Below are 72,089 nucleotides of genomic sequence, written 5' to 3'. Positions count from 1 at the left end.
TGTTTGAACTGTTTAGAAGAAGATGGAGCAATGGATAGTCATAAAATGATAAAAATAAAGTAAGAAATAAAAGAACCATTACTATGAAAAAAATCAGAAGAAGCTCAGAAAATATGCTGAGAACAAACATGATACTTAAAGGTTAAGTTTGACTCATGAGGATAATTTAAAAATTATTAGACTAATAAACAAGGAAAAAACACTCTGAAAAAAAGTGACTATATCACATTGTGCTTGTTGCTTTCTTCTTTTGAATTTGAAGTAGGGGGAGTGGATGTCATGCACCCGAAATTTAGCAAGGTATTTAGCAAATACTTATGAACAAATGGAGAATCATGACCCAAATCCTAATATAATTGTGTAAGTCAGTTTTTACTAAACCAGTGCCTAAATATTCCATTTAAAATAGAAAACCTATACATTGTCACTTTGGCCTTATCATTTCAATATTCCTCCAAAGTGTTGGATGACTATATAAAATATATAATTATTAAAATTACGATGTCTCAAAGATTAAAGCATCACAAATATAGAATGAGCGCAAGTGTGAAACCAAAAGAAATTTCTTGTTTTAGTCATTTTAGGTGAAAGAAGTATGTGTAACATTTAAATTGATTGATTTATGAGTCATCAGACATTTCATGGATTTTGGAACTACATCATTACAAGAGTACATCTAAAAACATGTTAGTGATTGCCTTCACTCTACCAGAATATGCCATTTTTATACTTCATTACTGAATAGATGGTCTTAATGTTTCCCTCAGCTTGACTAAGCATTAAAGAGGTTTCTCCTAATTATGGGTTCATTATCTCTCTTGGAGCATTTCCTTCAGAAAACTTGAGATTCTAATTTTTTCTCTGCTCCTTTGAAAGGCAAATCTTCTGATAGCCTCCTGCCAGTTTTACAATCCCTGAATACTTTTTTCAAGGATCTGGAAAATATATTTTTGAAATGTAATTATGTAACCATCCAATAAGATAGTGCCCTTATTTCCCAGACCCTGTAGGGTCAGATAATACCAATTGGATAAATACCAATTAACAAACCCAAATGGCCTACCAACATTGGTCCTGCCCAATAGCTTCCAGTGTTTCCACACTATTTCACCCCAGCACTTAGCAAACTTTATGTCTTTAAGTTTGTGTTTAAGCAGAGTTGAGTTCAATCTTCTTTACTATTGCAATTGTCTTGATAGTCTACCACGACTATCTACCTTAACCAGCGCAATTTTCAACAACATTTCTAAAAACTACACATCAACGATGTAGACAAACTTTCACATATTCAGACAAGGGACAAAAATGTAATGGAAAACTGAAACTGAAGGACTAGTGGAAGTAATAAGCGTTTGGCCCTGTCTTTGCCAACCTTTTAGTTTTAGCCTAGCTTAAGGTATTTCAATTTTGTCAGGTCATTGCTCACCTGTTTCTAAACAACTTTTCCCCTCCAGGTGCTAAGATCTGATTTAGAATTCTATCTTAAACTACTATCGGGACCTATCTAGACGTATCCTGAATGATCATTGGGAAATAATGTGTTCCTATGTGTTTGTAAACTTCTTTCCTAATCCATTAATTTCTTTTTTAAATGAGGCATTTTTCTTGATTTTTTGTTTTGTGTATCACTTAGAATTGGTATCTAGCCTTCACACTTTATCTGTTACCTACCAGCCTCCTATCATAGAAAAAATAAATATATTCCCTTAGACCTTCTGCCCCTTTGGGGTACTAAAATATATTAATATGAAATGACCAAAATGCTATAAACACACCTCATACTATTACCTGAGACTGTGTCTACTTTTGTATATCACTCTTCAGATTAGATTTTGTCCCAGAGATTGGTAGCTTTGCTACCTGTTCATCAAAACAAAATTCACTTTTTGTTTGTGCAGGGCTACATATTCAATCTCCACTGCAATTTGATGTGTTCTTGTGACTAGCTCCTATCAACGGAATATGTCCCACCTCTAAGACACCAGTCTTAAGCTGTGAGAGATACTTACATATTAGAAGTTTACAGGTGTGGGGGAGGCAGATAAATTTTCTTTTCGTTCATATGTCATTGAACCATGAATGATGACATCTTAATGCAAAACAAACAAACAAACAAACAAAAAAACTTGGAATCTGAACTGAATTCAGTAAATAGAGAGGAGTTGGGATGTCTCCCTTGACAAGGATATGTCTTGTATATTCTAGATGAAGGTAGCAAATAGATAATTAGTGAATAGCAAGTCATCTTCTAGCATCCTTTGCAGTTAGATGTAGCCATGCAATTTACTTGTACCACTTTTTTTATTTTTGGTTTAGATATTAGACATCCCTCAAAAGCTAATGTGTGAGACAATGCAAGAAAGTTTAGAGGTGAAATGATTGAGTTATAAGAGTTTTAACCTAATGAATGCAGTAACCCAATGTTAGGGATTAACTGGGTGGTAATTGTAAGCAAAAAGGGTGTGACTGGAGGAGGTCTGTCACTGGAGCATTCCTTTGGGAATATATTTTGTGCTTGGTGAGTGGAATCTCTCTGTGCTTTCTGATTGTCATGTGCTGAGTTTCTTTCCTCCACCCCGCCCTTCTGCCATGATGTTCTACCTCACCTTAGGCCCAAAGCAATGAAGTAAAACCATCTATGGACTAAGACCTCTGAAACTATCAACCCAAATAAATGTTTTCTTCTCTACCTCATTCTCATCAGGTCTTTGAGTTAACAGCAGCAAAAATGCTGACTAAAACACCAATTGAAAATATATTAAAGTCATATAAAGGTCAAGCTTCTAAGGAACTAAAGTTTGCTTTTGGTGCTATCTTACCATTTTTGTGGGTTAGCCAGAGAATACAAGACAAAATTGGAAGCCCTTATTGAAGATCACTGAGTCTCCTTCAGTCTGGATGCTTGAAAGAGTGTGTGAAGAAGAGATGACTCACCAATCTGTCTATCTTTCCAGATTTATTATGAAGTGAATTCCTAATGTGTCTAAACCATAATGTGGTTTGGAGATTCCTCCTGCAGTTAGTGTTAATGCAGTGGTGATCAACTAGGGCCAGTTTTGTCCCCTGGGGATATTTTATAACATATGGAGATATTATTGGTTGTCAGGAGGAGCTTAAGGCTACTGATATCTGGCTAGTAGAAGTCAAGGAAATGAAATATCCAACCATGTGCTGCGAACTCCTCCACCTCCACCACTAATAATGATTTATCTCATAAAAGATGTCAATAAAATTTAGGTCTTCCCTAACTGAACATTATTAATCCACAGACTGATGCTGTTTTGAATGTGCTATCTCCATTTGGAGAAACTTATCAACTCCATTTCCAAAAAAATGCTTTACTGTGGATATATATGTATTTCTGAACTTCATCCAAACGGTGGCATAACAATAATGTTTAAATGCCCACAAATCTGATATTAACCAAATCTGTATCACACAAATGACATTTTCAAAAGGCAAGCAAATATACTAGAGCAATGGAGAAGACTCATTGTACTTAGAATAACGTTAAAAACTAATATTTTATTGTCCTTATTTAAATTCCTGAAGGATATAATCTAATCCAACAGATTAAATATAACCTGTCTTTATAATGTGAATATGAAAGAATTCCTTTGAAAACCAACAGTACATTTTAAGGTAGAATGTGACAGGGATTATCAATGCAACAATATAAAGATAGGAAAAAACTGAAGAGAGAAAGAGTGAGATTGATAGATCTGAGTTTGGCACAATGACTAAAAATGAAAAAAAATAGCTTAAAATATGGGAAAAATATGTTCATGCCAGGAATAACAAGAATTAGGAACTTTTAGTTTCCATTCGATTCAGATTTATGGAAGTGGTGACAATTATTGAGCACCAACAGATACTCAATTTCATTGGAATCTTTGACCCCAGAACAAATGATGTACCTAGATTTACTAGAGGTAATTTCGGCATAGTGGGAAAGTTAGGGCCATCTCTCCTATTACAATGTGATGGCATTGAGGTCACCATCAGAACTTGAGCAATACCTAGTCTGAACAGAGACTACATTGGACACCTATAGTTTATTCTGGGTCCTTCAAAGGTGGAGGAAGAAAAGTACATGTCTTTTATTTTTACTTTTTTGTTGTTTTGACTGTTTTGAAGCTGGAATGGGTTCTTCACAAAGAGAATGATGTAGAAAAATGATCATCCATCTTAAACTTATTTCCATTATGTGTGAGGTTATTTTAAAAATAGATGTTCTACATTCATTACAAATAGTAATACAAAGTTTCCTCCAAAGGGGAGGGCAATATTTCAGGAAAATTTGGTAAGTTGTAAAAATTAAATTATGATGATTTTTTTATTATTTAATTATGTTCAAGTCACTAAAACATTAAAACTTTCAAACTACTATTTTTTTTTTAAATTTCTACACCTCACGATGGGGCTTTTGTCATTTCTTCTGAACTCAGGTAAATATACATCCTTATTAATTTAATTGTTCATCCTTGCTTTTACTGTTTTAAAACTATACTGACTTTAAGCCACTGGCTATAAACATCAATTATTTTACTTAATTCATTTAAATGCACTGAAATAATTAACATACTTTCATGGGGCAATCATAAGTGTCAATCCAAGTACTAGACAGGCAGTTACAGAAAGTGATAAGTACATGTTGTGAGTGACATTAAGTCTAAAATTTCAGGGAAAATGTTGGCAAATCATTTTGATGCTTTGCCAGATAGCACCAAAAACAAATACTTTTCAACACTTGGGTATTATGAAAATCAACTAGCTAAATAACTTCCACAATTATCTAGTATTGAATGGGATATTTGACATCTTTTGATGGCATGCCAGTAAAATGATAGGTATCACTTCTAGGCCAAGGCATAGGGGTGTTGTTACCGCTGTTGACCGGTGACGAGTTCTTGCTCCCCGATGTTGAAGAATAACACCAAAGAAGCACGCCGAGGCAAGGTCAGAGTAGAAATTAGAAATTTATTAAAGGACAGAAGAAAAGACTTCTCCCGGAGGAAGAAGGGGACCCAGAAGGTGGAATCCGTGGAAGTGCAGTTGTCTCCCCTTTTTATAGTTCTTTCAGTGATGGAATGTAGGTTGGAAGGCCTGAGGGGTGGACACAGGTGGGCCAAAGAAGTGGTCTGAGCAGGAAGGACTTCATTATCACTTCTTGGTGATGGGCTATCTCCAAATCTGCTGGGGGCTATTCATTAATACTTCTTCCAGGTGGACTTTGGCCTAGGGCCTCTTTGGGACTTCATTAACATTCCATGAGTTGTCCTGTTTTCCCTGAGTCATTCCCAGCATGGCCTCCACTTTAGATTTCACTCGGTATTAGACCCGATTTACCTAACTACACTGACTACCTGACTTTAAATCTGGCTTCATTCCCCCCTCTAATTTGGGGAGCTCCTTACTGCTGTAAGGAAAGGGGGCGAAGATCTTTCTGGCTTCTTCAGGCTGACAAAAGGGGCGATGTTGGGGCAAGCAGTTTGGAGTCCCCTTTTAAAAATCGGGTCTATCGAGTGGTCCATGATAGGCTGGAGGGCCATGTGAGTACTGGAACCATATTGATGCGGCAATAAATGCCATAGCACAGGAATATGCCAATGAGTATGATGGCAAAGACAAATACTAACAATATTTACCACCAGGAAGTACCAAGAACCAGAAGCTAAGATATTGATTCCATGACAAAGTTGCTGAGGACATGGCTTCTATCTGAGCATGTAAATCTTTAAGGATACTTGTCACATTACCAGAAATGTCAGGAATGTAAACACAACATTTAAATTTTAGGGTTACAGATGTCCTTTTCCTTAAGGTACAGTTTAATAATTTAATGTCATCTGATCCTGAAAAATCCTTTTATTAGTATGACCTGTGTCTAATAGAGGAATCTTACTCTGTTACTTAGGGCTGGATAACCATACTAGCAAACATTAAGCCTACCTGTGTAGGTTAGGAATATCTGTGGGCCTGAAACTAAAACTACTCTAACAGTCCCTTTGACAGTTATCAGGCATTTCTACCTAAGAATCTCTTTTGTAGCCTCCAGTCTACTTATTCTTGGAAGTTACATTTAACTATTATTATCATTTAAAATGTCCAGGAATAGCTGTGTTTTGGCTCTTTAACTGTCTTTGCTAAGTGTTTAAGATGAAGTAAGTCAAACTGACTTTGTTTCCATCTATTGTTAATAGTCAGCTGAGTCTCTCCTGGGAGTCCTCGGGAACTTCACAGCAGCTTCTCAGTTCTGCTAGTGCCATTTGCGCTGGGATGGGTCCAGGCCTTGCTTGACCACGTGGCTTCCCTCGGAAGCATCAGGGATGTCTCCCCTCTTTGATGACCCTCCTCTTTACAGCAAATGCACTGATTGGCTTTCTGTCCTCCACTGGTCTCATTAATCTCCCTGATCGGGAGGTTATGTGGCCTAGAGTTGCAGAGCTCTTTGGAGAAGTACCCTATCCCTGATTCAGACTGACTCAGAGGGCAAGAGCCAAATATTGGTTTTCTTGGCCCTTTAATTTAACTTTAATTTTAAAACTTAATCTTAAACATCTAGCAAATAAACTTCAACAGCCTTATACTAAGTACTGGGCTTTAGTACCTATCTCTCTATCCTGTAGGTGATAACTCCTTATCTTAAGTTAACCCAGGTTGTGAGTTCTTAAAGCAGTACCTCTTTAAAACATTAACAGGCAATCCTTAGACCATCTAAAAGCAAATTACAAAACAAAACTAACTAGGATAAAAACATATTTAGTTTATGTAATAGCTACCTTGAATTTTGGCAAAGTTATACATTATAATCCCCTGTTTGATGTCCTGGCAATCGTGACAAAAACCAACTTTTGGACACAACCTTAAATGCACTGAAATCTAGTCTACTTCTTTCATAGTCACTTTCACATGAAATGGGACATAGAGCATTATCTCAAGTAAGGCAGGGCTCATCATAAGTCTTAAATGCTATAGCTCTGAAGCTGATCTTTGCTTTTTGGACATCATTTTACAAAGCCTACATAAATTGTTGTGAACTTGAGCAAACACAACATAATATCACATCTAAAACAAGAATTAAAGAAAGGCTGAAAGCTTTTAACCCTTTGTAGAAAAGTAGCAAAGTACTTTTGTGTTTTGCAATAAAACTTTTACATAGATTAGGCTCTCACTAACTTAAAAATACATTTAAATTGTATCTCAGTGTAAAAAGTAACATGGAACTTTACATAACTTATTGATAACAAGTTCAGTTATAGAACACAAATGATATAAATAAACTTCCAACACGTTTTTTTTTAAGCCTAAAATTACCATACAATTTTAGAACACCAGTTTGATATAATGCTCTTTCTAAAGCTTCTACCTTACAGACTTGTATACCTGGAAGATATGAACACAAAAATGGCACCAATTACATTGATGTTTTTATATTAACCAAGTTTAGCTTTTAAAGAAATAACATAGCACAATTCTCTAAAACAACAGCACTTGTTTAACCAGCTGTTTAATTTCTTTAAGATTACTTTGCTCAAAAACTTGCACTTATAACCAACTTGCACAGACCTTCTTTATCACTTACTTAAACCCTCTTAATTGCTTAATCATATAGACTCTTATCCAGAAACACACTTTCCCTCTATTAAATCCATACCTAGAACCTTCTAGTTTCTCTTTTTATCTATTAACCTCCTTCTGTTCACGTTTTGAAACAATACCTGTAAACTTTTGAATCTAAGCAGATTACTTCATAGACATCAACATTTTATTAGGGTCTTTCTGAACACCTAGAAAAACTTATAAGCTAAATTTAAGACCTCCTTTTTTATCTATTTACCAAATTTAAATTGAGTCATTTGAACCATGTGAATCAAAGATATTTGGATCCATTTTTAATTTTTCATGAGCACTCCTCATCTGTCATTTGTCTGTCAATCACTGCATGATATATGGACATACACATACAGACATAGACATACAAACAACACGTAACACAAGTGTAACACATAACACAATGGTGAAGGCCTTGTAGATTTCTCAGGTGAAATCTCATTGCAATGTTTTTTTTTTTTTTTTTAAATCCAGTTGATCAAAAATAGAACTTATCAGAAAAACATTAACTTGTCTGTAGGAACAAAATCATGAGCTCAAAAAAAAACATAGAATCTAAGAAAAGGCAAAAGTCCTAGAAAAAATTGACCGGCCAGTAATTAGTAAATGCCATACAATTTACTTCTTGATTTGGTCTAGTTTGAGTTCAGGTAAAAGACACTTTTACCCCTTTTTTTTTTCTTGGGCCTGAGCTCCAAGCTGCTTTTGTTTGCATACCAACTTAAGTCCTGGCTGAGGTCTGGAAGGACCTGGGGAAACCAGAATTCTGACCAGAAACTACATGCCTGAGGCACTTTTTAACCATAAGTCACAATTTATCTTCCTATGCTAGAAAAACTTGCTCACACAAAACTGAAAATAGGATCTTTCTTGATAAAAGTCACCATCAGAAGAAGTTTTTTCAGGATATGACTCCTATCAGTGGCACCTTAGATTTCCCATGAGTGGACCAGATGTTCTCACATAGGGGCAATTATAAGTGTAAAATCAAGGGTCTCAGTGTGACTGACTTTACTGCATTTGGGTGGAGTAATCCTTACAGTGCAGAGAAAGAATGAGGAAATTTCCCCAAAGCGAAAAAGGCTCTGGCAGCTGCTGGGAATTCCTCAGTTTCCCTTTCACTTGCAAGATTAGCTCCTTTGGATAGATCCAATCCTAGGCAATCTGCATATCTCTTAACCTTCCAGTAGAGTCAGTTTTTATCTGCCTTAGGTCTTGAAGGGGGAAGGGTGTATGTACTTTGATCAGCCCAAATTTTCTGATTCTTTTTCCTCAGTGAGTTCAAGATTTCTTTTCTTCATGGCAGATATCATAGCTAAGTCTACTTTACACTGTTGGCAAAATTTAGGATTTTTCCTTAGAGCAAAAAAGTCTGAACATACAGCACCTCACACCATTTCCTTTTTGTAAAATTTTATCAAACTGTAAAAAGATATCTTCCTCTGGTGGCCAGGTTTCTCCATCAGAGAGTTTGTATTGAGGCCAGGCCAAGAAAATGAGGCGCTTGTTCTTGAGCGCCTGAGGTTCAAATTTATCCCAATTTTTCAATACGCAGGCTAGTGGTGCACCTAGCGTATTGGAGAGAGAAGCTCCTGTCTGAGTGAGAAGAAAACAGGATTCAGGCGCCCATGCTGCGCCCGAGAAAACTGTTCTCCTTAGGGACGTCTCCCTAACCTTGAGCTTCCTAAACGGTCCAGAAAACCCGTCTCTCACCTGGCTTTGCCAAGGGGTTTCTGGTCCCCTTTAGCAAAGTGCTAGGGTCTCAGTTTTGCCCTGTGCCAGAGACCCTGGGAGGATTCAGACTTAAGGGCCTTACTGCTTTCCTCCCGACCACTAAAATCCCTTTGAATCGTGTGCTCTTTGTTGCCTGTGCTCTGTAGACTAGCAGATTACCGGAGGAGTTGATTCTAAAAAATGCCTCTCTTGGTAGCTTAAGGAACACAGCACATTTTAAACATTGGGTGGTAAAACAGACTATTGAAAGTTACCTATGCACCTTAGGGAACCTGGGCAGATCTTACTAATTATCCCATGCCTTTCTCTCAGTCCTACAACCTGAATTGCTAACGTCTCTGACCCATGAAGGAAGGGGAGCATCCAGGAGGAATTGGATGTGGGGTTGGGAGTGTTGCATGGCCCATACGGAGGCAAATGTGATTGGGGCTTTCCCTCAATGCCGTTCATCTACCGATCACCCTAGATACCCCTGGGGGCTGTCGGAAGGGGGCTCAAGAGAAAGGAACCTTTGGAAACGTCTGAGAGTAGCCCAGACCGGGATTCCGCAGTTGTTCCAAACTCCTTCCTCCACCTCCACGCATCTGAGGCAGATCGGGATTCCGGACACTGTGTACTCACACCAATTGCTCTCCGGGCCTCAGACAGAAAAGTTGGAAACGGCTTTGGCAGAACTCAACATGCCTGCTCCGTAACGAACAGGTGATTGAGAGCTGCCTAGGCCGAGAAACCTCTCACCCGAGTCTTGTAGAGTGGCGGCTGCACTACTTGCATTTAAGTAGCCGACGGGTGCCCACCTTACCCTCCAGAAAGAAAGAGAGAAAGATGCACCTCAAACAGACATGGGGTGCGTGCACTTACCTCGGTGTAGAATCTCGGTGGGACCTCCAATATGTGTTACCGCTGTTGACCGGTGACGAGTTCTTGCTCCCCGATGTTGAAGAATAACACCAAAGAAGCACGCCGAGGCAAGGTCAGAGTAGAAATTAGAAATTTATTAAAGGACAGAAGAAAAGACTTCTCCCGGAGGAAGAAGGGGACCCAGAAGGTGGAATCCGTGGAAGTGCAGTTGTCTCCCCTTTTTATAGTTCTTTCAGTGATGGAATGTAGGTTGGAAGGCCTGAGGGGTGGACACAGGTGGGCCAAAGAAGTGGTCTGAGCAGGAAGGACTTCATTATCACTTCTTGGTGATGGGCTATCTCCAAATCTGCTGGGGGCTATTCATTAATACTTCTTCCAGGTGGACTTTGGCCTAGGGCCTCTTTGGGACTTCATTAACATTCCATGAGTTGTCCTGTTTTCCCTGAGTCATTCCCAGCATGGCCTCCACTTTAGATTTCACTCGGTATTAGACCCGATTTACCTAACTACACTGACTACCTGACTTTAAATCTGGCTTCAGTGTGGATGTGTATATTTAGGAGCAGCAGATAATTCTGCCTTTAGTCACTAGCACACAAAAGAACCACATGTGAATCATGCAGATTGGAATCTGCATCATCCTGAGGCCCTGGGATTTAACTTCACAGTGTATATCTTAGCGAGGGGATCGAGGTATTCCCCAACATCCCTTGTCATTCTGTGTGGCAATATCACTTGTAATTTTAAGGCATGGATACTCAGTGGCCAAGGCTTTTAAGAGGAGGGTGTTCTTCCTCCATATAATTTTGACATCTTTGCTTATGTTTTGAAATTTCCACATTAGAATGTATTTATAGATTTATTGGATGTTACAATAAAGGAAAGGAAACAACTTTGTTTACTATTCTCCTAATTTCTCAGAAGTTCAACTACTTAGGAAGAAGCTAATTGGGAAGAAAAGACAACAGAACTAATAGACAAAAAGTCATTTTAGAAGAATAATGGAAAATTGGTCTGATTAAATAACAGTTTTCTTATAAATGCAAAATACAAGGTAGAAAAAAAAGCTGCAATGTGTAGCTAAATCATCACTATAAACATAAAATTCTATTCTATTCTATCTTATTTATGGTCTAACTTAGTATGTGCTTTGAATAACTCATAAAAGCAATAGTACTTAGAGGATAGAAAAAATACTTGGGAGTACCATAAACTTAATATATGTTAATAATTATAGAGCTGATTTTTCCTAAATGCTTATTCAAACAGTTATTAAAACAATTGTACTATATAAACATATGTACTCTATAAACATATGTACGCTATAAACTTGGACTCTAATGAAGAGTATACTATCACTTTTAACACCATTCAACCATTCAATATTAAACAACTTTTCTGAAAATATTTTGGAAAAGGCCTTTGTGGTTCTTTCTTTTTTTTATTATTATTTTTTTTATTGGTTGTTCACAACATTACAAAGCTCATGACATATCATATTTCATACATTAGATTGAAGTGGGTTATGAACTCCCAATTTTACCCCAAATGCAGATTGCAGAATTACGTCGGTTACACATCCACAATTTTACATAATGCCCAATTAGTAATTGTTGTATTCTGCTACTTTTCCTATCCCCTACTATCCCCCCTCCCCTCCCCTCCCATCTTCTCTCTCTACCCCATCTATTGTAATTCATTTCTCTCCTTGTTAATTTTCCCATTCCCCTCACAACCTCTTATATGTAATATTGTATAGCAATGAGGGTCTCCCTTCATTTCCATGCAATTTCCCTTTTCTCTCCCTTTCCCTCCCATCTCATGACTCTGTTTAATGTTAATCTTTTCTTCCTGCTCTTCCTCCCTGCTCTGTTCATAGTTGCTCTCATTATATCAAAGAAGACATTTGGTATTTGTTTTTTAGGGATTGACTAGCTTCACTAAGCATAATCTGCTCTAGTGGCATCCATTTCCCTGCAAATTCTATGATTTTGTCATTTTTTATTGCTGCATAGTACTCCATTGTGTATAGATGCCACATTTTTTATCCATTCATCTATTGAAGGGCATCTGGGTTGGTTCCACAGTCTAGCTATTGTGAATTGTGCTGCTATGAACATCGATGTGGCAGCATCCCTGTAGCATGCTCTTTTAAGGTCTTCAGGGAATAGTCCGAGAAGGGTAATAGCAGGGTCAAATGGTGGTTCCATTCCCAGCTTTCCCAGGAATCTCCAAACTGCTTTCCAAATTGGCCACACCAATTTGCAGTCCCACCAGCAATGTACAAGAGTACCCTTTTCTCCACATCCTCGCCAGCACTTGTTGTTGTTTGACTTCATAGTGGCTGCCAATCTTACTGGAGTGAGATGGTATCTTAGGGTGGTTTTGATTTGCATTTCTCTGACTGCTAGAGATGGTGAGCATTTTTTCATGTACTTGTTGATTGATTGTATATCCTCCTCTGAGAAGTGTCTGTTCAGGTCCTTGGCCCATTTGTTGATTGGGTTATTTGCTATCTTATTGTCTAATTTTTTGAGTTCTTTGTATACTCTGGATATTAGGGCTCTATCTGAAGTGTGAGGAGTAAAAATTTGTTCCCAGGATGTAGGCTCCCTATTTACCTCTCTTATTGTTTCTCTTGCTGAGAAAAAACTTTTTAGTTTAAGTAAGTCCCATTTGTTGATTCTTGTTATTAACTCTTGTGCTATGGGTGTCCTATTAAGGAATTTGGAGCCCGACCCCACAATATGTAAATCATAGCCAACTTTTTCTTCTATCAGGCAAAGAATCTCTGATTTGATATCAAGCTCCTTGATCCATTTTGAGTTAACTTTTCTGCATGGCGAGAGAAAGGGATTCAGTTTCATTTTGTTGCATATGGATTTCCAATTTTCCCAACACCATTTGTTGAAGATGCTATCCTTCCTCCATTGCATGCTTTTAGCCCCTTTATCAAATATAAGATAGTTGTAACTTTGTGGATTAGTCTCTGTGTCCTCTATTCTATACCATTGGTCCACCCGCCTGTTTTGGTACCAGTACCATGCTGTTTTGGTCACTATTGCTCTGTAATATAGTTTGAAATCTGGTATCGCTATACCGCCTGATTCACACTTCCTGCTTAGAATTGCTTTTGCTATTCTGGGTCTTTTATTTTTCCATATGAATTTCATGATTGCTTTATCTATTTCTTCAAGAAATGCCATTGGGATTTTGATTGGCATTGCATTAAACCTATAGAGAACTTTTGGTAATATCGCCATTTTGATAATGTTAGTTCGGCCTATCCATGAACAGGGTATATTTTTCCATCTTCTAAGGTCTTCTTCTACTTCTCTCTTTAGGGTTCTGTAGTTTTCATTGTATAAATCTTTCACCTCTTTTGTTAGGTTGATTCCCAAGTATTTTATTTTTTTTGAGGATATTGTGAATGGAGTGCTTTTCCTCATTTCCGTTTCAGAAGTTTTGTAGCTGGTATACAGAAATGCCTTTGATTTGTGCGTGTTGATTTTATATCCTGCCACTTTGCTGAATTCATTTATTAGTTCTAGTAGTTTCTTTGTAGATCCTTTTGGGTCTTCTAGGTATAGAATCATGTCATCTGCAAATAGTGATAATTTAAGTTCTTCTTTTCCTATTGTTATGCCTTTAATTTCCTTTGTCTGTCTAATTGCTCTGGCCAGTGTTTCGAGAACTATATTGAATAGAAGTGGTGATAGAGGGCATCCCTGTCTTGTTCCAGATTTTAGAGGGAATGCCTTTAACTTTTGTCCATTCAGAATGATGCTAGCCTGAGGCTTAGCATAGATAGCTTTTACAATGTCAAGGTAAGTTCCTGTTATCCCTAGTTTTTCTAATGTTTTGAACATAAAGGGGTGCTGTACTTTGTCGAATGCTTTCTCTGCGTCTATCGAGATGATCATATGGTTCTTATCTTTAAGTCTATTGATGTGGTGAATAATATTTATTGATTTACGTATATTGAACCATCCTTGCATCCCAGGGATGAATCCTACTTGATCATGGTGCACAATTTTTTTGATGTGTTTTTGTATTCGATTTGCCAGAATTTTATTGAGGATTTTTGCATCTAGGTTCATTAGAGATATTGGTCTGTAGTTTTCTTTCTTTGAGGTGTCTTTGTCTGGTTTCGGAATCAGGGTGATGTTGGCCTCATAGAATGAATTTGGTTCTTTCATATTGCATATATTCTATTATTCTCAACCAGTAAAGCTTGGTTGAACATTCTTATATGCACAGCTGAAATACATCTTTAAATGATATAAATAAACATTCTGTAACAGAAAGTTAATATGACTAAAATAACTACTCACCTCTCTCTACTTCTCTATCACCCTATCTACTTAACTGTTTTTCCTTCTATCTTCCCCATACATACATGTATATAAGACACAGATTATTACTTTCATTCTATACTTGGCTCTCCAATTTTCGTAATAAACAATATCCTATGTAGATTCCTTCGTGGGATAGTATTTACCTACTTAACTTTTTCTTCCTCAGATACTTTATATTAAAACAATGTTTAATAGTAAATTAGAGATGCTTATTGAAAGTTTATCTAAAATAATACATTATTGAAATGTTTAATTAACTATAAGTAAAATAAAAATAAAGATGTATAAATATCAAAAGTATAAGAAAATATGACATATCTATGAAATTGAATGGATAATACCTGAAAAATGTTAGAAAAATATTAGCATAATTCCCTCTTAGATTTAAAGTTAAAGCTGGATCCTTATCTTTTAAATTTGGGGCTACCAACCAGAATTATATGCGCCTGGGTTAATTCCCTTCACAGAGTGCTACACATTTTCTTGCTTTTTTTTTTCTTTGAATCTCAATTCTGTTATAGTAAGACTGCCTTTAGAGGCCTTTGAATGCAAATTCAGCAGCTCAGTAATGAAGGTTGTTTCTCTTGATGATTCTTGTTGAAGTGTTCCCTGAGCATCATTTCAGTTATGCAACTTCAATGAACTGGTGTGTCTTTTGCAACTTGTTGTGGTAAAATGAAACCGATTAACTCAGTGAGCTTTAAAAATGTCTAGTACAGTTGTCTGATTTGCCTTTTCTATTTTCTGTCATTGTTTGCTACACAGCTTTGTTCCTCTAAATATCTTGCTAGGTTTATGTTGACTTGAGGAAGAAAATCTGCATGCTTATGTTTTGAATATATCTAATTTAAAAAGAAAATAACAAAATCTATTCTTATATGTAAAATGAATTTATAGCAACCCAATTGAATATATAATTTCAATATTCTCTATATAATATATAATTTCAACATGTCAGTTTATTTTATATTAGGAGGTAACAATGATCTAGATATACAAATTCAAATCTGGTCTGCAAGAAAATACCTTTTTTAAAAAATATAGCTGCCATATTTTTCAATAAGTTCAATTTTTTATGATATTCCAGTTTGAAAGAGAGACAAAGTATGCCTCCATTTTAGTCAGAAAACTCACAACACTAGAGCCAAAATAAGAAGTACAGAACTGATTGCTTGATGATTATGTCTAGAATAATCTGAAATCATTCATTTTAGAGTCAAGAGAGCTGCAGTATATTCTAGCTATTATAGTTTGCATATGAGCTGACCCCAAATGTTCTGTGTTAATGCAGAAATGTTCAGAGATGAAATAATTGGATTGTGAGAGCTGTTACCTAATCAGTCCATCTGATTTGAATGGACTGAGTGGTAACTGTAAGCCCATGGGGTGTGGCTGGAGCAGAGTGACCACTCACTCATTCCCCATGAGTTGGAAGGGTTTATTTTCTCTGCAGCCCTACCCCCACCCCTGTTTTCTTGTCAGCCATGAGATGAGCAGCTTTTCTCCCTTCTGACACAATGTTCTGCCTCACATAGAGCCCAGAGCAATGAAGTCAGCCAACAATGGACTAAACCTCTGAAACCATGAGCCAAAATAAACTTTTCCTTCTCTAAGTTGTTTTTGTCAAAAACTAACACAGTGGCTATTTATGCTGAAGGGGTTCTATCGGATTCTTTCAGAGCCCCAGTTTTCCTGAACTGATTAACTAATATTCGGGTATAAAGACAAACAGCAGCAAAAAAGTATTCCAGATGATAATACATACAACCAGCTGCCAAAGAGAGGTATTTAAATTGAAAAGGTGAGATAGAATAGTGGAGGTGGTATTATAAAATGTTACAGAAATGTTACAGTTAAAAATTCAATACAGTGTTCATGGCAAAAAATATTGAATGCCTTTTTCATCATTGTATTGCAAAATCCAGTGAACAATTGTTAATGGTATTCTTCAATATTTAATAAAGTTATACACAATTGGTATTGTGCTTAATTTCCAAGTTTTATTTGTAGGAACCTGACCTTAAATACATTGTCTTATACTGGACACACAAATTAAAGAATACAATGTTTTTGACCAGCCAGCTACTTTTAGTTGCAATGTAAGCAAAATCTACTACATATATTAATGACCATATTTTAATTTTTATTAGGACTACAGAAGAGGCACATATAACTAAAATCGAGAATAAAAACCTGAGAATAAAACAACACGGATTGAAGATAAGCTTAAAAATATGTACATATAGAGCATTTCCCTATTAAAGATCTTGAGATTTTCCTTTAAAATAATAAGTCTAGAAATTAAGCAGGAAATGAAGCTTCTGAACCAAATGAGGATGCCCAAGTATAAATAAATTAAAATATCTATAACTAATCATCTATCTAAATAGTTAATTGAAACAGTATGTGTAGGGAGAAATCTAAAAATTTGAAAGGTCAGCTTTAAATGAGGGCACACAGAGAACTAATATTCAATGCAGAAAATGGAAGCATTAAGACAACAGTTCCCACTGGGATGATGTTGGCTAGAGTATATTAAATAAGACAATAAAGTTAAAGAAGCTCTTGCAAAGGTCTCAGACAAGGATGAATGTGTTTATCAGTGGTCAGCAATGAACTGTGATGTGTCTGGAATAAGCTGAGAAATCATGTATAAAACATTAGGATCCACAGTGCAGTATACAAGATTTTGGTGTTCTTTCACCGCTATATTGCAAGTTCCTTCAATTAATCATTGTTGCTGAGAAGGCCATGTTAACAGGTATATATGGAAGTCTGAATGTCTTCTTCCTTTACCTATTTCATGCAAAACAGAATTACTGACTGAAAACAATTTATTAAAATGTATTTTAAGTATATGATAGACATACTGAAATATAAATTCAGCAGAGCTTCTGTATTACTTTGACAAAGATGACAAAAATATCCACCAATATAATTACTGAGCATATGCTCTGAGAAATTCTTTAATAGGTAAGTGTGAAAGGGCTTTGTAAGATACAAAGTTTTTTTTCCAAACATTAGTTATGCTATTTAATAAAGCTGTAGTGACCACCAAGCACTGAGCACTGAACAGTGTGTTTGACACAAGAACCATAAATGTAAATGTGACACAGTCAGTGTTATCAAAAGCCTAAGAGAGGAATCACAGAGACATCAGCAAGTTAAATGATTGCAAGACCCTGCAAAACTTGCCTTTTTAGAAAGGTACATAAGGGTGCTCTAGGGATACAAAAAGAATGTCTACCTTGGACTTGGAAATGAGGGAATGATGCTTTGGAGAGGAGTAGGTGTTTGGGGAGTTCCAGGGATGACTCAGTCATAGATAATTGATGGGAACATTGGGTCAAGACCAAAATTTCTGACTCTAATATTTTCCATGTCATACCAAATATTTATTTAACCATAAATAGAGGAGCCTGCTGCTTTTTCATCATTTTCCATCTCACATTATTAAAACCAGCTAGATTCACAGACTTACTAAAATGCTACCCAATGTGTGGAAAGGCACTTGCAGCTGGACTAGTGTGAATGGAGAGCACATGCAACCAGGGAAACACATCTGACCTACTGCTTCAGGGACCTTCAATTTTCAACTCTATTTAGAGCTTGGACTGGAATCTCACCTACTACAACCAGTAACACCCACCCCAAATCACAGCTCACCTCCAACACCACTTAACAATTAAATCTCCCTTCAAAGGAAACTTTGTACCTAAAATGACCCTATCTCCAGTTTGCCTGGAGGAGTCTTGGGAAATTTGTAATGTCCCAGCAAAATTATCAAAACATCCCCCCAACTCATCTTAAAGAATGTTCTGTTTTGGTCAAAAACATTACATAATAAATGTGTAAATTAACTTGAGTTCTTGTCTCTAGGATTTGGGAAAAACGTATCATTTCACCCTTCTGATTTTGCCCTGCCATGCTCCTCAACTCCCAGGGATAATTCATCGTTCAGAGGTTTGATATAAGTATTTTATTTTCTTCTAATTTAATTCCAATGGCCCAATCTACACAATAGTCATAAATAATACATAATATGGGAACAACACCTGGCTTTGCCTTAGGATAACAAACCAGTCAATTGTTGATAAGTAGTAAAGATGGATTTTGCAATGACGATATGGCTTAATCCTCTAGTTATATGAATTAAAAATGACACAACATTATCCTTTAGGCTGTTACATAGAATTTAGTGTTATGCCTGAAAAAGGAAATAAAGGGCACTATTGCTATGTCTGTTCCTTATAGCACTGCCATAAACTACATTTTAGTACCAGGTTTTTATGTACATAACTGCAAGAGAGAAATAAGGCAATAAAAGTTAAGATTTTGAATTATTAGAAAGAACAAAGAAAGAGGAACTGCCATGGAGAAATATATATATATGTGTGTGTGTGTATTATATATGTATGTATGTGTGCTCATCTAAAACATGAATATACATGTATTACATTATCAGTATTTTATAATAATAATGTCTAAGTTTGTTTATACACCCTGATTTTTAATATTTTACAAACACATTCACATTTTTTTCCTACCAATGACCCTATATGGTAGGTGATACCGTTATTTCCAATCTTACCATGAGGAAATTAAAAAAGAGGAAACTAAAAAAGAGAACAAGAAATTTGTCAAAGATCACACATCTCATGGCTAAGATGCAGAACAAGTCATTTGACTCCTAAAGTCTGTGCTCTAAAAAACATGCAAGCACAATATTTAAAAGTAAATACATGCAGTAGAAGAGACAAAGAAAAATGCACAGCTCAGTGATTTTTTAATTTTAAACAAATTCAATCAGACTGTACATGTCCAGTTATTGCACACCCATAATAAGAATAGACATTTTTGGCACCTTAGAAATCATGCTTATCCTCATTTCTGTTGTTTTTGTACCCCTCTTCAAGTATAACTACCAGATTAGATATTCCAGATTTTAACCCTGTGTAAGTGGAAGCATATCAAGTGTGACTCTTTTTGTTGTTGTTGCTTAAAATTGTTGCGACTCACTCACATTGTGGATCAAATGAGATCTTTAACCATATTTCTGTGGAATAGTTTACTAAATGATTATGTCATAATGTATTTTGTGTTCATTCTCTGGATACTCCTCTGAACTGTTTACAGTTTGAATTTATCACAAATGGTGTGTTTTAACTGTCTTGTGCATGAGAACAATTTAGGTGTCCATGTGCACTTCTACCATGTAGAGCTAGAAGCAGACTCTCTCAGTCATAAGGAATCATGGCGCCTATGTCATGGTTTGGATGGGAGGTCCCTCCCTCAAATCTCATGTCTGAGACAAGGCAAGAAGGTGTAGAGGAAAAATGATTGAATTATGAGAGCCTTAGCCGAATCAGTGAGTTGATCACCTGATAGGATTAACTGAGTGGTAACTGAAGGTAGGTAGGGTATGGCTGGAGGAGGTGGAAATTGAGGTTGTTGTGCCTTTGGGGTATATATTTGTATCTGTCAAGTAGAGTCTCTGTCTCTGCTTCCTGATCATCATGTGAGCTGCTTTCCACCACCACATTCTTCCAACATGATATTTAACTTCATCTAGAGCCCTGAGGAATGCAGCCTCCTGTCCTATGGACTGAGACCTCTGAAACTGTAAACCCCCAAAGAAACTTTTCCTCCTCTACAATTGTTTTAGTTAGATCTTTTAGTTACAACCTGGAAAAAGCTGACCAAAACAGCCTGTGTACTACTGCCTTTAGTAGACGCTGCCATTTTCCAAGGTGCTTGAACCAAAAATACTAAGAGAGTGCTCATAACAAGCAGGATGAGTCCTGCTTCCTTTATAACCTCCCAGTCCTGTGTATTTTCTGTCTTTTTCATTTTAGCCACTCTGGAGATTGTGCATTATGTTGTTATTTTAATTTCTCCAATGACTAATAGAGTTGAACTTATTTTCATGTTTATTGGGTATTTGTATATCTACTTTTGTGAAATGCCTATGTTGGGTTTTATGGCTTTTTGTTAATTATCTGAAGGAGTTTATTATACATTATGGATGCAAATGCTTTGTAGACTGCAACTTTAGAACATGCCTGTGAATTCTAGTCTGCCCTTCCTTATGACCTTTTCATTAGGACTCGTGGCTTTGTGGTACAGCATTGGCTGGACCTGTCTTGAGATTTTGGATTTGCCTGACCTGCCTCAAAATCACTTCAGAAAATTTCTTACATTTCAAGCACATATCTTCAACTAGTTTGTTTCTCTGGCTGAACCCTACTAGATACAATGTCATTCATCAGATTATAAAATTTCTCATCTATTCTAGTTTATTTATCATAACAAGATGGTGACTTTTAAAATATATTTCTGAATCCTCTGAAGTGATTGTATGGCTTTATTGTATTAATCTGTTAATGTACCAAACTCTACTAAATGATTTCTTAATCTAAATATTCATTTCTGAAATAAACCTCATTTGATGATTTTGATGATAACAAGATATTCTCTGTATAGGATTTTAGTGTCTATGTTCATTAGAAATATTAGCCAGTAATTCTTACTAATATCATTATTAGGTTTCATTAAAAATTATAGCATCTCATACATGAGTTGTAGGTTATATTTTATTTGAAGGAAATCGGAAATCTTTGAAAGAGTATATTTGGAATGATTTATCAGCATAATCATCAAGCCCTGAACTTTTTCTTCTTCTGGTTCAATCTAATTATTTGAGCTATCTATTCTGTATATCTTCAGTAGAGAGAAACTTGTTCATATTTGTTTTTCTTCTAAGGTCAGTTATAGTGAGAATGTTTTCCAGTTTTGTCACATTGTCAAATGTATTGGTATTTTAGATGTATTAATTTATTTATATTTTAGATATATTATCATAGTGGTTTCCATTCTTTCATTGACAGCATTAATAATTTGTATTTTCTTTCTGATTAACTTGAAAGAATTTCCTTTTTTATAAGCTGGTGAATTAAGTCAGTTTTTACAGTGGGGGTCAGAGCATAATTTCTAGGAGGCCTCCATCTTCCCAGCCTTTCTCAGGGCTGCCTCAATTCATGGTCGTGCTTACACACCAAAAACATAACAGCCCCCCAGAAGCCTTGGTGAGGGAGCTTCCCTATGGCCATTTTGGGCCTGCCCCAACTCCTTGCATAATCCCACTACAGATAATGAGGCCTCAGAAGACCTGTGCATATGGAGTAGGTTGAGGCAGCCATATTGCTTCAGGGCTTGTGTTGCACCCGACTGGGGCTGAAACAGTTCATTGTCTAAATGTTATACATACTGTTATATATACTTACATTCTGAAGACTTGGAGCCTCACCTGCTTAGGGGAGACATGTGTTGTAGTCTCATCAGTTCAGTCATTGGAGAGTTCATACTTTGACTCAAGGCTATACTGGGAAAGTAGTATATATGTGTACAATTCAATGTGATGGTCAGCAAAGGAATACTAAGAGAATAGCATGCACTGGTGGAAACAGAGAGGATGCCTTAAAAAAAGGAAAGAAAGAAAATAAATCATCTTTTATTTCTATTGATTCTTTTGACCATACATTTTGCATCTGGCAGTATCTGTATATTTGGTTTCTGTTTTCATTTTATCTTCAGTATTTCTTCCTACTTTTTCTGATTTAAGTTTGATCTTCTTTTACTATCTTCTTAAGTTGGGAATTCAGAACTTTGATTTTTACCACTTTTTAGTGTAGATATTTGGAGTCATCAGTTTTCCTCCAAAAACTGGCTCACCTACATTTGTGCAAGTGGCAAGATGCTTTTGTTTCCTGAGAATAATTCTAGGAAGTCACAAATTGACCTCAGCTATTTGTAGAATAATAGATACACTTAAATGGCACCAACTCCTGGTCAAGTCATGGACTATATTGATAAGCACTTCTTTGTAATCATGTATTCAAGTAAAATTTGAGATGTGTTTTATCTGCTTGTTAGCATTGTTAATTGGTAATGGTGAGATTGATTATGTGCACCTAATGTCACTGGAACCTTGGAGATTTCTGGCTTTGAAAATGTCTATGCAACAACAACAACAACAACAAAAAATTAGTACATAACCTAGGGAATGAAGAAGGTGTAGTTCAAATTCCATTTTGGGCTCCTTGGTTCCACTTGCTGATGATCTGAGAAAGGACGTTCACTAGGACCCTATAGAGAAAAAAATATGTGGAGGGTCAGATCAGCGTCTCCAGACCTCTTAGAGTGAGGAGGCCTTCGCCTTACACTTATTTGTTGCTATTTTGCTTTAATTTTGTCTAAAATAAATTCTTGATTTATAAGTGTTGTCATTTGGGTTCCTGTAAAACTTTTAATAATGAAACTGTTTCACTGCTATCATTAGTGAAGACTGTTTTATTATCATTTGGTTCAATATTTTTTTCTGAATTCCATTGTGATTTCTTATTTGACTACTAAGATTTTTTTAAAAAAACATTTTTAGATGATGATGAACCTTTATTTTATGCATTTATTTATTTGTGGTGCTGAAAATCAAACCCAGTGCTTCACACATGCTATGCAAGTACTCCACCACTGATTCACAACTCCAGCTCTGATTACTAAGATTTTTAAAACAGTGTTCTTTAAATTCCAAATTTGGGGGGTTGTCTATCCTTATAAAATAATCCAAATCCATATATTCATCCTACCAAAAAAACTGAGAAATTTATTAAAATCTTAACTCTAGTTGTGGATTTGTTTGTATCTCCTCTTATTCCTTTATATTTTAAAATTTTTTTTAGGTAGATACAAATTTAGCACTTTCACATTTTCCTTTGGAATCGACATTCTTATTACTATGAAATGTCCCTTGATTTTGGTAATTACATTTCTTAAAGTCTGCTCTGTATGAGTAAACTAGCTTTTCCTATTTTATCATTATCATTGTACCCTTTTTATCTCTTTTTTAAAATATTTTTTTTGGTTGTAGATGGACACAATATCTTTATTTATCTTTATGATATTGGGGATCAAACCAAGTGCCTCATATGTGCAAGGCAAGCAGTCTACCACTGAGCTACATCCCCAAATAATATCTATTATTCCACAAATAGCTGAGGTCAATTTGTGACTTGCTAGAATTATTCTCAGGAAACAAAAGCATTAGTGCATCCCCAAACCCCTTTTTATTCTTTTATATTTAATCTTTCGTCATTAATAAACAGTATAATAGCATATAATTTATGTTTTTCTTATTCAGACTAAAAAACTGTTATAGTTTTAAGTATGTGTGTGTACACATATATGATAAATAGATAGTAGATATAGATATTGTTATGGTTTGGATGTGAGGTGCTGAGATGTCCCCCAAAAGCTCACACATGAGACAGTGCAAGAGGTTCAAATGAGAAATGATTGAGTTGTAAAGTCTTAACCCCATCAGTGATTTAATCCCCTGATAGGGATTAACTGAGTGGTAACTAAAGTGGCAGGGTGTGGCTGGTAGGGTGTGACATTGGATCTTGGCTTTGGGTATATATTTGTATCTGGCGAGTGGAGTCTCTCCCTCTCTCTCTGTGCTTCCTGATCACCATAATGTGAGTTGCTTCCCTCCACCACACTCTTCTACCATGAAGTTCTGCCTCACCTCAAGCTGTAAGAAACAAAACCTTCCTTCAATGGATTGAGACCTCTGAAACTATGAGCCCTCAAATAACCTTTACCTCTTTTGAAAATTGTTCTGGTCAGATCTTAAAAAGCTGACTAAAACATATATACATATATATATGGATATGGATACATATAAAATAAGTATATTTACCATATACTATAAGGTAATATGTGTGCACAATAGGTATATATATATAAATATACATATGTATAGTTATACTCATACAGTGATGTACAAGTCTAACACCTTGTTGATTCATTTTTATGTATCCCATCTATTGTTCTTTTTTTTTATTCTTTCTTTTTATTGTTCTACCTTCTTTACTAATATTTTAGTCATGTATTATCTTGCTCTTTTTTGTAGTTTACAAACTACACAAATAAATTCCTTATTTTCTATAGCATATTTATCATTTTGTAAATATACTATAATCATATAATTTAATTCAATTTATCTATTAATTAATTCTGTGTTAATTCTTATATCCTTTAGTCTCATATTATTGTTGTTATTCATTAAACACCAGTATAAGAGAATGTTTGCTATAGCTATAATATTACAATTTTCTTTTTCAGATTGCACATTTTACTAGTCATGAAATTGAGTGACAACAAGAAGTGATTTATCCAAAGTTATCCTTAATTAAGCTTGAAATCTACTCAGACTTTCAGGCCAGTGCTCATCTATTTACAAAAAGCATTAAAATATTTTGAAATGGAATTATAGCTTTTGTAGCTATGGATATATGTATGGCTATGGATATACATAAAGATTAGTACTCATAAATTAAATATTTATCAAGCAACTACTAAGAGGCCAAGAATCACACAGGAGTTTTAGGAATGAATTACAACTCTTGTCCAAAGAGGGCATTTTTCCAATTCATATTGTAAAGTGAGGGAATTAAAAATATGCCACCCAAATTATGCCATTCTGGGCATGTCGAACAAGTTAAAGGCACTTGAAAAGCAGTTGATTCAAGAATATCACAGTAAGCTTATGTGGTTTCTTAAAAGCAAGAAATGAAAGTCCCATGTGAAAAACGTCCTCCCTGTACTAGAAGGGAAATAGCTTTCTTATCATAAAAGAAAGTTGAGGCTGAAAGAAATTTGTATAAACACTGTTACCCTAATGCTAAATTTCCTATTTACTTCTCTACCCAACTTAAGACCAAGCCCCTTCTCCTTATCACATTTTATAATTTAGTAGTTTTTATCCAAAGCAGTATACATATAATTGAATATAATTGACTATAATAATTTCTTTCATGAAGATTCTGTGCCACCAAGCCAAATTAAACCAAACCAAACCAAACAAAAACAAAAACTTCTCTTAAGTAAATTCACCTGATTTTTCTCCTGTCATTTTGTTTTATATCTATTTAATTATCTGGACCTGGCACCCCAACAGGATGGTGGTAGAATTCTGCCTATCTGTTATGATTTAGATGTGAGGTATCCTCCCAAAACTAATGTATGAGACAATGCAAGAAAGTTTAGAAGTGAAATGTTTGGGATATGAGAATCTTTATCTAATCAATGCATTAAACCCTGCTAGATATTAAATATGGAAACTGTAGGCGGGTAGGGTATGGATGGAAGAACTGGATCATGGGGAGACATGCCTCTGGGATGTATACTTTGTCCTGGTTGAGAAGGGCCCTCTCTCTCTGTTTCCTGGAACCATGTCCCTAGCTGCTTTCCCCATCACACTCTTCTACCATGATGTTCTGTCTTGCCGCAGGCCCTGAGAAATGGAGCTGGCTGTCAATGTACTAAGACCTCTGAAATCATGAGCCCACAGATAAAATTTTCCTTCTCTAATTGTTCTTCTAAGGTCTTTTGTTCACAACATTGAAAAAGTGGACTAAAACACTCCCCTACAAAAATGCTACCAGTATTCATTAACACCTACTATACAACAGAACATCTGTTGCACCTGGAAATGTTTCACTCCAAGGACTTGATGTTTCATGTGATAATGTGTATACTCCTATTGTTCTTGTTTTGGGCACCTTTCAGAAAATAGCCCCAGGAAGTTTTCAATCTAAATTCTAGACTCCTAATTTTCAAATTTAAATTTCATGCAAAAGTACTTTCCAAGAAGATAAGCTCAGAGAATCAGGAACTACTTTTAACACTTTATAATTCAGCATTTGTTTTTCTCTTGCCAAGAGGAATTCAACCAGTCACCAAGTTTTACAAAATAATTTACCAAATATAATCTAAGAAAAAGTTGGCCACTTCACTTGTCAAACACTTCTTTCCCAGGGAGAGTTTGAGCTCTTTGGAGGCGGTACATTTATAGATCACAGATGCCCAGTGCTTTTTGGTGCTGGATAAGCACATGTGCTAATCTTGCTCTGTGCAGAGTCCCATAATTAAATGTCACATGTGGCAATTTTATGTTGACTCTTCATCATAGGTATCAAATACAGCTCCATGTGAAAACTAGGATTTTCAATTTTAAGAGACAATAAAAACAATCAAATTGTAAAAAAAAAAAAAAACCCAAAAAACAACAACAACAACAAAAAACCCAAACACTCCAAGGTATTGCACTCTCTATAGATGCTACTCTATCTTAACATCATTTGTAACAAACATTAATCTAATATATGATTAAAGCACAGTAGCAACTTCTCAAAGGGAAAATATATCTTATTTCCTGAAGAGCTGTACAATATCTGAAAACGGAAGTTGAAAGATAAAGAAAATAAAAGAGTGGAAGACCATTTATAAAAAAAAAAAAAAATCCTAACGAGGCAATATAAGAAAGCAAAGTTTATCTGAAGAGTCTCAGGAGCTCATCTAGGCACTGATCAAAAGCCAGGTAAGCAAATGCGGAACTCCTTGTTTCAAGGCAGAAAAGCTGATTCGGTTTCAAAGTTCTATGTCAAGGGCTGGTATTGACAAAATGTGATGAGTTGCATCACTACAGAGAGGGAGGAAAAAAACATTTTATTTTCAAAAGTTACCAGATTTTCAAAAGGAGAGCAAATGAGGTAATGTAAATGTGAGCTACGGTTTCGGGGTGCAATTCAAGATCTTTGATTAAATAGAAGTATTGCTAAAACACACTTTGAATTGCAGGGGTAGACTGTTTCAGATATACTCTAAATTAATCCCCTTATATTATAAAGGCAACAAATCTTCATGAGAGCAAGACATTCCCTGAGGCTCTAGAACTCAAAAAAAAAAAAAAATCAAAACTCAGGGTAGAACTTTGGTTAATCTGAAATACTTCTTCATTCCTGTCATACATTCCAGCCTGGAGAATTTATAATCATCCTTTCTGGAATATATTAGGCCCTTCACCTTTGTGGGGTACTAGATATCTCCTCCTTTTGGATACCACTGACACCACAATGGTGTTTATGTTATTTGGCTTCTGATGTTGCTGGGAACTAGACTGTCTCTTGTTATCCATACTGTGTTTCCCAACAAATCACCCTTCAGTTTATAATTATTTTATATTAGGATCTTGCAAAACAGCCAGTAATTGTGCTATGGAAGAAGAGAGTAGGGGTATTGTGTTGCATCTATATGAATCTCTGTCTATTACTTTTCAGGCTTTGTTTGATATTTTAACATTATATAAAATGCTCTGGAACTTCAGGTTCATTTAAATTAAACTACCTTTATTAATTCACTCTTCTGAAGAAATTTGGAAGCTGCCCTTGGCTAAAAGCTTATCTTCTGAGTCTCATTTATTGCATTTGAACAAGAAGTGTATTTTACTTATAAGATGGCTGTGTTAGAGACAAATTTGGGTTATAAATTATACAGCACAGAGATGTTATGCTAGTATTTTACAAAGTTATTGATTTTTCTTTTTCATTTTATCCTTCTTGTGCCATCTCATTTACTTTCAAGTTTTCAATTATACAAGATATGCTGGGAAATTATAAATATGTGTATCTCTCAAGACCACTCTAATTAACAACTTGTAGAAATCTCAAACCCTTGCTCAAAACAAAGCCAACTGTATTTTCATTTATCCTGGCCACACTTTACCTCTCCATTTTATTTTATACAAATTAAAAATGTGTATTTCACCCTTGCCTTCTCTCTTGCTTATTCCCTAATATATGTTCAGTCACCAAATCCTGTCAACTTCACCTCATCAATAGTTTCTCAAGTCTGTACATTTATCTCTATCCCTAACACCTTCATCATATTCCATGACATGATGCAGCAACCCAAATATGATGATATCCTCTTCACAAGAGTTAAAGTGATCCTCTTAAACACACACATGTATCACTTCCTTGGTGAAAACTATTTCACTAATAATAGCAGACTCTCATGTAGTACTTAACATATGCCAGGCACTGATGTAAGCTCCTCAAAAATTATATTCATTTAGCTCTCATGACAGCTGTATGAAGTAGGTTCCTCCTCCTTTTCTTCTTCCTCCCTCTACCCTAACCATTTCTCTTCTTTTTCTCCTTCCTGGTGAGGAAACTAAAGCACTTCTCCAAGAATACAGAGCATATAAGTGGATAAAGTAAGAATTCAAATACATATGTATATGCAGCTATAGAGATAATCTGTCTCTCTCTATATACATAAATGCATGTGTACACACATGTATACACATATATATGATTGTGCCAGTAATTTTTATATTGTAATAAACTTAAACATAGATAGATATATAGATATGTACTTGCACATACTCATCATACTACTTTATCCAGTTGATCATTAAACGAATATGCCAAAATGAGTTTATACCCTTTCACTGTACCCATTACTCTATTACTATTTCAAAGTTCAATCCTTCAAAGAAACATTTCACATGAACTACTTGTGTGAAAACTGCATGATTCGCATCTAATATTTCAAACAATCCTTCTCATAACAACCTTGATGAGATGGCACTTTTATTTCCAAGTTTACAGAAAAGTTAGCTTTTCAAAGGTAACAGAACAAGAATTGTTAAAATAAAGTTTCAAATCTATAGTTTCCTAGCTGGTACTTGGTTTGTTACTGTTTTATACACCATCCTAAACACTGATCACAATGCTTTTATTTCTATTCCACATATTTAATATAATAAAATTCTTATTATACTTTTAACAAATTGGTATTTCTAGTTATGCTTTCTAAAGTAATAATTTAAAGTTTATTCTTTGAGTTATTCTATAAGTTACTTCATTGCTATTTTATTAGTTTATAGCTTTAATTTTTTACAAATAATAAGTACTTGATTATAATTAGCAATAAAGGTTAATATCAGAAAAGGAAAAACAAAAGAGTAAAAAAGTATTAATGCTCCATTAGCCTACAAAAATATGATCTCAATGTCCATTGCCTAATATCATAGTCAATGCCAACTTACAGCTCTTGGGCATTTGAAATGAGACTTGTCCAAAGTGATGTTTCTGTAGACTCAACTATATCTGTATTGGAAAGTCTTCATATGACAAAAGTATGTTAAACACAAAGTTAATCATCCTTATTTGATTATACATTGAAATACTCATAGTGTAAATTGAATTATATTATTTTAACTACTTTCACCTAGTCTCATTATTTTAAATGTGGCTACCAGAAAACTTTAAATCACAAATGTGGGTTACATTTTTGGCTTATTTTCTCCTACTTATAGTGCAAATTAGACTGGGAAATTACAACTGATTGATATTTACCAAAAAACAGTTTTAAAGTATACAGAGAAACCGGAAGGAGTCCAACTTCTTCATTATGAAGTGATAAATTCAAAGAAGTTAGTTTTTACCTTGGATAACACTGAAAATTAATGAAAGAATCATTTTAATGAAACTCAACGCACTCTTTCTAAAGGAGAACATCTGTCTTTCAATTGTTTTTTTTTTTTTTTCTCTCAGGCCATGTCTAAACTGCTTGCATACTTCTAGAAGCTGGAGCCTTGGAAAAACATCTCACAAACTGTATTGCCAGATGGCTGCTTATTATCTAATACCAACGAGAAAAAAGCTGTTAGATGAAAGAGTGAGGAAAAGGAAGACACCTTTGCTTCTCCTCTTTGCCCTAAAACTGCCACACAACAGCAAGGGTGGATATGACCCTTGGTAGTTCAGCCACTTAGAACTGGGAAGCTATAAAAATAAATTTGTATGTGTAAGTTAGATGGCTATTTTTTGTATTATTAAAATGAAAAGTTTATTTTCCAAAATCTCATTATATAACCTGAGGAAAAATGGTGTTTTCACTTATTTTCACATATGTAAGTAGTAATTCAAATATTGTGGCACTCACAATTTGAACCTTTTTTAAAATCTTGTATCAAATACTGTTTTTAGAAACAAAATACCAATAATATACCTTATATATACAAACTGTTGGGAATTCAATATCTGAGTTGAGTAAAATCCAAATTTATTATCATATTTGATGTTTGTGTTTCCCTCTGTACTCAAAAGTTCTTTTTCTGAAGATTTGCTGCAGATGCTGAGTACAGAAGAGGCCTGTGATGGTTAGATAATTGCAGCCCATTCTATAAGCTCCAACAAATAAAGCTTTTGATTTAAGTTTGTTTCATCTCAGAAAGATCAGTATAGAAAACAGATTAAAAACATGCATGAAGTAGCTTTCAAAAAGAAGCTACATTCAGCTCCAAAGCTAAGCAATGGCAGTTCTCAAAAGATAGCTTCATGATGTGAGCTGGAATCAAAGGAATGACTCCATTCCTTTGAATTTAAGTGAGCCTTTAAATCAGAGGGTGAATGTGTCAAACACTGTTCTTTGTGAAAGACTGAATATGAGCCAATGCTAATTTTATACCACTACTCTTTCAGGAATCTTACTAATGGTTATAGTGAAAAGAAAATGAAACTCTCCTTATATTTTTATTTTATTTCTTCATACCAGTAATTGAACCCCAGGGTGCTTTGCTGCAGAGCCACATCGCCAGCTCTTTTCTTTTCTTTTATTTTAACAAGTTCTTACTAAGTTGCTGAGACTGGCCTTGAACTTGGGATCCTCCTGCCTCAGTCAACTGAGTCTCTGGAATCACAGGAATTGTGCACCACCTCACCTGGCTAAATTCTCCTTATGTTTTAAAGACAAAATTCATTCTGACAAAATTTGTTTTTGTTTAACCTCTGTTTCATTGCCAAGCTACCTTAGTTCACAAGAATGACAACAATAATGACAGCAACAAATGAAAATATGTGCATGCTATGTAACAGGTACTCTTTTTAAGTATTTTGCATGTATTAATTTAATCCTCAAAATATCACTGAATAATTATCTCTATTTTATAGAAAAAGAAATGGAGCAATGAGCATCTGCCCTAGATATTCTTGAGCTATATTCTTTTGGTAATTAACAGCTGAAAATGCAGCTTTTGTCATTCAGAACTAGGATTATGTGATATATAATATATGATTTGATATATCACTAAAAGTCTTTCACACAACATAGTAGTTAAGCTAATAAATAGAAGAAAATCTAAATTATAGAAAGAAGTACATATACTTGGAATTAATATCATAAATTGATTTATTTCACACAATCTAGCTCTCCACACATAGCTAGACTTGTTATCTAGCTAAAACAAAACAAAACAAAAGACTCACTTTCAATAACACTGATGACTTGAAATAAAAAGAGCAAATCCAAATCACAATAGAATTTACCCATATTAAATATACCAGTAGAACAAGAATTATTTTTATGTCTGGGCATTAAATTTACTGTTTCCAAGATTCCGTAGCAAAAATGTAAATCAAGGAAGATGTCATTCTAATTATCTGTCCAAGTCAAGTCATAAAAAATAAAATATCTTCTAGTTTTAACCCTCAAAACAAATATTTCTGGGAAGATTAATTTCAGAATGTTACTATGAGAACTGCAGACATGTATTTCAACAAAAAAATGTCCATTAACTGGTGAAAATGCTTAAAATTTAAAAACAATCAGTTAAAGTCTCTAAAAATCGTTAAAAAAACAAAGCAAATTGAGAAACATTTTATCGCTAAAATTTATCTACTGTCTGTATCTATAACTAGTCTGCTTTACTCGAGCCACAGTCACTACCTCTGTCTCCTAAACTCACTATGACAGACTCCCCACTACAGGTAGGTGAGGAGAAGACCAGGCACCTTCTCTTCCCAGATCCTTTTCCATCCATTCTCACCAGGAGGAACAGATTTCCAGCACTTCTCATTTCCTTAAGCTATGCTTTACATGACTGAACTCCAAGAGAGATTAGCCAAGATATCAGAACGGGCTTTATTCTTCCAACTGGCTCCTATTCATAGGGCAGAAATTCTACCTCCACACATCACAGACCAAGAAGACTAGAGCTCTAATACCCATGCCCCAACTTTCTCATGATTTGGATGTTCCATAAAGGAGAGGCAGGTGGGGAGTACTCTAGGGTACTTCTTCAATTGCACATCCTACACATAAAGCAAGGATGTCTTTATCTGACTTGACAATGTCATGCCTGTAGTTTTGGGGGAGAGGATTTGGAATTTTTACTAAAAGGCAAAGATATAGGAATAAAATGCACTGAACTGACTTTATTTAAAACAGAATATGGAAAATATGTAGACCAATGGAACTTTCAAACACATTGGATATTTTGGTGAGAATCAGTAGGAAGAGACTGGTAGGTCCATGAGATCAATAAACTAAACTGTAGTTACTATACCAGAGAATCATTACCAAGAAATGAAATGGTAAGAATTGTCCTTGGGGGGTCAGAACAAATTCCCCAAAATGGGATTTGTAATGGAGTCCAATTTTAATTGGATCAGAACATGGAGTAATTTATGCTCCAAAGCAGTGTTTGCAAAGAGAGAACAAAAGAAAAGCTAGCTGGAAATTTGGGAAATTTACAAATATGTATAATTTAAACAGTATATTCTAAAATAACTAATTAGTCAAATAAAAAAATCATATATTAGAAATTAGAATTCGAAAATATTTTGGTATGAATGGAAATAAAGATCAGCAGACAAAGGATCAATAAATGTTGTATATTTGTGCAATGGGATATTAATTATCAATACAAGCAAGGAACTAATGGTACATGCTGAACCATGAAAACATTTTGCAAACTGGAAGAAATTAATCACAAAAGACTATATTGTACATGATTCCATCCATCTAAAATAACCAAACATAGAGACATAAAGTAGTTCACTAATTGCCTAGTGTTAGAAGTATTGGGGGGAAATGAACAGTGATGCTAATGGGCACAAGATTTCTCTTCAGGGTGAAGAAAAATTTCCAAAATGTATAGTGATTATAGATATATGACTCTGAATATACTAAAACTATTAATTTGTATACTTTAAATGTTTGAAACGTCTGATTCTAGAATAATTATGCAAGGGCAACACTAAGTTAAATTTTCAAATTTCCTAAAAGTATTATTATAGTTATTACTGGTTACACGAAATAACTCCAAACACCACTTGATCCTAGAAAATATGTGTTTTCCACAACACATATACTTGTGGCTTTCTGAAGTTTATTTGTAAACCAATGTATTGAATCAATCAATATTTAGAGTTAAAATATAAAGGCATTTGTAAGAAACATAATGAAAATGAAACAAATGAATTTTGGCTTTCAAATGTTTGACATAGTTACAATTAAAGAAAACAAGTGATTTTGAATAAAATTATAAGTTTTTTCATATTGTTCAAGAGGTAATCCTTTTTAATATTTTTTTCTGGGACTTTTGTAGACTTTCATGATTTTTAGTTAATATTTATTAATAATACTGGTTGTTATTAGTGCTGTAGTTATGTTATAGACAAGAGAAGGATAAAAAGCAGAGACACAGAAATAACAAATGAATCACACAGCAAGTAAAACATAGATGATAGGACACATAGTGAATCCATATCTCCCAAGCTATGCTGACACAACAACAAAATATTCAGAGTTAAACTCTTAAGGACAGGAAGATCAAGGAAGGAGAAAATGCCAGCAAATTTAGAATCCCTAAAAGAGGAAGAGTAGTGATCAATTTAGCAGATTGTGTAAAACTGAAAGTGTGATTCCCAGATCAGCAGCAGCATCTTCACCAGGGGATTATTAAAATGCAACATTTTTAGGCTCACTCCAGACCTGAAGAATCAGAATCTTCTTCCAGGAGGCTCAGCTCTGTTTTAACAAGCCCTTCTGGTGATTCTGGTACATGTCATAGTAGGTGAACCTTTACTCTAAACCACCAGAGGCACCAGGTGCAAACAAGGTAGTGCTGAAGACAGAAGATCAATTGGAAGGCTTAAAAAGGTATTACATTCACCCTATTGACTATGGTAACAGGACATCTCTACCCTTGAAAAGGACTGAGAGAGCCATATTGAGGTTTTAATATTAGGAGTCAATTAGAGGTTGAGCTCTTGAACTCTAAGATGAGGGCAGGAAGAACATGCTGTGCTGCATACAGAGAAGCTAGAAAACTCTAGGCACTTGCCCTTTTTATGACTCAGGGTTTCCAGTGTGCTACCATCCAGGCTTGTAACAAACAGGCACAAGGAAACCCTATCAGCCCCAGGTACAGTTTGAACATTTTGTGCCCCTTAAAATTCATATACTGAAAACTCATTAAAAATGTGATGCTATAAGGAGATAGAGCCACTGGGAAGTGAGTTCTTATGAATAGAATAAGTGTCCTTATAAAAGAAGGTTCAGGAAGTTCATTTATTCCTTTCTACCATGTGAGAACACTAGTAGAATTCAACTTCAATGAGCCAGAAAGTGGGCTATCACCAAACTCTGAATCTAATAGCATTTTCCATTTTTGGACTTTTCAGCTTCTAGAACGATGTGAAAATCCCATTGTTTATAAGTCACTTAGTTTATGGCATTTTGTTGTTTAGACTGAATGAACTAAGCTAGTCCCTTACCTAAAAGTCTTGCAAGCACTGACAAGGTGGTCCTCCTGCACAAATGGCTAATTCCCCCATCTAATTGGTCTAGAGCAGAGATAAAATTATGTGAAGAGTGATTATTTAATTAAAAATAATATACCATAAGAGAATGAGAATGTAAAATTATGCATATGTGAACAGGAGGTTAGGAAAAAATTCTAAATGCCCTCTCCAGGATAAGATTTATATAAATTACACTTAGTAAACCAAAGCTGCTATAACTGAACACCACTGCTGGATACCACACTGCTTAGTCCAGTCACTGTGAATGCATCTTTGCTTTTTGTTATTCTCTTGTTTACTCAGACCTCATCAGTCTTAGGTCACATGTGCATGCCCTTGGTGCCAAGTGGGCAAGGGTTCCAAGTGACCCCCATCAGCAGATGTACTTAGAAGCAAGATTATATTAAGAGTCACAAAAACAAGAAACAAGTGGATGCTGAGCAGGCAAATATGATAACAAACAACTGTGGCAGTGTGAAATGGTATGATGGAAAGAAACCCTCATCTGCTTTAATAATTAAAGATAATCACAGCAAATGTCCCTTTATCCAGTAATGAAATTGTGAGCTAGGACTGAATCAGAAACCATCTTCAGCCTAAGATTTTTTTCATCCTAGAATATTGAATATTTTTTACTTGAAGAAGTATTCAAACTAGAAGTGCAATTCTGAAATAAGAATAATCAAGAAAGGAGCTGAAAAATTATACATCCTTCTTATGCTAACAATTAAAGCACACAGTTTAATATTTTGAATTTTATTGGATGGGACTACCTCCTTAGCAAATCTAACAGTAACATGAAAAATTCAGGCTATGGATAAAGATACAGTGGTAAATTTGAGCACTGCAACAAAAACCTTGAGACAAAGAATAGAAGCAGCACAGGGTGAAAGAACAGGAATCCATAGTGGGCCATAAAAGATATTGGTCCCTAAGTATCCTTACAGATAAATTCCCTTTTTTTTTTTTTTTTGGTACTGGGGATTGAAACCAGGGCCACTTAACCCCTGAGCTATATACCCACCCCTTTTCTTTATTTTATTTAGAGACAGGGTCTCACCGAGTTGCTTACAGCCTCACTAAGTTGCTGAGACTGGCTTTGAACTCACAATGCCTCAGCCTTGGCCTCTCAAACTGCTGGGATTACAGGCATACGGCACCATTCCTGGCTCTTACAGCTAAATATTTACACCAAGCTAAACATTTTCATCTGCTTCTTACTGAAGAGCTGGGAATTTATTATTCTACCATCCCATGCAATCTTTGTTTTATTATCTACCGTTTATTGGTAGATAAAATTTATATAACCAAGCCCAGTGGTGTACACCTGTAATCCCAGGGGCTTGTGAAGCTGAGGCAGGAATATTGAGAGTTCAAAGCCAGCTTTAGCAATTTAGTGAGGCCCTGAGCAACTTATTATTTATTATTTAACTTATTATTTGTGAGACCTTGTCTCAAAATTTTAAAAATGAAAGGACTAGGGATGTTGCTCAATGGATAAGCACTCCTGGGTTCAATGCTTGGTACCCAAAAATAAAAATAAATAAATAAACAAACAAATAAATAAACTTATGGAAAGTGGAAGTAAGGGGAATAATATATTATTTGAATTTTTTCAATTGACCTTTTGGAGATTTTCTTCTACCACTACATACCACCCTCTCTTAGTGCCAATAAAAAATAGGAAATATTAAAACAGATGTGAAAGATCCCAAGGACAGCAGGCTTAGGGCCTTGCTAAATTGCTGAGGTTGAAATTGAACTCATACTTCTCCTGCCTCAGCCTCCCAAGCTGCTGGGATTACAGGCATGCTCCACCACACACAGCAAAACCATCCTCTTTTCCCACCACCTTCATCCTCAGCCAAATACTTTTCTTTTTCTTGTCATTATTGGTTAATTTACACTTTCTAGAATTTTATGTAAATGGAAGCCTATACTATGTGCTCCTTTTCAAATCTGAATTATTTCCTTGAGAATAATTATTTTATGATTCATTAAAGTGTTGTTTCAAGTGTTGGTAAACCTGTTTTGTTTCTCCCAGAAGTGTTCTATTTAATGGAAAATATTTTATAAATACATTGATTTGTGGAAGATGGTTGGGTTATTTCTAGTTTTGAGTTTTATAGATTGTATGGAAGTAAATATTTTTGTTTATCAATATTTATGAAGGGGCTGGAGTTGTAGCTCAGTGGTAGAGCGCCTGCCTAGCATGTACGAAGCATTTGGTTTGATCCTCAGCACCACATAAAAAACAAAAAACAAAACAAAACAAAAACCCTAACTAAATACATAAATAAATAAATCAAATAAAGGTATTTGTGTCCATCTACAACTAAAAATATTTTGAAATAATGTTTGTGAAGATATATGGTTTGATCTTTCTTGGATAAATTCTTAGTAGTGAAATGTTGGATTATTTTGTAACCATATATTAAATTTTTAAAATGACCAAACTCTTTTCTATAATGGTTATGCCAATTTACATTTCCACCAGTAGTATGTGAGAATTCCAGTTGTTCTACTTCCTTAACAATACTTGGATAGACAAACTTTTCAATTATTTATTTGTTGAAAGATGTTTGGGTGGTTTCTAATTTTTTTTGCTATTGAAAATGAATGACTATGAATACTTGTTTCCAAATCTTTGTCATTGTATGTTTTAATTTTTATTTTTCATTTAAAACAATAAAATTGTGAATGAGTCAGAATTTTATTGTTTTAAATATCAACAGTTTTGAATCATGGCATGTGGATATTGTATTGTGTTTACACCAGAATCTCTTTTTTTTTTTTTCCTGTCAATCATTCATCTCTTTAGTGTTACAGTGTGATGGTGTAACCCTAAAATTGACAAATCTCATCTTCTGTGGGTGGTGATTCAAGTCTCCACTCCATTCTTTATCCTTTGCTGAAGTGCTTTGTGTTCCACACTTGGTAGGGTTCATGGATAAATCTGATGTTGTCTTCATACACAGAATCATGGGATCTTGTTCTCTATTTTTCTTTCCTGTAAGAATCTCTCTTAATCTCTGGTCAGGGTTATCAAAAACCCTTTTCTTTTTATTACCTCCAGAAATGAAGTGCTGTTTTTAGCAGAGGTTAGGTACCCGTGAGGTACTATTCTGCATCTGCAGCCAGCTGCCAAAGAAAGTTATAAGAAAATGGAAAACTGACGCCATCCTTGTCACTTCTCCAAGTTTGATTCCATTACACAATTTTATATGAATACTCAGAAAATTGTTTTTGAATTTTTGGTTATCCAGAGCTTATAGTTGTTATCATTGGGATGGTTTGTATGATGAGGGATTATGCTATCATACTGAATGACAGTTTTTAAAATCCAGATCATCTCCTTCCCTCTCCTAGGGCAGGTTAAAGTATGACCAGAGATACTTGATGGTGGAAGAGACATGATCTCTTTATAAGTATCTTATATATTCTTTTTTGGGTAATGGAGCAGAGTGGAGTGCAAGAAAGATTTTAAAAATGGAAACTAATGTTTCTTCTTTATTGGGCATTTAGTCATTAATGTTTATTGGTCACTTTCTTTCTCACACTGGACAACTATTGACATCCTTAAATCCAGCAACTGTTGATTGTTATTCAGGCAAACTCTTTTCACACTGTGGTTAAGGGGGATAGGTGTTATCAAGGAGATGGCTTGAGGACCTGAACATTAGCAGATGTACAGCTAAAAATAGGTGCTGATTTCCCCTTCAATGGGCATCTTCAAATTCAAAACGTCGATTGTTTGGATTTCCTTCATGGAGTTGGGGATTATGCAGAGAAAGAAAAGTTTCAGTACCCCTTTCTAGGCTAAGAGCTCATAATTACAACATTATTTCTTCCTCCACTTACTTAGTAGTCATTCTCAGAAAGGCTTAAGTTGCTTCTAAACAAATTATCAGGAAGACTGGCCCCAGGTTTTTCTAGTTGTCTTTGGAGTGTGATTTAGCTCTTTCTTGTTTCAGATTCACATCTAGACAATGGAAAAAGTCCCACTATATATCAGGTTTTGTTGCTCAGAGAAGTAATATGCCATCAATAGATATGGGTAAATAAACTTCAGTGTCTCAATGGTATGGAAGATTATTCAACAGTTAAAAAAAAATCTCAGAAGGAAATGTCTATACATACATGGAAAAAATATTCATACAACATGATTAATAAAATAGCAATTTATAGAACGAATTGAGTATGTTCTAATTCTTGCAAAAAAGTCACTTGCACTTATATTCATGCATGTGTGCCTCTTTTCCATGTACCTGCCATGGGAATTTTGGCAAAGTACTTCATCCATTTGTGTCTGTATTATCTTGTCTATAAAAGAGTTGTATTTTTTTTCTCAAGATATAATAGTAATAATAGAAATCATTACAATAAAAGTGTTCTGACTTTTTATAATCAAGAATAAAGAAGTATAATCAAAAACCATTTTTTATAAATAAAAGTGACCACTCAAAGGCATTCTAGTTATTTTTTTTTTACAATCAGCTGAATTTTAAGCAGTAGATGTGTTCACATTATTTCAGTAAATGGGGGATTGCTTTAAAACCCCTTCTGCCCCAGAAAAGAAAGAAAGATCAATAGCATCTCAAAGGCTGCTTGGCTCCATGCATAATGAAGCTGTATAATTCCATTCAGGTTGCATTCAGTTCTAGCCACCTAGTAATGACAATCCTGCCCTACTCCCTCCAGCATGTGTCCTGTGCTTAAAGCTCTATAGTTCCAATTATGGTCATTCAGTTATTTCTGCTTTGACTTTTATGTCTAATGCCACTTTTCAGTGACCACATGCTCTCTCTCTTTCCCATATTGTTCCACTGATGGCTTTTGCTCACCCATGGTTTCTGTGGTTTCACACCTTCCATTTTTGCTTCCCTCTCTGTTTCTTTGAGTCAGCATCAATACACTTCCTGTTTAATCTCTGTCAACATTCAATCCCCACCCCAAGAGAGAAGACTGGATCAATCAATCCCTCGGTAGGTAATACAGAATCTCTTTGTTCACCTGTCAGGGAACACTTGGCTGCCCACATCAGTAAGCTGTACCAAAGTCACATTGTGAAATACACAACAACTTACATTTAAGAAATCCTTCAAAAAGGGATACAGGAATGGGAAATGTCAAAAGGTTCCTGAGAAACCCCTACTTGACTTTTCTTCTTGTATTCCATGGTAAAGGACATATTATATATCATATCCACAACATCATTCTTGTAGCTCATGCAGAAAATTGTCCTAATGATTTTTATCAGCAAGACAAGAAGAATTTTTAAAAATCTAATTCATTGATATTTGACTTAGCTTTCTAAGCTAAAGTCAATGATAAAAAGAAATTCACTGCTTGTTACATTTCTGAATGAAAAAATTCAACCCCTACCAAGAGAGAGAATGTAACTGTTCAATTAGTCACTAGGTAGTATAGAATCTCTTTGTTAATCTAAGAGCTCACAGAAGTCATTTTGCAATTAATTGAATGACAATCTATTGAACTAAATTTTAATTCCAATAAAAAGTCTAATGGTTTGTACATAAAAATAAGTCTCTCTTTTCTTTTTTTTTGTGAATTTCGGGATTTTTAAAACTAATTTTAAATTCATCAGCAGGGATTGATTAGATAAATTTTGCTAATATATATGTTTTTAAATGTGACATTCAAATTTTATAAGTCATTATTCCAAAATTACACTGTATACAACTTTTTCTATATAACATATTTAAATATATTTAAGATAAATATGTCTTTCTCTTTTAATTTCTTTCTTTCTTTTTCTTTTTTTTTTTGTGGTACTAGTTATCGAGCATAGGGTCTTACACATGATAGGGAAGTGCTCTACCACTGAGCCACATCCCGGCCTCTAATTAAATCTCTTAACTGTCTAATTTTGTTACTCAGCAACAAAACATTGGTAATTAACAATACCACTATATTACCATGTATTTCTGATCATTTATAAAAATGGCAAGAAATAATTTTTTTTGAGAAGGAGCACAAGAATGAGAATGAGTTGATGATATTGTTTCTTTAGTTTGGGAATCTTTGTTGATTCAGGGTTGGATTTGTTTCTTTAAAAAATCATCACACAATAAGGCAGAAGTAGTAATGTTATTATCAGCACACAAACATAAAAATAGAATGGAAACCACACCAAATCCCACTTAGCACAATGGAAGTTATTTCTCATACTCGAGTATAATAAGGATAAGAATAGGAAAGGGAGCCTGCAATCTAGAGAGACTTGACCATCAACACAGTATGACCCTGAGCACATGTCTTCAAAATGAAGAGAGACATGAGACAGCAGAGATCAGTCAGTCAGGAGGTTTTTATGGGACAGGCCTCCCACTTTCTGTCACGCTCACCTTAGTGCATGGTTACATCTGTAAAATACTAGAAAGTGTAATTTTTCTCTGTGTCAGAAGAAAAGGGAAATAGTACATGTTTCCATTTCATTCTCCCACTGACACTTAAAAAACACTTATTTCCTTCCCAAGTAAACCAGTCCAGAGAACCAAGCAGTCATTAGATTAGCTTAATGCTCGGAATCTTCAGATCATTGACATGTCTCCTTTAACATGTCAAGGTATGGCTTTATACAGCCCAGAAATCAGAAGTAGAAGGACAGGTGATCTGTCTCCCAGATAATAAACTTAATAATTCTATTCAACTAATTTAACATTTCTACTTTGCTTGAGTATTTAATAACATGGAGAAATGTTCATTTTCCCTTAAGTAACAATGAATAACAAGGAATGATACACAACTCTACCTACAATATGAACACAATTTTGTTTGTATCAACAGGAAGAAAGAAAATTTTAAAAATAGGTAACATTTGTACTCAGTCTATTCTTTATGTAACTGGATAATAAAAGTGAGTGGTTCTCTTTGTTCAGCATTTTGAAAGAGACTCTGGAGTCTAGAAAAAAAATATCATCAGTTGATTCTACATACCTTGCATTTTTAGGAAATGGATTTGTGGAGGGTATAGTCACAATCAAGCTCTGCTGGATCTGACTTATCACTCAATCACGGCTTATGAAAGAGTGGTGTGTAGGAGGCCAGAGGACGAGGAAATACTTTGAGGGACTTCTTGGTGTGCTTTACACATGGAGGCAATTTATGCTTACCTCAGGTGAAAGGATTCAGTGGGATCATTCAGGGAGCTTGGAAAATGACCTTAGCATTTGGGGAAATAGGGACTGTCATTAGACTCATATTTCAGAGGTCAAGATGCATATTACATAGTTGGTGCCCAGTGTTGAAATGCGGACCCTGTAACAGGGAATCTGACTGGAGTCACCTTCTAGGCAATACACCAGTAAGAACTACTGTGTACAAAAGGGAACACAGTGGAAAGGGTTCTGCCAGAAGGGCAGAAAGGATCAGGCTAAGTAGAACCTACATCAGAAATATTTGCAGCAATCCTCTTCCCACAGAAGAAAGCTAGGAATTGTCCACAGAGGAACCAGATCCCAGACTGCAATTGATCCAGCTGTCAAGAGCTTTATGTTTTTCCCCATTGTTCCAGCTCAACTGGTTGTCAGAAACAGTGGGAAGACAGAAGAAAAGCCCCAGCAAAACAAACCAGCCACACCCTGCCTCAAGACCTGCTCTCCACTCAGGGACAGGCTGGCTCTGGCAGAAGGGAGCCAGCGTTTCAAGGAAGATGTGATTGGAATTTTTATTAATGTATTGTATGGGGATTTAATTACTGGGGGGGGGAGCTGTTTCTGCAATGAATAGCAACCAGAAGACTTCATAATTTCTAAAAATATTTTTTAAAGCATGGAATCTATCTGGTGTTTTATTATGTGTCCAGAAACTGAATTATCAGACAGTTAATAATAAAAAAAAAGTGCTTTCTGCTTGAAGCTTAAGGAGAACATCTCATGTCACAAACCAGTTATATTCATAGTCACTTGGATTTTTAAATTTCCTACAAATACATTTTTTCTTGTGAATAGAACAGTTGTCTATTGTTTAATAGTAGAACAATTGTCACTGTTTAACTGTGGATAAGGGTATGTGTGTGTGTGTTTGTGCAAGTGTGTGAATCCGAGGTATATTAGTGTATCCATCTACCTGATATTAAGACAAAGGATCAATTCTGATGATTCAGAACCAAAATGTCAAGTTAGATGTTTGGCAAGAGGTAGGTATAAACAGCATCAGCATTGACTGAATTTTTAACATTTCAACCAGTTATCTGAATGTCAGAGATCAAAATATGGAATGTGGTGACCCAAAATCTTTAGCAAAAAGGCTGTGCTTTTTAGACGCTTGCATTTTATGCATTATAGATTAATTTACTAACTAAACACTTTACCCTGCTTACCCTTTTACTAATTCAGAGGGAGTGCATTAGGTGCAGAGAAAAAGTTCACAACAATTAGTTTCAAGCAAATATTTTAGAACTGTATAACATAAGGATGATTTTGCAATAACCAATTACCAAGATGTGGAGTGCACCATTCATCCAAATATACTAATTAATTGTTACATCTTTTTCTAACCACAAACTATGTAGTCATTCTTGCAGCCCCTACTCCTCTACTTCTAAGACTTTAGCCATACAGACAGTGGTGGAGAAAACAGTAGCCATACATGAAGATATGCATTTGCTATGTAATATGAGCTGTTTTTGTGCTCTAACCTGTGTCTCATAATTCACAGCAAATAGGTGAAAATATTACCATTGGTAAGCTTCTCGGATCTCTCATCCCTTACATTTTTTATTCTTTACTTCCTTTCCATCTCTCTGTCTTCCAAATAACATTTTTCTGAACATGGAAAAATTCATGCAAGTAATTATAATTCAAACTAATATACGCTAAAAATGGGGTATATATGCATTTCTAATTATCACAACAAGAGCAAACTCTTGATGTTTTCCTGGAAAAATGGGGATAGCTCCATAAAAGATGTTATATTCTGATTCTATATCTCAGACCTTTTGAATAACACTTCCCAATTAAGAGAAAAGCTGGGCTTTCATTTTTTAAAATTTTTTTTATCAATGATTTATTTGCATAGTAAAACACTTATTCATTTGTTTACTTCTCAAACATTTATTCATTTTTCACTCCATCAGTATCTATTGAGTTGTTTACTCCCTACTCTAGGCTAGACAGATAACAATCTGAATTTTTATAGTCAGTTTCAGTAATAATGGATTCTTAATTTTTTTTTGAAAGAGTAATTCATGCTGAACAATAGAATTAGAAACTTATATAGGGTTTTGTTTTCAGGAGCCTTAAAAAATATTACAAACTCCTTAAATAAATTTAGCTTTTAAAAGAAATATTGATAATAGCTCTTTAGCATTTCACATGTTCTGTAATTCATTTATTTTCCTTCACAAGTGAACATATGCATTAAATCCCAAATACTTTCTGAAGTTAACAATTTTGATAAGCATGGTGTTTCTATTTTTGCCTAATTTACATTCAGTTTATGACATATATTTCTTGCCATTAGTATTACTTAAATTGAAAGAAAACATACAAAAATTGGCTAAAATAACCATGCAGATTCTGTTCTTTAGAAAACATGTTGACAGATTGAAATGGAACATTCTGCTGAGTGGCAGTGTTGCTACATGTGGGGAAATCAGTTTGCCCCCTACTTATAGCTACCTAAAATTCTTCCCCAATATACAAGATAAAAACATGGTTATCTTACATATATTAACCATAGTGTTAGATTCCTCTGCAAACAACCTGTTATTTACAGGAGAAATGCAGGCCTCAAATGCCAATAAGAACACAAGTTACCTTGAAGGGCTAGGGGGATTGTATGACCCTTACACAGACCAGATTCCAGAGCTCAGGTAGTTAAAGATAATTTCCCCTAACCTTAAAATCTGTAAGACCATGTTTCAATTAGAAGCCATAGCATAAACCAAAGTGACCCAAGTGGCCCTGGGCTTTCACCATGTGCAGTGGAAGTTTAAAGCAATCCAGCTATCAATCAAAAGTTAAGAGGTGGACCTGGGTGGGACTCTTTGGAAACTTCACTGAGGGCCCAAATAAAACTGAAGGGCAGGTGGGGAGCATTGTCCCCCTCTCTGAGACAACCACTCTTTCCCTTCTTATAAAATTTGCTATTCTTTTACTAAACCTCCTGTCTTGCCTGGAATTTTTTAAAGCAAGAACACAAAAATCCAGGCCCGGGCCTCAATGTCTGCCTCTCTTGGACTTGGTCAATGCATCTCCTTAGCAACAGTAGTAAAGCATAATAAGTTGAACATAGAGTAGAATATAACTCCCAAAACAAAAATAATTACACAGGGGGCTAAGGATATAGCTCAGTTGGTAGAGGCTTGCTTACCAAACCAAGTAGAAAAATATTTAGTTTCTAAATATCAGGGGCTGTTCCATTAAGCTCTGTATTTTTCTGCCTAGGTTTAATCCCTAGCACCCCCACAGGAAGAAAATTATATACATCCAGATGATATTTACTGCATAATAAGATATAAGGTGGTTACCATAAAGTCCGTTTGTCAAAAACAATATGTATTTTGATAACCCCTTGAATAATGCTACATGATCTTAAAATATTTCTTGTCTTTAATATAGTAACAAAAAATAAAGAAACCTCAAAAATCCACTAAACAGATATCTCTTCGGTGCATTATAAATAGAGGTTTAGCTGAATAAGGAACATTGCCTATTTTCATTTCCAGAGAAATGTCAGAGAAGTAAGGGAAACTGTGAAGTGCTGGGATTATATGTTCCTTGACCTAGGAACAATGGAGAGACTTCTCATAGCCGCTGAAATGAAAGGAAGCAGAGGTCATCAAAGAGGCTTACTTGTTAACCACATTTATTTAGCTAAACTAAACTATGAATATTATTTAAATTCCCCTCTCACAAGAAGTATATAAGTGACAATATGTCCATACCATTGTATATTATTGATGAATAATTGTTAATTTGGAACACTGTGTCAATTTTAAAAATTCAGCCCATAAATATTGATAGAGCATGTTCTGTGCCAGACACTTGTATCAGAAAGAATAGGGAGCTTAATGGAACAGCTCCTGATATTTAAAAACTAAATATTTTTCTACTTAGAAAATCCCTCAGAAAATGTATGCACAACACACATATTCAATGTCCTTTTACAAATTTAAAATAAAATAATGTATGCATGCCCATAAGTGTTATGTATACCTATAGTTACACTATATAAGCTTTGTATATATTACATAATTGTATAGACAGATACTTCATAGATGGTACTTTCTTTGTATTTCTACAGTTTTAAGAAATAAGATTGTTAGAGTAGTTTTACGTATAAGACTATTATTTGTATTCCTGCTATGAATTAAAATCGGAAAGCTCATTTTGGTTGAGTAATCTTGTCTTCTTTGCTACATGTATATCAAGTATTTTTGAGGGATAACATGATTTTTTAACATAAAATTCTTCCAGAATATATAACCAGAACAATCTAAATTTCATGAGGATGAAACTAAATTTTATAACACTAAAGTTTGTTATACTGCTGTATTTCATTTGTGTTTCAATTGGAGTTTAGAAATTACAAAGTTAAATTTAATGATGTGCCATTATTTTAGAGAGTAAGATATTTTAAAATCAACAGTCAATATAAACGTATTTTATGCTTTTTTAATTAAAATTTGGGCCAATATTTAAATGGTTTATAATAATCATTCCAAAATAATAACATTACATAATTCAGTTAAGAATCCACTGAACTTTTATAGTTTATGGTTTGCTATTAGGAGCAGACTGATGACCTCTCTACTATAATGTAATTGTAGAGCAACAGCATTCTCAGGGACAATTATGGGAAGGTAAATAGATATACATATACATATGTACATATATGCATTTATATATACACATATATGCACAAATATAGAAGGTACATAGATAGACATATGAACATGTATACCCAAGAAATAAGCTATCTACACAAATAGATAGGTAATTACTGAAGCCATATCCACTTTTTTACTCCTTAAAATATTAAAGCATTTTTAAAAAATTGATCTTGAAGCCATTGGATTTACTTCCTATGTTCCTCTTCACACTTCCATCTCCTATCATTTTCTGAGACAATAATTTTGATATGTTTAATCATGCCCATTGTTCTTACTGCCTTAGCTCTTTTTTCCTTTTGATTAACAAATTATTTTCAAGTTGTATTACGATCACTTCCAAACATCTACCTCTCTATATTTTCCGACAAGAAAACAAAACAGTATCACCGGCTACATTTTTTCTCCTACCAAAATACTATAGCATTTGTCACCATAAAGCCCCATTCAAATCCCTTTATATACTACCTTTTGCACCCTCCCCTTGATTCTTTTCTGAAAAGATCCTTTATTTGGAAGGATAATTCTAATATGAAATGCTTTTTCCTTCTGAGCCTTTATTCAGTAAACAATTCTAAAGAAAGATAAATTATCTGAAAAAAAATGTTTTCAATTATTTAAAATCTAATGGTTTTCTCTTCAGAGGAACTTTTAATCATTCTATTCCTGAAGAGAGGAGGTATTTCATATGATGGATTTTTCTATCAAGAGTGTTCAATGTCATGAATTTTAGTACAAAAAATAAAATTAGCTAGCTTTTGCCTATTCATTAATCAGAACCCAATTCATTTCTTGAGGAAGATGTAAGTTTTCCTTATTTGTGCTGGCTAAATATCTGATTGCGTGTAGAACATTTTAAGTGACTAAAACTCCTAACCTCAAAAGGAAATGAAATCTGTATGAACCTTCCTCTGTCATAGTTAACATTTATTCAGCTCTTTTTCTATAATGCACGAAACCTGAAATATCTCTTCCCCTTCATCACTTTCATTATTTTTTCCCCTTTTCTGATAGTAAAAAGGGATTTTGATTTAGAAGGAAGATATTTCTATTTAAGTTAAGATAAAATTTTGAAGGGAGTAGCATGCTGGCAACATTTTTAGAACTCATTAAAAGCATCTCATTGAATTGAGGTTGTCTTTTAAGTTTGTGTTGTAGTCAGATTTTCACTGCTTGATGGGCAAGCAAAACAACTGAAAAGAACAATGTAAAGAAGGAAGAGTTTATTTTGGCTCACAGTTTTATAGGTCTCAGTCCATGGATGGCCCACTCCATGGCTCTGGAGCCAAGATGAAGCAGCATGTCATTGGGGAAGGATGTGGAGGAGGAAAACAGTGCAGAACATGGCAACAAGGAAGCAGAATAAAAACTCTGCTCACCGTGGACAATCCCAAAGGCACACCCCAGCGACCCACCTCCTCCAGCCACACTATACCTACCAATAGTTCCCACCCAGTTAATCCATTCAAGTGGACTAATGGAATGATTACATTAAAGCTCTCATAACCTAATCATTTCATCTGGAATTTCTTGCATTGTCTCACACATGAGCTTTTGGAGCGAAGCCAGAATTAAAGATAGGCAATCAGTATAGATGATAATGAGATCGGATTGAGAAAATGGAGGACAATTTGGGTCTCAGAAGTTGGAGACTGCCCCCAGAGAGAGATTGAAATGTTAATAATGCCTTCAGAACCCTTCTTCCACCCTTATCAAGATAACCTGCCCTTGCTCCAACCTGTTACTAAAGAAATCCGTCCCATGGATTGTCCCTCCCTACAGGGAGTTATGAAAGTTGTTAATTAATGCACCCAGGGCATCCTTCCTGACCAGATCACTTCACCTTGGGCTCCTCCAGTCCATCTGCTTCTCATCTTTTACCAGTCCCCCAGAGCATCTCTTGGGCCTAGTCACATATGCAGGAAGAAGAGATAAGGGGGAAGAGAGCACAACAACAACAACAACAACAATAATTTAGGATGTATAAAAGAGGTAGAACACTCTCATTTCTTGAGATACCAGGATACCAGCTATGGCCCTCCCAGGAGAATCTGTATTATTACCCCTTTTTAAATAAACCCTGCTTTATATGCTCGCCTCAGCATGCTTCTCTACTTCAATATGTGAGGGAGCAGAACTCATCACCGATAACCAGTGGTATCACAAGGACACCTCATAGCTAAACCACAACAGTGTGTGACTAAGAAAGTTAGAAATTCAATGAGAGAATATTCACAACAACTTAGGTGCATACATTCATCTAGCTGGAAGGGATTTTAGAGCTGCCATTACATTGTTTTACAGATAAGATCCTGGAGGTTCAGGGCTGAGAGGTGAGGCTCTCCTTATTACTCTGTTCACCAGTTTCAACATCAACTGTTTTTCTCTTTTGTCCGTCCACAGGGGAAAAGGTCTACACATGCCCCTTAATCACAAAGATGCTTCTTCATGTCATAGTTCTTCCATGCATAGAAGCCACTAAGTGAAGAAGAATTTCCAGAAATGCACCCTAACAAAATATAGATAGATTACTTTTGTGAATCTATATAGATTTTCAAAGTTTGATTCTTACCACAAAATAGATGACAGTTTAATTTTTACTGACTATTTTGGTTAAAAAATGCTTAATTAAGAGTAGATGCCAGTATCTTCATTGTAATGAAGATGGTAATCAATATGTTAACTAAAATATCTTGGGTTGAATTCTAGGTCTGACATTTAATATCTTTGTGAATTTTGGCGAGCAAAACTTTCTAACTCAATTTTCCAGCTTTAAAGTGGGGATGATAAGCCAGGCATGATGGCACATGTCTGTATATCCCAGCAGCTTGGTAGGCTGAGACAGGAGAATGTGAGTTCAAAGTCAACCTCAGCAAGACATGTCTCTAAATAAAATACAAAATAGGGCTGGGGATGTGGCTCAATGGTTGAATGGTCCTGAGTTCAATCTCTGGTACCACCCTCTCAAAATGGAGATAATAAATATACCTTTATCTTTATGTTATTTTGAGCATGAAACAAGTCCATACATACTGAACTCTTGAAATAGAATCCAAGGCATATTAAGGCCTCAAACATATAAATTAGTAATAAATTAATGTCACATTGAAAAATGCTATCATTGCATATCATATCAATGTTAGAAGTATTAAGCATATTTAAAGATATTATATATTGTCTATTAATGAAAATCTACCATTAATTCTAATGCAAATAATGCTTACTGTAAAAAATGGTATCCTAATGATTCTATCTAGAGGAATCTTAAGTTAAAAGTTATTTTATTTAAAAGTGTTACAAATTGAGAAAATTGAGTCTGGCTATTTCATTTTAGTTTTTGCTTATTTACATATAACCACAACTCATTTATGGTTCCTGTTACATCTAATCCTCAAGATGTCTTCCTTAATGGAAGACATTCAAATCTCTTACCATTCCTTCAAAAACTATGGCAATAATGTCAATAGTGATAATAATAAAAAGTAACACATATCTATTACCCATTATTACTTTTTTTTTTTGGTACCAGGGATTGAATCCAGGAACACTTAACCATTGAGCCACATCCCCAGCCCTTTGTTACATTTTATTAGGGACAGGGTCTTGCTGAGTTGCTTAGGGCCTCACTAAGTTGCTGAAGCTGGTTTTGAACTTGTAGACCTTCTGCCTCAGCCTCCCCAGCCGCTGGGGGCCACTGTGCCCAGCACTTTCATTTTTATTTATCGATTACCAACTATTATATTAGACATAGAACATCTCACTTAATTCTCATTACAATCCAATGGAATACTACCATCACTTGATGGACAAGGAATATGTAAAATACAAATTAATTTGTGTTCATAACTCATTAGGTGGAAGAATCTAGATTCAAAAGGATTCAATACACAAAAATGCAATATATCAAAATTCTTATCTAAATAAATACAGTATTTTTTCATTTAGGAGAAACTTCATAAGAAAGGAGGAAACCCCATGTACTCCGGCAGGAATGCCCATGCAAAGGCATGAGTACAACACTAGATATGAGACTGTTCCTTTTAACAATGAAAATGTTCCCTGAGGTATAAAAACTACTAATTACTCTCCAGTTGCCTAAAGTCAAATCTGCCTCCATCTTTCACATTCCCTACAGGCATGCCTTTAGCAAACAATGCAACTCTAGCACTTCAGAAAGAAAGAGTCTCCAAGGAAGAATTATAATGCTGTGTGTTAAGACCACAGGCCCTTTAAAATCATTTCTTTCCCTATATTAATGGCTGATATTTGTCTATGAGAATGTGCTATTTGCTATAAATGTATTGATCAGAAGAGACAGAGGAATAAGTCATTAGGAAAATTACTTTGTGCAGCATAGGGAGGAACCTAGACATTAAGGGTTGGCTTCCAATTCTCCCAAAGAATCCAAGCTATAATAAGTGTGTCATCATTTGATGGACGAGAAGCATGTACAACTAGAGAACCAGTTTATCTCTCTGCTTCATCAGCACCACCTCCAAAGAGAGAGAGGAAGATTGTGAGAGAGAGGGAGAAGAGGAGGAAGGGCAAGAAAGAGATGAGATTTGTCTTCAGACCTATGCTGAAAGCCGCTTGGAAATAATTTTAGAGGCACCATTATCACTGAAATGTAAGCAGTACAGATTTATATGTTTAAAATTATTCTTTCATTTTTGAATCTATTGAATAACTCCCTCAGATAGTCTGAGAGTGAGACTTTTTCTTTCTTGTGGGACATAAAAAAAATATCTTCCCTTTAAATAGAAGAGATGAATAGACTCAAATACCAACTATTTGCTTTCTAAAACATTTGTTATTTTACTTTCTTACAAATAGTATATGACTTTTCCTGTCTCATTCAAGTTTAAATAGCAATACTATTGTTAACCACTCTTATTTTTCTTTTTAACCTTTTTAAATTGATACATTATGGTATGTATTTATGAGGCACAGTGTGATACTGTGATACATATAAACAGCCTGTGATGGTCAGACCAGGGTAATCAGCATATCCTTCTTCACTTCTTTCTATTGTTTCAAACTCTTCTGTTCTTATTATAAGTTATATAGTAAATAATAGTCACCCTACTGTTCTGCAGACCATTAGAACTAGTACCTGTTATCAATTTCCATCTACCCTCCCAAACCACTCACCTTCCTAGTTTGTAATGAATACCATTACCATCTGTCTATTCTATTTCCATCTACTCTATTTCTATGCAATCAACATTTTTATCTTCTACATATATGGGAAGATATTCACTGCTTGTCTTTCTGTGCTTAATTTATTTCAATTAGCATATTATCCTCCAGATTTATCATCTTGCAACAAATGATAGGGTTTGTTTTTCATGACTGAATAATATTCCATTGTGTTTTTGTAACACATTTTATTTATCATTTCATCTGTCAGTGGACCCTTCTGTTGATTCCCTATTGTAAATAGTAATGTGGTTTGTTGCTATTTTGACAGTTAAAAATGATAATTAATTTATGCATTAATTGGCATTTACTTTTCTGTTACATTTGACACATTTTCATGCATTTAGCATTCATATGTTTTAATTCACAATTTCCTCTTTGTAAATTTTTTATTTTCTCAGTCCATCAAAAGCAGGTGTTGATATTTTGTTCTGAATGTTCTCATTTACTATAGATATTCCAATTGCCTTATTACCAAGAGTAAATAAATTTATTTTTCAGCTTGTAGCTTTAATTTTTTGATATACAGATAAAATTCTAATATGAAGATATCAAATCTATTAATCTTTCTTTTTAGGATATAACAGATCACTTTTATGCTAAGAAAGTAATTCTCATCCATAGATTATTCACTTTTTATCTGTTTTTTTTCACATTTAGCAGCTTAGTTTAATTGGAATTAATTTTTAATGCAAGAGAAAAAGTTTCATACTAATTCCTTGCTACCCTATTTTCCAATATTCCATATAAAGTAAAATTTTACAGTATAATAGTGATAATCATGAAATAATAAATATAAAATGAGAAATCACGGAAGAAAATCACATACACTCAATGGTCAAGATATCAGGAGAAGGCCAACATGCCACATCTAAAACTCTTCTTGGCAAAGCACCTTTTATGATAAATGTCTAATTCTAGTCCAAATTCTGACTTGTCAACAGATTAAAAATAGATTTTTTTATATATGATGCATCTAAACCAGACTACCACATATTTGATATGCAAAGCCAGATGCCAAAGAATTCATGTTATGTCACATGAGAATTATAACTGCCACGGTGACCATGCTCAGTTTCCAGGATCATTATACTCTGTGTCTTTAAGGTAGTCTAATACTTAACTCAAATGACAGTCAAGATCCCTGGTGCGAATATGATTTGCTGAATTAGTCTGTAAAACTGTTTGATATTGTGTGTGTGTGTGTGTGTGTGTGTGTGTGTGTGAGATTAGGTTATTGATGCTTAAAAAAGTACACAATTGTTAGGCTCCTTTATGGTGGTTTTTATGCACAACAATTTTTTGCTAACTTAATAATTCAGGCTTCTGACCACAAGTTCTTGTATTCCAAAGCTGCTAGAAATATGACTCACTCTAATACCAAGATGGTGATAACATTTCTGTTGCTCTTCTAAATTTGTTTTAGTCTGTCTGCTTATTCTTGTATCAATTCCACTCTCTTTTACCCTTGCTAATTTTAGAGTACCAGAGTTTTTGAATAAGAAAATGACATTTTGAGGTTATTAATAAAATTAAATTAACTAAATAAATATTAGAAGAACTGAGATCCTTAGCCTTTCCAGCCTTCTGATTCACAAACACAATTTATTTTTGTTGACTAAAGGCTTTTACATTAATAAAATATTATTATCTACATCCAGGCCCCACATAATGTCCTACTATTTTATATTTTCCATAGGGATTATGGATGGGATTCTTTTTCTATTGTCACTTAATAATACTGGTATCTAGGAAAGATATTTATTGGAAATATCCATTTGATCTAGTCTATATCCAGGAAATTTATTAAACTTTCTAGTTATTCTTTACCTTTATGCCCACCAAATCCAATTTTATCTAGATGCTTTTATTAATTGAGGAAAGATTTACAACCATGTACTCAGGCACAGTGTGAAACTCTGAAGGTTCAGAGATATGGAGCTTCTAACCAGTGGTTGAAGGAAACTTATACTAGTGAATGGAAAGGATGAAAAAATAAAGTGGATGAGAATGTGTCTTAGTCAACTTTTTCACTGCTGGGACTGAAAGATTCAACCCCCTCAACCCACCTCCAACATCAACTATAAAGGAGGAAAAGTTTATTCGGGTGCGCACAGATTTAGAGGTCTCAGTCCATGGACAGCAGGCTCCATTCCTCGGGGCTGGAGGTGAGGCAGAAAAACATCATGGTGGAAGAGTGTGGCAGAGGGAAGCAGCTCACATGGTGATTAGGAAACAGAGAGAGACTCCATTCACCAGATAAAAAATATGTACCCTATAGGTGTTTCCCCAAGGGACCACTTCCTTCAGCCACACTCCATGTTCCTCGAGTCACCAGTTGATTCCATCAGGGATCAATTCATTGATCAGTTTAAGGCTATAACACAATCATTTCTCCTACAAATCTTGCATTGTGTCACCCGTGAGCTTTTAGGGGATACCTCCTATCCAAACCATAACAGAAAAATAAAATTGAAAAAAAGAACAAATATGGAACCTAGGGATTTGGCACATTGCCTTGTGGTGCTTCACATTGGCCTGAGGTCCCTCTGCTCATCTTTATTTGTCTATTTCATTTGTATGTACTCATGTTCATTTGTATAAGAAGTACTGCCCTTCTTAATTTTCATCAGAAACTATATTAATTTAGAGAATTATCATTCCAAATATTGACATCCCTATGTATCATTAGTTAGATATTTTTGAATTTTTGGACCAAGAATCAAATGGGAATATGAATAGATCCTATAAGAATGACAGAAATCTGTCTGGAATATAGTGGAATAATTGCTTCCTTTTCTACAATCAGCAAATTTCAAGGAATGATTGATCATTTAGGAATAAGGGCATTAAAAACATAAAGTCTAAGGAAATAAAACAAGCTCTGGGAAACCATGAGCAACAAATGAACCCAAGACAGTTGATGGAGAGGATGTCGCTATAATTAAATACTGATCTTTTCCAAACAAAATAATACCAAAATTCATCAGATTAGCTGATGTTAACTTTTTCAAATTTCCTTGCACTTCTTGTCTGCAATATCTCCTATATTCATAAAAGAAATATATTCTTAACTTAGAAATTCTTCCAGATAATTTACATTCAGCTTTCTATTTTCACTTTTCTTTCTAGTCTTAGGTAAGTTGAATGGAATGCATATTTTACATGGTAAGGAGAGGACTACTATACTTCTATTGTCCTATGCCTTCTTTATTTTAGCTATAAAGCATGATTGAAAATTCACAAATAATTCCAGTAAGATTTGGGAATCACAGAAGCAGTGGAAAAATATAGTTGTTGGGTTCTTTGCTACATTATTAGTGCTGCTGTGCTTCTAATTTGAAAAGAAAATTAAATACTGTTGTCACTGTGGAAGCTTTTTGATATATGGCCAATATCTTTTTTTTTAGGCACAAAGGGTAATCCTGGGCATTTTTTAAAAATTTCCTTAATTTTTTGGAACCAAGGATTGAACCCAGGGGTTCATAACCACTGAGTCACAACCCTAGTCCTTTTTATTTTTTGAGACAGCATCTAGCTAACTTGATTAGTGCCTCCCTAAATTGCTCAGACTTGTGATCTTTCTGCCTCATTGTCCCAAACTGCTGGGATTACAGGCATGCACCACTATGCCACTCTATCATTTTGCTTTTGAAGTTTCTAGAAATGTGAGTATTTATACATGAACTATATAAGAGAATATAAACCTTTGTTATATTATGTACAAGGTAAGATTTTTGTAGTTCATGGGTTATTTTCAAACATTTCAAACTCTGTACTGAAATCACAAGGAACTAAATGGACCTTCAACTGAGTATTCTATTTATGCACAATGTTAGTCCTATAAGTATTTCCCACCATCAATTATCTGGCATAGACTTAACTAACCCACAGTTGTTGTTTGTTTGTTTGTTTGTTTGTTTTGGATTTTTAAGAATTACCTCTTTGTGTTACTCCACAAAAAAATCCATTTATTAATTCAACAAGCAACATAGGAACTCAAAGAGTTGTTAAGGGACATGCGATGTAGTAGAATGATTCTTCATCTAGAAATCAAAAGATATTGATTCCAATCACATTTTCACAGCTGACTTACCTGTGTGACATTAGGAAAATCAGTCTTGGTTTTAAAAGTCTTGCTCTACAAGACAAAGTGGTTGGAATAAATCAATGCAGAAATATTTTGATATTGTCACATAACCATGTTCAATGACTGTTGGATGTTGTAGATCAAGAATCAGAGGCAAAGTGTTGGTTGTTACATTTATCATGATGAAGAATCACATAAATGAAACATGCATAAGGATCTGAGTTTGAATAAATAAAACTTTGAGATTTTTTCAGAAAATTATTTTAGCTCTTCTCCTTTCATTTCACCTTCTATAATTATGTGGTCCCACAAATGATGATTAATTTACAAATAATAGACAATAGGCTACACTATGTCACTACATAACCTCTAAGTAGATTTCCTCTAGCTGAGTATAACCAAAGACTGAAGTCTAAATGCATATTATTTTCTTGCATATAGAAATTGCCTTATAACAAAATAGCTTGGCTCCTTCGAGGCAAATTTTGGAATGTGTAGGAAGAAGTAAGGGGAAGTTTTACTATTGCAGAGACCAAATTTTGCTGACTGGGACTCTGCCACTGTATCTCCTGATTCAGAATAAGCAGTTTATAACTGGGCTCTGCTGAAGTAATCGCCTTCATTAGCACGATTTTTATCTGACCCTGAGTTGACCCTGGAGCTCTAATTACTTTAAGTTTAAGTATAATTGTGAACATACGGTAAATGAAGAATACATGAACCTGAGCGAATTTACAAAGTCAGCTCTGTAAAAACAGATTCTTAGAGGTCAAACTAAACTAATATGTAAATCCATAATGATTTTCACCTCCAGAAATAGAGGTTATTCTTTCCCTCAAAATAATTACTATCATTCTGGCTTCATAAGTGTGCCTTGTTATTGCTGTGTAAGACAAGCTGATTTCAAATCTTACTTTTGCCTCTATTTTATAATCCTTATCATAGTATTTTTATGTTGATCTACTCTCGTTTTTAAAATGTTGCTATTTTTGTAACATAAGCGCAATTGACCTTGTCAACAAAAATCCTGTTTTTATATAAAATTTCAAGTTGGAGAAAGCTTGTATTAAAAGGAAAATGCTGAGAGCAGGACTTGCCGTTCAGTTTGCATACTATTACATCAGCATCCCTAAATGTTCCTCTTTACCCCACTAAGTACCTCTCTTATGTTTGCTCTTTCCAAACTGCTTTCAGTTTCTTTAAAAATTCAAGTTGTGACTGCTCATCTGCAGAGCAGAATTCAAGTAAATACTGTAAAGGAATAAAGTCTTTGCCACAGACTTTTAATATGATTATGCAATGAAGTTCAAAATTATTTGAAATGCTAAGAACTGGGCATTAACCTAGAAGTTGACTGAGGAGGCTAACATCAGCAACGATTATTGTCATTTTATCTTGTAATGTAAAAAGTATTTACAAAAATATCATATATATTTTCTCTCCATTACTATTTAATATTAATAACAATTGGCCATGATTTATGTATTTTCTCTGACTGGCACTTTCATTGTGAATAATTCAACAAGATTATCTTTTACTTCAAAGAAATAGGCATTTTCCTAATAGTTTTTGTATTAACTGATGTATATGTACAAAAACCATTTTAGTAGCTTACAACCAATTATAGTCTGTTTTGATATAGAAAATAAAGACCAAGGAATGATGATAGAAAAGCAATTATAAGACATTTCAAGGTTAGTTTTTGATGAAATTAATTGAAAGTAAAGAAAGTACTTGATTTAGATCAGGCAAATAGAATCTTCTTTGCTCAAAGCTCAACCTTGTCATATTTGATATTAAAACATTAAAGGAAAGGATTAAAATTTCCAAACACATTTGCCAACAATCTAATCATTTTATATGTTAACAAAACCATGGCCTCAATTTTCTCCCAGATATGAAATCCACATGCTTTACTAACTCCTCCATACTCTAGAAAAATCACCTGACAACAAATTAGGATAAAGTATACTAAACCTCAATAAAATTAAACAGTATATGAATTTTTGAGAAGGAGGAAATAATTAAAAAATTATAAGAAACCTTGAGTGGGCTGAAACAGAGTGGGATGGCAGACTGAACTGATGAATAATATTGATGCAATAACATGTATGAATGACCAAGCCCACTTGGCTAATGAGGATGAACCAGCAGCAAAGGCCAACACACTCAACCTCAATGTTACTGTAAAGTCCAGCACCAAGGCATAAACATCATGAGCATGATGTGAATTACAATGTTACACACTTCACTCAAATTCTCATTTTGTTTATTAAATAAAGTAGTTTCTTCATATCTGGGTCCATTTTACCTACTAGTTTTGCCACAGATATCCATGATTCCTGTGAAACAACTGTGCTGTTCCTTTGTAGTCCTCACAATGAGCATTTCTATAAAACATCCTATTAACCAGATGCATAGATAATAGAAATAAAAAGGAATAAAAGTTGTGTGAGCTCTCTCTTATCCAGCGAACAGGGTAGAGGATAATGTGGCTGCAGAGTCATGAATCAAGACCTCTGGACACCAAGCTGGAAGCAGGTCTGATTTTATTGAATAGTAACCATGTATATATACTTGAGCAGTAACTAAGCAGATTATAGGCAACCACCAATACAATTTCTGGCCAACTGTCCTTGCAGCAACCAGTCAAGGAGCGGACAGTGGAGCAAATGCTGGGACCCCAACATGTGGCCTCACGCTCAGGGTGCTGAGCCTCCTGGGTATGTAGCCTGCAGCTCAAGCGTCTAGCACACAGGGAGTGGGCTGCCACTCAGGAGCCCTTAACTTATGCCACTGTGCAGTACTCCATGCACCTGTCCCCACAAAAAGTCATTTCTGCTACCCAAAAATGTACTGCACACAGATATTCTTGGATTTTAATAAACATGACTAGGAATTCAACAAGATTTAAGGCATACAATATTTAAACTTTATTCACACTAACAAAAAATATTACATTGGGTATTTAGACTTCTCTGGTGAGATTAAAAAAAAAGAATGCTTTCCATAAACATAGCTGCCAGGTTTCAGTTCGTGAGACTAAAAGGCTCAGGGGTCACTCCAGTTGAACGGGGCTGACTGGGCTATGCAAAATAATCACACAAGAGACACAAATACCTTTTTGTTTGGGGTCACTATGACAGCTCCTCTGACCTTAAGGATCCTCAGGAAGAGAGAGAGCAAGAGCATGCACTGACCCCTTTTATTGAGGGGCTATTCAAATGAGGGAAGGGGTCAGGTTTCAATCTTCATGACGTCCACTGTCAGCAGGTTGACTGACATCTGGGTAGGCTACACCCAAGGGCACAATAAGAGAAGGGGACACACAGAATACATTTCCATGGAAGACTGTATCCTAATCAGGGCAAGGGGTTATATTACAAAGGAATAGGTGAGCTTAGCTTCACCCATGGGGCTGTAGCAAGACACACCCATGCAGGAGACACTGACCCTTGAAACCAAGAAGGGTGGGGAAAACTCTGCCACATTTCTGTGACTGAGCGCCTCAGCACCCAGCTGGGGAGTGTGACTCAGTCAAGTGCAAGGTTGGTCTCCCACACATAGCATTTCAAATTCTATCCTGAATAGATACTTGCATACAGTGATGTCTCAAATTAAACTATAATTTCTGTTTTCCTCAAAAGTTTTATTATGAATTCTCCCTGTTATTCATTCTTATTCCCTAAAATATGCAAAGTAAGGGTATTTTATACAAAGTGATAAATATTTTCTGCTTCTGGTGAAATTAATCTCTTTTGTCTTTCTGAATGTAAAATATCTGGTCATTACTCTTTATGATACAATCCCAAGTTCTTTTGTTTGGTGAATGTTATTAAGTACCACCTTAGTCCTATAATTATTATGTCTACAAATAAATATTTGGAGAATAAAATTAGTATTTAAATTTTTTTCTTTCTTCTAAATTGTGTATTTTTTTAAGCTGTAGTGTTCTGCAATTATGGTATATATTTACCAATTTTTTTTCTTATTAGATTTGTTTCATTTTGGTCTTCTCACTGATTTAACAGTTGAATAAAAATTAGAAGAATTGTAAGAAGGCAGCCTAATAATTTATTACAATTCTATATTCCTTCAACTCTGTAATTTCATCCATTAAACAAATTATAGAAAACTTGGTATATAAAAAGTAATTCAGGAGCTTCTAATATTTTGCAGTTTATTTAATTGTTGAAAATTTTCAAATACTAAAAAAAATAAAAATTTAGAAAATTAATAGGAATTAATTTTAGAAATTTAGTAAGGACAATAGAATAAATTCAAATGAAATTCAAAAAGCAAATAATACTAATAAAAACATATAAAATGGATTGGATCCAAACCAAAGATTAATTTGTGATAGCTATTTATTGAAAGAAACAATAAATTACACATATCAGTAGAAACAATTGCAAGAAATAAAAAGACAGGAAGTATAAAATATAAAATTTGCAGTGAAAAAAGAAAGCATTACTGTGATTATACAGAAATTGAAACATGTAAAACAGGAACCAGAACAATCACAGGCCACCAAATTTAGGAACTTAAATATAATTGGTAGTTTTATATGAAAATACTAATTATTAACTTTGTCAACACAAAGTAATAGCAAACTTTAATAAAATATAGTCACTAAAAAAATAAATTTGTAGTAACCAATCTCATGAAAGGTACTGGGAAGACTTTATTGATATCTCTTAGATAACGCACAGTTAGTTCCTGTTGTTCACAAAATATTTCACACATATACAATGTTGGAAAGGTATCCAGCCTACATAGAAAGAGTAGTGTAAATTGACATCAAAATCAGAAAAAAGGCATAGAATTTTAAAAAACTTTTCACTTCTATTTAAATGCAAAACACTAAACAAAATCTTTGCAGGAAAATATCAAGCAGAATACTAGAAATTGTATATCAGGCCAAAGTAAAAATCCCTTAACAATGAGCCATTCACCATTACAAAAATCATGTATTTCATCCCATGAACAGAAAAATCATTCTATAAAATCCAACACTTCTAAGTTTAAAAAATAAATAAAAACTAAAACAAAACATAAACCCTAGCAAATTAGGGATACATGAGAGATTTTCTATGGAAAATTGCAGCAAATGTATTTTGGTATATTTTGCATATTTATAATTTCTGTATGGATTAAGGTAGTTACAGGTTGCCCTGATTTATGTTTAAAAGTCATGACATGGAATAATTCTTTCAACTCTTCTACTTCATTGATTTCTTCTTTTATCTTTAATATGTATTTCATTATGTTCTTTAGTTGTTAGTACAATTCATTTTATATAATTTCAGTGATTAACTGCTTTTAGGCTATGAATTTCCTGTGACCGCTTGCTTTAAATCTAAGTATCAAATTTAATATGTAATATTTTATTTATTATGCTGGCATAATGATTAGTATTTCTAGGGATATTAGTGGACTGATTCTCACAAAACGCTATTTAAATGGAAAAATTTCTGCAATGGTGTATTATATTGCCATAAATAAGAAAAAAAATTCTATTATTTGTAGAAAAATGGATGGAACTGGAGAAAATTATGTTAAGTGAAAGACAAAGAAAAACAAATGCCATAGTTTTTTTTTTTTTTTCTTAAATGTGGGAGATAAAAAGGCAACCTTAAAGTAAAATAATGATTACTGGAAATTGAGAAGGGTATTGGAGGAAGAGAAATATGTGTTATTAGGTTTGATCAGTGCACACTGTGTGAATATATGGAATTATACTGAAAGCCATTAATAGGTACAATTAATATGTTAATAAATAATTAAAAATCAATAGCATTAATTAAAAAGGTGTAATATTGGTTCAAATTCAGATGCATAAATAGAGAATTTGAGTCAGAAAGACATGCATGAGTGTTTAAGTGAATTTAGCATATAATTTTTATCAGTAGAAAAATGGATTATTTAATAATTAACAACGTTTGGATCTTTGATCATGCAAGGGAAAGCTAATCTCTATTCAATTATATACCAGCAAATTTCTTATGAAATAAAGATCTATATATAGAAAAGTATAAATACGCTAGAAGAAAACAAAGGTTTCATTTTATTTTTTAATCTTCAGGTGTGACAAAATATGCATGTGTGTATATGTATATGTATGTATGTATATACACTTAAGATTTTTTACAAAGTAAATGTATACCATCTTAATGTGAAGAAAGGACCCATAAAAAAAATAAAAAGACTGGTGAGTCTTTTTAATAAAAGTTTTGAAATGGGCAACCACACAATTTATGTTCAGAATCTAAAGAGAACTTTAAACAATAAATTAAAAAGAACAAACAACTCTCTAGGAAGATGATATAGTAAAATCCATTTTTAAAAAGACACCTTTTTATAAATATTTCAACATGTGCATATGTGTGTGTGTGTGTGTGTGTGTGTGTGTGTGTGTGTGACACATATAAGAATTTAGTGCTCCTGGTAGCAATTAGAAAAATGTCTGTGTCTGGTAGAAGGAAATAGAAAAAAATTAAAAGATTGAGGTTTATCTACATTAAAAGATTTCAAAGAAGTATATGTTTATTGTCTATGTGCCTGTGTAGTGATAATAAGAGAGAGAACTAAAGAATGATTATCTCTAAGGTATACATCAGGATGGACAAGGGAGAATGTCTCTATTTACATAATTTATTGTGCATAATATTTAGTGTTTGATATTTTACCAGACATAAAATTTTAATTAAAAATAAAGTATTAATATTAAAATACTAGTTTGAATTCAATTTTTTATTTATCTTACCTTTCATGTCTAATTGATGCCATGGTTTTCAATGTCTTTTCAGATGAACACCTATATTTCTAAAGTTAAAATTTCTAGGTCATATCATTAAATGGCAGGGGAGATGTTTAAAAATAATTTAGACATTTAAGGAGAGGGTCATTCATTCTTGTATCCTTTGCAGAGTCTTGTAGAAAGTTCTTTTCTATTATTTTGCATTTTTGCTTTGCTTTGTTGCCTCCTGTTTTACAATGTATACAATTATACAATTTAGGAGATTATGATCATTGATATCTTGAGACTATGAAGTGAATATTTTGAGTAACTATGGAGAAAATTTTTAGGTAGAACTTTTTCTACTCAGAAAATGATAGAAGAATGCTGAAATAAAATATATATACATATATATGTATAAAATAAACATCTATATACATGCATATATAATATAAAGACCTCTCTGTATATTTAATTTAGATTAATAGAGCCTAATTCTAATTAAGTATAAAATTATTGTTAAACAAATTTTGCTAAAATATATAAAATTAAGCATGCTGACATACAATTGGCTAACCGCACAAATAATCAAAGTTCAGTAAATTGAAAGATTTTATATAGCTGATTATTAAACTAAATTTAGATTAACTGATACCATAGCTGATAATGTAGCACATGTTTAATGATTTTCTATTTATAATAAAAACAAGGATTAGTATTTACTAACTGCTCATTCTGTGGTAGGGATTATGACAATTATGATCCATGTATTACCTTATTATTTCATCACAATAACCCTGGAAATTGACTATATGGATCAATGATTCCGACAAGGCTACCATCTAGTGGTGATTAATTCAAATTTTAAATAGTTACCTCAGAATTGCTAGTCTTCCCCAGGGAAGAAAGCTAGGGAATTCTTATAGGGACAAAATTTAAATGGCTGAATACTTGATTTAAAATTAGCATAAAATTCTAAATTAGTGATATTATAGAACATTCAAATGTGCCCTCATCTAAGAGGTTGTGTTAATCAATATGAGTACTTCAAAAATGGTACTTAATTTTGTGGATAATGAGGAAAATAATTGACAATGTTGCTTACTATTTCTGAAAGAATGTTATTTTTATTAAAGTTTTATGTCATTAGCAAGCAGGTTAAAAGTGTTCATGAGCTCTTGCACTCCAATATTGTCATGTATGTAAGAAATAAATTAAAAAATTTTTTAAAAAAACTGTTCAATTCACTGGTCATTATGTTAAAGAGGACTGAATAATTTCTTTTATAGATATGTGGAAAAATCTAAAATAACTACTGGAAAAAATGAGCAGAGGAAGAAGTTGAACCTACCTATATACAAGGGATACTATCAATGTTTTCAAACCATGCTTCTTGAGTGCAAACTTGATGGTCTTTGAGATTTTGGATGTCACATCATATAGCAGCTTTTTAAAATGGTTTCCATAGCACAGTCCATGTCCCACCCAAACCTCCATGCACTTGGAATTGAGCAAAAGATCTCTTGAGACTGCACAGTCAATTACAAAGTACTCTGAAGGGTGCCTTTATACTGGCTTTCTCAATTAATTACAGCAAGTGTCACCATGGACAGCTTGCAGCAACTAATTGGATTTGACAGGTTAACTTGCAAGCCCTTTTTACTGAATGCACTAGGGAGTTGGGGCAGGCAAAAGGGTTGCTCAACACAGGAAACAGAAAACTCAAATGAAATAAAAAAGTAGCAGAGTCATCGTTTGTAAATACTTACTGCCAAAAGGAAGAGAAAGAGAGAGAGAGAGAGAGAGAGAGAGAGAGAGAGAGAGAGAGAGAACATCAATGAGATGCCAATTAATTATTTTTATATTCTATTAAGCTGTTCAGTTTGCTTCTATTTTAGGGTTTCTTTACTAAGATTTTGTAATTTTCAGGACATTTTTGAATTATTTGAATATGCTGCTAATTCATACTTCCTACTCTACACATCCAAAAGCCATGGACACAAAATTTTAATTCAAAATTAATCTTATCCTTTTTCTTCTCTCCAATTTAAAATCACCTCCTTCATCTGTATTCCCATTGTTTGTCAAAACACTATCAGAGTAGTCAGTCTAACCCAAATGCCATCTTTAACTTTTTCCTTTCCTTTTATAAACCCTCAACTGAGTCCTATCAGTAATTCCCATTGCTTCTCTTCTTCACCTATCTCTAAAATCTCTGCTCTGTGAATTCATTGCCATTTCTCTGGTTCAGACTCTCATGACATTCGCTTGTTTAACAATTTTTTAAAAACTGGTATCTGTTATCCCTGTTTTCATTTACTAGACATCTATGTGCTCCTGCACTTAGATGCATCTACTATGTAGTAATAATGTAAGTTATTTTATTTTCTAATATAAACATACTTATAGTATTTCCAATTTGAAGAAATATAGTACTATTATATTAAATTTAATTTATTAATTTGAAACTTGAACAGGCACATGCAGGCTGGTGGCGACTGTAAATAGCACAGCTCTGAGAGACCTCTAAAAATATAAGATAAAATATAAACACTAAGCTATAGTTCTAAGAAAACATGCTACTTACCCAAAGAAAAGCAGAAAAAGAGAAACATAGGAATACAAACCTGAAGAGATAAATAGGAAATAAAATCATAGAAACAATTCATATGGATAATTACATTGAATGTAAATGGGCTAAACATTACAATTAAATGGCAGAGATTTGGTGGCAGCATTTAAAAAATTTTACAAGAACAAAATAATCACACATATAACATTCACATCAGAAATAAATCTCAAAACTATTTTTCTGGAAAAAGAAAGAAGAAACAAAGAATAGAAAAATTTGCAAGTCCATATAAATGAAGTTCAAGGACAAGTAAATCTAATATTTTATTATAGAAATAAAAAAAAGTACTTTCCTGTGGCAGGTGGAAAGGGAAGATTTTTAGGAAGTTAAATATTTTTTTATTTTATTAAGAAATTTTATTTCTTAGGCAGTAAAATAAAATTCTACCATAATTAAAAATATTTTAAAACTATAACACTAGAAGAAAAATCATAAATTGTAATAAGCCATAAACATGATCATGTTTACTTGAAATTAAAAGAAATGCAAATGAAACAAAATAAATATTTTATTTTTACCTAAATAAGGACAAATACTTAAATAGTAATGAAAATAATAACATATACTGAGGAAGACATAAATACCTTTCTTCAGCTTGGGAGGATGAAGCAGGAGGATCATGAGTTCAAAGCTAGTCTCAGCAAAAGCAAGGTGTTAAGCAACTCAGTGAGAACTTGTCTTTAAATAAAATACAAAATAAGGCTGGAGATGTGGCTCAGTGGTCGAGTGACCCGGAGTTCAACCCCCAGCATCCTAGATGAATAAATAATAAGTAAAATAACTTCCTTGTGGGTTATTAAATTTACATATTCTTTCTGGAAAACATGTCCTCTGATTCAGTGAGTAAACTTTAACAAATATAATATTCAGGTAGATTTTTGACTTTTGTGCATATCCGTTGTGGTATTTTTTATAAACTTAAACAACTGAAATCATCCAGTATATTAAATCCTATTGGTTTAATAAGTAAATAATAAACTATTTAGAAACAGTCATTAAAGATTTTTGTTAGGGGCTGGGGATGTGGCTCAAGCGGTAGTGCGCTCTCCTGGCATGCGTGCGGCCCGGGTTCGATCCTCAGCACCACATACAAACAAAGATGTTGTGTCCGCTGAAAACTAAAAAATAAATATTAAAATTCTCTCTCTCTCTCTCTCTCTTTAAAAAAAAGATTTTTGTTAAAAAATACTTTCATTACAATGGAAAGACAGTCCTGAAACAACATAAGAAATAAAAATAACTTCATAATTCAATGAACACAATCAGGACAATTACCATTTATTTAAAAATTCACATTTTGACATGATAAAAATTAAAAAGAAACTATAGTAAAGTATGCACAATATTTCTTGGGCGACAGAAATGCAGTGGATTTTATATAATTTTCTATATACTTTTGAGTTGGGTTTTTTTTTCACTAAACATTAATTTTTTAAGTTTTATATTCATAAACCCTTTTAAAAATTACATTTTGAAAATCTTTTATTATCTTTGAAAAGATTTCTTAAATATTAAACTACCATTTAGAAATTTGTCACTGGCCATTTTCCAGACAATCTGCTGTGATAATATCTATGATAACATATAACATTAGTGTTTCTTGAGAGTTAAATACACACATATCTCATCATTATTTTTTAATAAAGTGGCCTAATTATAAATAATTAAGAACAAGACAGATATTTATTGTATCTATTACTCTTATCAAATATATAGTTTGCAGACCTTTCTCTCATTCTGTAGGTTGCCTTTTCATTTTATTGATTGTTGACTTTGCTGTGCAGAGCTTTCTAGTTAAATGTAGTCCTACTTGTTTAGCTTAGCTTTTAATATCCAATATATTTCACTTAGAATGATGTTCCCCAGTTCCATTCCTTTTGCTTCAAGTGACATAATTTCATTCTTCTGGCTGAGTAGAACTCCAATATGTGTATATATCATATTTTCTTTATCCCTTCTCTGTTGAAGGGCAGCTAGGCTGGTTTCAGAATTCGGCTATTGTGAGTTGTGCTACTATAAACATTTTTATATTCTGTATCACAATAGTATGCTCATTTTTGTTCTTTTGGATAAAAACCAAGGAGTGAGCTAGCTGGGTCATAGGGTGGTTCTATTCCTAGTCTTTTGAAGAATATGATTTCTAAAGTGGTTGTACTAATTTGCAGTCCCACCAACAATGAATAAGTATGCCTCTTTTTCACATATCCTTACCAGAATTTATTATTTGTCTTTTCGTTGATTGCCACTTTAATTGGAGTGAGAAGAATCCTTAAAGTAGTTCTCATTTCCTTTTTCATGATTACCTGGGATGTTGAACATTTTTTTTCATACATCTCTTGGCCAATTGCATTTCTTATTTAGAGAATGACTGGTTCTTTTGCACCTTTATTGAATGTTATTCTTGCTCTTTTGATGTTATGCTTTTTGAGTTCTTTATATCTTCTGGATATATTAATCCCCTGTCACAGTAGCTAGCCAAGATTTTCTCCCATTCTTTAGATCTCTCTTCACACTCTTGTTTATTTTGTTGTATAGAAGCTTTGTAATTTAATTCCATCCCATTTATTCATTCTTGGTATGATTTCCTGAGCATTAAGAGTGTTGTTAGGGAAGTTGGTGTCTGCACCAGTGTGTTGGAGTGTTTACCCTAAGTTTTCTTCTAGCATTTGCAAAGTTTCTGGTCTTACTCCTAGGTCTTTGATCCGCTCTGAGTTGACTTTAATTCAGGGTGAAAGATAGGGATCCAGTTTTATGTTTCTATATATAGATACTCAGTTTTCCCCAAACCATTTGTTAAAAAGCTTATATTTTCTCCAATATATACTTTTAACAACTTTGTCAATAATCAGATTATACAATTTGTGTGGATTTGTCTCTGCATTTTCTCCTATATTCCATTGATCTTCATATTTTTTGATGCCAATACCATGCTGTTTTTGTTATTATAAATCAATAGTATAATGAAATCAAATATAATGATACTTTCAGCTTTGCTTTTCTTGCTCAGGTTTCCTTTGGCTATTTTAGGTGTTTTATTTTTACAAATGAATTTTATGACTTTTTTTCACTAGTTCTGTGAAGAATATCATTGGTATTTTGACGGGAATTGTATTGAATATGCATAATGCTATTGGTAATACAGTCATTTTGATAATATTATTTCTGACTGTCCAAGAACATGGGAGATCTTTCAGTCCTCTAAGATTTTTCAATTTGTTGAGTTCTATATTTTTAATTGTAGAGGTCTTTCATCTCCTTGGTTAGACTTATTCCCAAGCATTTTATTTATTTTAAGCTTATTTTAAATGGGATAGTTTTCCTATTTTTTTTTCTCAGCAGTATGATCTCACTTACACGTAAGAATTCATAAAACTAGAAAGTAGAACACTGGTTGCCAGGAGATGAAAGGTAAGAAAAAAGGTAAGATATTGGCCAGATTATGCAAACTTTCTTTCTAAAATAAATAAATTCTGGGATTTTGATGGATAGTGTGTTGACATAGCTAACAATGCTCTATCTCTAACTTAAAATTTGCTGAGAGTAGATCCTAACTGTCCTCTTCATACACACACTTGCACATACACAATTGAATGTGGTCATAGATGTACTAATTTAACTGTGGTAATAGTTTCACAGTGTATAAATAATCATGTTGCACACCAGGAATTTATACAATTTTTACATCATAATTATACCTTAATAAACCAAGAATATTAAATGCTTATCTTGATTTCTAAAGCAATTCATATTCAATAGAAGATTTTCCTTCAATTTGCTTATAATTTAAATGTCTGTAGCATTAGATTGGCTTTTGTACTTGAAGCAGTATATGCGTAGTTCAAAATGAAGTAATATATTTTCTTAATGTAGTTTTTAGGTTTGTATTTAAAAATAATTATTCATGAGAATTTTCCTTCCACTCACAGTAAGATTTCTACATAGAACTCAAGAAATATTTGACCATGAATTGGTCCTACCATCAGAGAATTAGTTACTTAGCATTCACAAACTTTACCTGATAGAAATAACTTTTTTTTCTGGAATTATAAGAAAACTTTAAAAGAAACTTTATGAATCATTTATAGAAACAACAAAAATTTATTGACTTCAATGAAGATCAAATACTTGTGTACTGTAGAAGGGACTTGGAAAGTTATATATTGCTTACTTGTGACAAATGTAACAAGAAGGTGTTTTAAGTGAGAATTTTAGTATAGAAGTTGTGTGAACAAAGAACATTGTTCCCTTGATGATCTTGTTGAAGATGTTGTATGAACATAGTAGTGTATAGCCTCTAATAAAAATATTTGCATTAAGACAATGAGTTTTAAATATAAAATCTTAGAATTGACTGATTTTTTGAGGGGAGTTGGTACTAGGGATTGAACTCAAAGGCACTCGACCACTGGACCACTGAGCCCAGCTCAGCCCTGTTTTGTATTTTATTTAGAGACAGGGTCTCCCTGAGTTGCTTAGCACCTCGCAGTTGCTGAGGCTGGCTTTGAACTCGTGATTCTCCTGTCTCAGCCTCCCAAGCCACTGGGATTACAGGTATGCAACGCCAAGCCCGGCAGTATTGACTCATTTTAAAAAATATTTAAGTGTCCTATAACTAAAAAATATTAACATATGCTTCCAATATGAAATTGTCCATTAGTAAAAATAGATGTGGGCGTGAGTAACTAGTGCTAAGGCGATTAACTTAAAAGTGGAAAGACAATCAACAAGAAGTGATTTTTATTTAATCTAAATGAAAACAATGCTAATAGTATATATCATTTAATTTTTTAAAATAATAATCAAGCTAGTAAAAAAAAGTGGACATTCTCAGGACTAGAAGTAAACAATGTTGAAGTCTAATACTATAATGGAATCTCAGCCAACTCCTAGTACTTCTCATGGAGCACTGGAGAAAATGTTAGTAACTGAAAAAGTTCAGGAATTTGATCAGACATCCACATACAAACTGGTAGATTTCAAAGTTAAGCTAAAATTCATACAATAAATCAAAAATATTTAAACAAATTATTAATAGGGATGAAAATGCTCCAAGTAAAGAATGACATTTTTAAAACTTAATATTGTCTTCATACCTCAGTGCAGCGCAAGTTAAACAAAATGGAAAAATAGCTAGAAATAAGTTTAACAAAACTTATTCTGTTGGCCATAGAAAGAATAGATGAACTATTATGATTATATATTATATATAATTAATGTGCAATGTGTTAGCATAGATAACAGACAAGCTATTAACAAAAATATTATTTTAGTAAGATAATTTTTCCATAGGAAAAATAGTAAAAACAACATCTCTCTCTCTCTCTCTCTCTCTCTCTCTCTCTCACACACACACACACACACACACACACACACACTTTATTAGGCCCAAATATTTTTCACAAATTTCCAAACACCATTTAGTTCTAATGCTATAAATTATTCCAGAATGCAGAAAATTGAAGAAAACGTGTCAAATGTATATATTAAAAAAAATATCAGTGATGCATACCCTTGATGAATTAAAAAAAACAGATCAGGAAACTAATTCACTAATTCATACCTCTTACCAATAAATACCAGCATATATATAACACCAATAAATTGATAAATTCATGCAATCAAACCATGGAAGTTATTATTCTGATAATGCAGCAGTGTAAGAAGAACTCAATATTAGAATATCCATTAATATCATTTATCATATCTATCAAGGAAAAACATACAAGACACTATGCCTATTCTTGATTTTTTAAAAGTTAATAGAATAGGAATTTATATGTGGCCATATAATCTATCTGAAGCAATTAGAAAAGTTGTGAGTATTCAAGACTCAGAAATTAAGAAAAAATAAATAAATATATTTCTATAATCATTGATGGTATACTTGGAAAACACATAATTAATTATGAAACTAAATCAAGGCTAATAATTTTCAAAGTAACCAGACATATGTTTAACATATAACAAAGCAGTAACCTTTATATACTCAAGCAAAAACCACTTAGAAGATATAAAAGAAGGCAAACTCTTCCTATATTGTAACATCCCACAATTGAAAAAAATCAAGATAAAAAATTAGCCAAAAAAGTATAAAATCTCTCTTTATATATTTTTTAAATTAAAACTCCCAAATGGTATGAAAACAATATCAAACAACAGAAAATACATTTTTTGGATGAAATACTTTATCATATTGTGAAATTAGAACATAGTCCACTTAGACACCTACTGAAGAGTTAGGCGTTGGTAAGACCACCTTAATTCTCATATAAATTGGGGATTTTCTGGTTCCCCACACCACCATCAGCTTTGATAATTCACTAGAAAGACTCAGAGAACTCAGTGAAACTTGTTAATATTTATGGATACCATTTCTCACAGTGTAAAGATACCTATTAAAATAAGCTAAGGGAAGAGACACATAGGGCAGAGTCCAGGAAAGTTCCGACTGCAGGGTGTGCCACTCTCCCCTAAGTGGTCGTGCAAAACATTTTCTGGAAACACTGTATT

This window comes from Urocitellus parryii, chromosome 6 (genome assembly GCF_045843805.1).
Source record: "Urocitellus parryii isolate mUroPar1 chromosome 6, mUroPar1.hap1, whole genome shotgun sequence".
In the NCBI taxonomy this organism is placed as follows: Eukaryota; Metazoa; Chordata; class Mammalia; order Rodentia; family Sciuridae; genus Urocitellus; species Urocitellus parryii.
This window is presented reverse-complemented; position numbering follows the sequence as displayed.